General features: G+C 45.9%; 2 protein-coding genes across 2 annotated transcripts in view; both read left to right on the top strand.

Annotated features, from left to right (window-relative positions):
* The first annotated feature begins 712 nt into the window (after positions 1-712).
* On the top strand, positions 713-58,223 carry Pik3r6 (phosphoinositide-3-kinase regulatory subunit 6). Its single transcript, XM_076869887.1, has 21 exons — positions 713-851; positions 16,109-16,182; positions 17,637-17,738; positions 25,590-25,673; positions 26,271-26,362; positions 26,725-26,793; positions 27,631-27,763; positions 27,938-28,007; positions 29,097-29,274; positions 30,952-31,114; positions 33,255-33,341; positions 34,276-34,699; positions 35,062-35,140; positions 35,761-35,883; positions 37,936-38,046; positions 43,334-43,421; positions 43,729-43,799; positions 44,297-44,387; positions 46,817-46,932; positions 56,929-57,041; positions 57,555-58,223. The coding sequence occupies exons 3-21, from the start codon at positions 17,726-17,728 to the stop codon at positions 57,709-57,711; spliced, it is 2,262 nt and encodes a 753-aa protein (XP_076726002.1). The 5' UTR covers positions 713-851; positions 16,109-16,182; positions 17,637-17,725; the 3' UTR covers positions 57,712-58,223.
* A 2,446-nt stretch (positions 58,224-60,669) lies between these two features.
* The window catches only part of Mfsd6l (major facilitator superfamily domain containing 6 like), a 2,034-nt gene continuing 1,755 nt past the window's right edge, over positions 60,670-60,948 (top strand). The window contains exon 1 of the mRNA XM_076871054.1: positions 60,670-60,948. This exon is cut by the window's right edge and continues 1,755 nt beyond it. Coding sequence (XP_076727169.1) covers positions 60,784-60,948 — 165 coding nt within the window. The 5' untranslated portion in view covers positions 60,670-60,783.

Here is a 60,948-nt window from a genome sequence, read left to right as displayed (position 1 = left end):
AGAGTTTGGCCATCATCATGAAAGTAATAGGGAGCCATTGAAGGTTGTAGCAGGGGTACAACCTGATCAGATTTGCATTTTACTATCTGAAAGAGGCCTTTGGCTGTGGGATGGGGGCAGGGTTAAAAGGAGACCTCCGGCTGTTGCAGTGTGTCAGAAGGAAGACCATGGCGGCCTGATGAGGCAGTGACAACCATGGGAATGGGAACAGTGGACGGATTCATGAGATATGGACAGGACTTGATGCAGCTTAGATGCAACAGGTGAGGGGGCAAGGTGCTAGGATGACTCCCAGGTTTTGGGTTCTGAGGGAAGAAACCGAAAAGCAGCTTTAGAGGGAAAAATGATGAGGTTGGTTTATATCTGTCGAGTCAGAGGTGCTTGAAGGACACGTGGCCGGTGATGACCTGGGAGGGGAAAGGTTGGCAAGTTTGGAGCTCAGAAGAGAGGTCAGGGCTCCTGCATCCCTGTCCCATCAGCACCCGAGGAGTGGATCCCTGTGGAGGTTCCCTGTCCTGCCCCCTTGCACCAGATCACAATAAAGAAGCTCCAGTGTGTGGGGGGGCGGGGGGTGACCACAGATGCAGCAGCTTCAGAAAACAGCCTCGAGCAGGATGTGTCTGGGAGGAGCTTCGAAGGCTTTGGGGAAGGGGAAGGAAGAGGAGGGACAGGGCCGGCCTGTGAGCCGCTGGCTGTTCTCTGCAGATCTGTAGGCAGCAGTCAGGACTAAAGTCAGATAGAGGATCCTCCCAGACGTCCTGGTCCCTGGGGTGGTTAGGGTCGCTGGGTGCCAGGTGGGGAGCTAACCAGCTGGAGGGTTTGAGGAGTGGAGCAGCTGTGGCCAAGCCAAGGTAGGTGTTGGCTGGGGAGGGAGGGGTCTCCAGGGAGGGAGGGGTCTCCAGGGAAGGAGTATGGAGAGACTCAACTGGGCAGAGCCGGTGGAAGGGTTGGGAAAGAGGGACGCAGAGGGGCCGAGAGTCCCCGGGCTCTTAGGAGCCCAACTCTTGGGCTGCTGAGGCCAAGCTTTCTGAAAAGCTATGGTGGTTCTTAGGACCAATCTGCCTGGATCTGATTTTCCAATGAAGAAACACACAGGACCCTGTAAGGGCAGCTCTGCTCCCTTGACCTTGACTTCTGTATACGCCAGGGATGACAGGGCTCATTCTACACGCCCGGTGCTGTGGGGTCCCCTCCGCCCATTTGATTCTCAGCAGCCATTGGAGGTCAGACGGATACGTGTTTTAACACCCAGGTCCTAGATCAGGCGATGGAGGCTGAGAGAGGTGACTTGCTAAAGATGGCAGAATGAGGTGAGGACTCCAAGTCAGTCATCCGGGTCCCTGTTTGTGTCCCCACTGGGACATCACCTCTGCCTCCCTCTCCAGGGAAATTCAGGGGCAGTCTGGCTGATCCGGCTTGATTTTTCTCTGTACACGTGGATCAAGCACCTTCTCTGTGCAGCTGGTGCCAGAGCCTGACCGAGGCCCGGTCTCTGTCCTCGAGGAGATGACCACCTGGCCTGGGAGTGGAGACACGGCCATGAGGGTCCGACACAGAAATGAGATGCGCGAGGGTCCTTGGTGTGTAGGAGTCGGGGAGAGAGAGCCCCCCCGGGTGATGGACCAAAGAGGGCTCTGGGCCACCTGAGCTGAGCCTTCAGGGAGAGGAAAAGCCTGGGGTGCAGAAATGGGGCAAGAGACTTTCCGGCTGACGGGGACAGAGGGCACAAACCCACAGAGGCAGGCAAGTGGGCGCAGAGGTTGGGATCAGGGAACGGACAGTCAGCCACCCCATTTGGCTCCAGCGGAGTAGAGCTCTCTCGGGTGTGGGCCTGTTGGGTTCATTTATTTAGCCCCAAGTGGCTTGCAAACATCCCCTTGTGGAGTCCCCATGACAATCCTGTGAGGGAGGGGCTCCTCTCCGCTCTCCTTTACCAACAGGGGAAAGGAGGGCACAGAGGCTTGAAGCAACCAGCAGCCCGGGTGGCCCTAGTGACAGAGCCGATTGGAACCCAGGCATTCTGGTGTGGGATGCTAAGCCACACCGCTAAGGCCCCGTGGCCTGTCCCCACGCTGTCTCCAAGAGACCTCCTCGGCTGAGTGGCAGGAGGTGAATGGCCAGCTACTGTGCCCACCATCTGGTGCCTCAGTAGCCAGGCCCCTCAGATCCCACCCAAGGCCCCTGGCCCCTGGGAACAATGCTTCTCATCCCTACAGGGCTCTTCCACACCCAGGTGTTTCCTTCCCAGCCAGGGACAGACGCATTTGAGGAAACAGGACTGCCGCCCTCCACAGGGGACAGCCAGGGAAACTGGGCCTTGGCCTCCCGGTCCCCTGGGGCTCACTCGCCTCCCCTCACAAGGAATCCACTGGTCACACCTCTAAACCCATACCCGGGCTCTGTTGTCTGGCAAGTCTGATGATCGGGAGTGTGAGGCAGCTCAGTGGGAGGTGAGGCCCGCCCCCCGCCCCCGGGGAGGTGAGAGAAGCAGGTGACACAGGACCTGTGGAGTCAGAGGGTGATCGCGGGATGCCCCCCCCCCCCCCCCCCCCCGTCTTTCTTTCTCTCTTTTGGTCCTGAAGGCCTGGCCCAGGTGGTAAATTCTTCTGTCTGAGCAGCCTGCTGCGGGTTCTGGGAGCCAGGATTGGGGTGCTGGCTTCTGCACAATCCTCCTCCTCCAAATCCTCTTCTTTAGTTCTTCTGCCCGGAAGTGGCCCCCACATCTTCACACACCAACTACAGTGTAAACAGGCTCTACTTGCTTCTTTCTACCCCTTCTGTGGTCATCCTTGGGCCCACTGGACCTCCATGGTAGTGACCGATTCTGTATGCAATGTCCCTGAGGATTATCCATTGCTCATTTTGAGGAAGAGTGCTCTCTGAATCCCAATTCATTCGTTCATTCGTTCATTCAGTCCTTATCAATGATCTCGCCTCTCTGTCAAGAACTGTGAAGGATCTCTGTGGCCCTACGTGTGATGAGCAGGTTAGCCGGCCACAGTTCGAGGTTGCTGATGGAAGACATGAAATTCTAGGGTCAGAGACAAAGGACTTTATCACAGCCCAACAAGCAACCCTAGTGTTATGTCCATGGGTGTCTCTTGTGGCGAAGGTCCCCTGGGGACATGTGGAGGACAATCCAAAGGGATGTTGTGCATCGTAGCCAAGGAAACCTGAATTCAGGAAAGCTTGGGCTCCCCCAGAAGGCTGCAGGCAAATCTATCCAACCTTTGCCCTGAATGGAGACATTATCTCTGGACAGCAAGTAAATCTGTCCTGTGCCAGGAGAGAGGTACTCTCTCTTGCAAGGCTGTTTGCTATATAAATATTCCTGAAAAGATAGATGGTCTTTAAAAAGTTCACAGGATGTGCACAAACACAAACCTATTGTCCCTTTAATTTTTGCACCCGACCACACTGTCCCTTGGAGACATCAAGAATCCTCCCACCCCAGGACTCTATTTCTGTTGTTCCCTTTGATGGGAACATTTCTCTGCAGATCTGGCAGGGCTCGATCTTGTCTCCTTCAGGATTTTATTCAAATGTCACCCCCTTGGGAGACATACCTAATCACCCTTTTAAAAACTGCACACATACTTGGGGGGCAGGAAAAATGAAGGGATGTTGGTCAAAAGGTACAAAATTTCAGTTAGAATAAGGAATGAATTGAGATGTTTTGCATAGCACGGTGACTGTAGTCATAACAGTGTAGTTAATGATTGCGCCTGGGTGTGGTGACACACACCTGAAATCCCAGCAACTTGGGAGGCTGAAGCAGGAGGATTGCAAATTTGAATTCAACTTGGGAAACTTAGTAAGACCCTGTCTCAAAATAAAAAGGATTGAGGACATAGTTCAGTGATAGGGTGCCCTGGGACCTATCATCATCATCATCATCATCATAATGTGTTGGATGTGGTGATCTTCAACTTATAATGGTTCAACTTATGATTTTTCAACTTTATGATGGTGCTGAAGCATAGCCATTACAACCATTCTTTTTTGGGGGATGGGTCTCAGGGACTCAGGAACACTTAACTACTGAGCCACGTCCCCAGCCCTTTTTTATATTTTATTTAGAGACAGGGTCTCACTGAGTTACTTAGTGCCCCACTAAGTTCCTGATCCTCCTGTTTTAGTCTCCTGAGTTGCTGGGATTACAGGAGTGCGCCATTGTACCCTGCTAAATTTTTTTTTTCTGGTACCGGGGATTGAACTCAGGGGCACTCGATCACTGAGCCACATCCCCAGCCCTGTTTTGCATTTTATTTAGAGATAGGGTCTCCCTGAATTGCTCAGTGCCTTGCTGTTGCTGAGGCTGGCTTTGAACTTGTGATTCTCCTGTCTCAGGCTCCGAAGCTGCTGGGATTACAGGCTTGCGCCACCTGGCCCAGCACTATGTATCTCCTTAATACATACAATTACAAACTGTCAACTTACAATACAATTCTTTTTTTTTTTTTTTTTGGTACTAATGATTGAACCCGGGGCTTCACTACTAAGCCACACACTCAGCCTTTTTTTTTTAATTTTTAAAAATTTGTTCTAATTAGTTATACATGTCAGTAGAATGCATTTTGACACATGGTACACAAATGGAGCATAACTTCTCATTCCTCTGTTGTACATGGTGCTGAGTCACACTGGTTGTGTAATCATATGTGTATATAGAGTAACAATGTCTGTCCCATCCCCACCACCCCACCCCTCCACTCTCCTCTCACAATCCCTGCCGCCCCCCCCCCAACTATAGATCACCATCTACTTATCAGAGAAAACATTTGACCCTTGGTTTTTGGGGATTGGCTTATTTCAATGATATTCTCTACTTCCATCCATTTACCTGCAAATGCCATATTCCATTCTTCTTTAAGGCTGAGTAATATTCCATTGTGTGCATATACTACATTTTCTTTATCCATTCAAACTGTTGCAGGGCCTCTAAGTTGGTTCCATAGTTTAGCTATCATGAATTGAGCTGCTACAAACATTGGTGTGGCTGCATCACTGTAGTATGCTGATTTTAAGTCCTTTGAGTATAAACCGAGGAGTGGGATAGCTGGGTCAAATGGTAGTTCCATTCCAAGTTTTCTGAGAAATATCCATACTGCTTTCCATAGTGGTTACACCAATTTGCAATCCCACCAGAAATGTGTGAGTGAATCTCTTTTTCTACATCCTCACCAACACTTATTATTGCATGTATTCTTGATAATTACCATTCTGACTGGAGTGAGATGAAATCTTAAAGTAGTTTGATTTGCATTTCTCTAATTGCTAGAAATTATGAACACTTTTTCATATGTTTGTTGATTGTATTTCTTCTTCTTCTGTGAAGTGTCTGTCCATTCCTTAGCCAATTAATTGATTGGGTTATTTATTTATTTTTGGTATTAAGTTTTTTGAGTTATTTATATATCCTGGATATGAGTGCTCTATCTGAGGTGCATGTGGTAAAGATTTTCTCACATTCTGCAGGTCCTCTTTTCATATTATTGACTGTTTCCTTTGTGAGAAAAAGCTTTTTAGTTTGAATCTATCCCATTTATTGATTCTTTTTTTGTGTGGTGCTGGGGATTGAACCCAGGGCCTTGTGCATGTGAGGCAAGCATTCTACCAACTGAGCTATACCCCCAGCCCACCATTTATTGATTCTTAATTTAATTTCTTATGCTTTGGGAGTCTTGTTAAAGAAGTCAGGTCCTAAGCCGACATAATGAAGATTTAGACCTACTTTTTCCTCTAGTAGGCACAGGGTCTCTGTTCTAATGCCTAAGTCTTTGATCCACTTTGTGTTGATTTTTGTGCAGGGTGAGAGATAGAGGTTTAATTTCATTTTGTTATATATGGATTTCCAGTTTTCCTAGCACCATGTTTTGAATAGGCTATCTTTTCTCCAAGGTATGTTTTTGGTGCCTTTGCCTAGTATGAGGTAACTGTATTTATGTGGGGTTGTCTCTGTGTCTTCTATTTTGTACCATTTGTCTACATGTCTATTTTGGTGCCAATACCATTCTGCTTTGTTACTGTAGTTCTGTAGTATAGTTTAAGTTCTGGTATTGTGATGCCTCCTGCTTTACTTTTCTTGCTAAGGATTGCTTTGGCTATTCTGGATCTCTTACTTTTTCAAATTAATTTCATGGTTGCTTTTTATAGTTCTATGAAGAATGTCGTTGGGATTTTAATAGGAATTGCTTTAACTCAGTATAACACTTTTGGTAGTATGGCCATTTTGACAATATTAATTCTGCCTATCCAAGAGCATGGGAGATCTTTCCATCTTCTAAGGTCTTCTTCAATTTCTTTAGTGTTCTATGGTTTTCATTTTAGAGGTTTTTCACCTTTTTTGTTAGATTGATTCCCAAGTATTTTATTTTATTTTTTGCAACTATTGTGAATTGGGTAGTTTTCCTAATTTCTCTTGCAGACTTATCACTTATGTATAGAAATGCATTTGATTGGTGGGTATTGGTTTTATATCCTGCTACTTTGCTGAATTAATATATTAGTTCTAAAAGTTTTCTGGTGGAATTTCTTGGATCCTGTAAATATAGAATCATGTCATCAGCAAATAGTGATAGTTTGAGTTCTTCTTTTCCTATTCGTGTACCTTTACTTTCTTTTGTCTGTCTGATTGCTCTGGCTAGAGTTTCAAAGACTATGTTGAATTGAAGTGGGGAGAGGGGGTATCCCTGTCTTGTTCCAGTTTTTAGAGGGAATGCTTCCAATTTTTCTGCATTTAGAATGATGTTGGCTTTGGGCTAAGCAGAGATTCCAATTTTTCTGCATTTAGAATGATGTTGGCTTTGGGCTAAGCAGAGATGGCTTTTACAATGTTGAACTATGTTCCTACTATCCCTAATTTTTCTAGTGTTTTGAACATGAAGAGGTGCTATATTTTGTCAAATGCTTTTTCTGCATCTATTGATATAATCATATGATTCTTATTAAGTCTTTTGATGTGATATATTACGTTTATTGATTTCCGTATGTTAAACCAACCCTGCATCCCTGGGATGAATCCCACTTGATTATGTTGCTCTATCTTTTTAATATGTTTTGTATGCAATTTGCCAGAATTTTATTGAGAATTTTTGCATCTATCCTCATCAGAGATACTGGTCTGAAGTTTTCTTTCCTTGATGTGTCTTTGTCTGGTTTTATTATCAAGGAGATATTTAGCCTTGTAGAATGGGTTTGGGAGGATTCCTTTGTTTTCTATTTCATGGAATAACTTGAGGAGTGTTGGTGTTAATTCTTCTTTGAAGGTCTTGTAGAACTCGGCTGAGAATCCATCTGGTCCTGGGCTTTTCTTGGTTATGGTAGGCATTTCATGGTGTCTTCTATTCCATTGCTTGAAATTGATTTGTTTAAATTGTGTATGTATCCCTGATTCAGTTTGGGTAGATCATATGTCTTCAGAAATTTGTCAATGTCTTCAAAATTTTTTATTTTATTGAAGTATAAATTTTCAAAATAGTTTCTAATTATCTTCCGTCTTTCAATAGTGTCCACTATCCCAGCCCCTTTTTATATTTAGAGACAGGGTCTGGCTGAGTTGCCTAGGGCCTCACTAAGTTGCTGAGGCTGACTTTGAACCCTCAATCCTCCTGCCTCAGCCTCCCAGCCACTGGGATTACAGGAATGCACCACCACACCTGGCTTACAATACAACTCTAAAAAATAATTTTAAATATATAATAAAGCCTCAAAATCCCTCCCCAACTCAGGGACTTCTCATTCCCCCTCCCAACTTTATTTTTATAGCACTTAGCATCATCTCATATCCAAATTTAATTACTTAATTGATTTCCTGTCCCTTTTCCCACACTTCACACCTACTAGTGCCACAGTCCCAGGTGGTCGGGTCCATCCCACACCAGCTGCTGGGGACTTTCCAGGATGTTGTCAGAGACCGGTGTCTTGGTTTCCTGTGATGTGCATGCTTATGCTCACTGGGCAAACTGGGAGAGGGATGGAGAGTGTGAGATGACGCCTGGCGTGCTGTGGATTGTTCCGCACCTTGCACGTCTTTTTGTGGCACAAAAGCAGCAGCCAGACTGAGTTGCACCCTGAGTGGTCCAAGATGGGACTTGAGAGGGCCTTCTGTGTGACACAAACAGTATCAGGTAACGGGGACACAAAACAACATTCCTGCCCTCGTGAAGTTATATACGTGCGCAGGCAACCAGACAATTAACACAATATAAAGAACCAGATGCCCTGGAGAAGTGCAAGATGCACCAGAAATGTTTGCTGAATGACTGACATGGGCACCGTGGCTCACCTCAATGCCCAGTTCACACTGAATGTTCTGTAATTAACTCTTTGCTTTGAGAACTAGAACTTGAACCACAACATAACCTGTGAATTGCTAAAGTGTCTGCTTTTGAGAAGCCAGCAGCTGGCATAAGTGATGCCACAGCCAAGCTGGTAGTGCTGATGTGGTTGGCACTAGCACTGCCCAGGGCCTCTGTACTGTGGATGCAGTGGGTGGGCGGAGGGGACTCAGGCCCTGGGGAGCACATGGCCCTTCAATGGGGGCAACCATACTTTAGTTCCAGCAGATGGTTGCCATAAAGAAACGTGGGCCCAGGGTTACCTGTTTATATGTTTCATAGAATGTATTATGAGGAACTGACCCATGTGATTAATGAGGCTGAGACTCCCATAGTCTGCCATCAGCAAGCAGAAGGCCCAGGAAAATCTCATGGTATCATTCTAACCTAAATCCAAAGGCCTGAAAATCAGGGAAGCCAATGGTGATGGTTTCCAATTAAGTCTGAAAGCTCAGGATGCAGGATCACGGACATCCAAGGGGCAGGTGAAGATGGATTTTCCAGCTCAAGCAGACAGAGCAAATTTACTTTTTGTTTTAATTGGGCTCTCAAAGAATTGGGTAATGCCCACCCACTCAGTGAGGGCGCCATCTTCTTTACTCAGTCTACGATTCAAAAGCTAATCTCTTCCAGAAACACTCTGCTGTAGTTTGGACCTTGAGTGTCTCCCAAAGGCCCATGTAGAAAAGACTTGGTCCCCAGACTAGTGCTATGGGGAGGTGGTGGAACCTCTCAGAGGTGGGGCCCAGAGGGAGGTCTTTAGGTCATTGGGGGTGTGCTCATGAAGGGGATTGTGGAAACCCAGGTCCATCACCTTTCTCTTTGGCTTCCCGGATTGTGAAGTCATTGAGTTTGCGCCACCATGTGTTCCTGCCATGATGTGCTGACTTACCACAGGCCCAAAGCAATAGGGTCAATTCACCATGGCCTGAAACCTCCCATACTGGGATATACAATAAACCTTTTCTAAGTTAATTATCTCACGTATTTCATTATAGTAATGGAAAGCTGACTAACCCACAATCTCAGATACATAAGCAGAAATAATGTTTTATAAATAAAACTCGACACATAAAATTAACCATCACAAGTATGTTGTGTATGTTAGACCTCGGAGATATTTTCCTTGCCTTAATTAATTAATATTCAAGACTATTGGGAAATGGCACATGCCTGTAATTCCAGCGGCTTGGGAGGCAGAGGCAGGAGGATCGCCAGTTCAAAGCCAGCCTCAGCAATTTATCCAGGCACTCAGCACAACTCTGGGAGACCCTGTCTCTAATAAAATACAAAATTGGGCTGGGGATGTGACTCAATGGTTGAATGCCTCTGAGCTCCATCCCCGGGAACTCCCCCCACTCCCTAAAACAAGATTATTGGGCAAGTAGAATCACACTGTGGTCATGAAGAAGTTATAGTATGACCAGAAGCCCCTCTGGGCAAAGACTGTGTCTCATTCATTAATTTCTAAACACTCAGGTCTTGCATAATGTCTGCCACTTGGATAGCTTTCCATGGATGCATTTTGATTCATTCAAAAACCTCAGTCACCAGTAATACTACCAGGAATAGGAAAGAGCCAGAGGGGCCTCTAAACCACCTGAAGAGATATACCAAAGCCCAAGGATGGAAGTTTTATGCTCAGGCTTTGTTTCTGTTTTTTACATTCACGATGATCACCTGTGTTCCTCTGGCAAATTGACAGTGAGTGGAAGAGCAGAGATGGCTGATCAGAGTTGTAGCTACTACAGATGGCACTTTGTTCAAATAAGGAGGCACCCCTCCAAGCATGCAAATTATAGTAAGTGCTTCTTGGATGGATGAATTACAAAACCTCACCTTTTCTTGATAAGAAATGCACAAAAAAAAGCCAGTGGAGCATTCATTGGACTGGACCAAAGCCATATATTCAGGGCACACATATATTCAAGGCAGGGTCAGCAGGGTTGAACAGAGTATGCACGCTGGGGAAGTCAAAAAGCCCGAGTCATTGTGTGGAGGGTGGAGGCTACCCTCACCTCTTAACAGTTCTTTGCAGTCTTCACCATTCGATAGCGTGCAGTGTCAGTTCGGCTCCATCAAGATGCTTTGAGAAAATGTTTGAAGACATGCTTTGGGGTTTGAGAGGGCAACCTTCTTTCCTAAGCAATTTCTCTCATTCCTGCAATTAAAAACAAATGAGATGTTGATGCACTTTGAGAATGAGTGTGGTTCTGTTTGTTTCCATTTCCTGTCTTAGTGCAGGAAATTGGTCCCCTGAGAGCTGTCCCCCACAATGGTGTGGTCAGCAACCCCAAAGAAGAGGAAGTAGATTGCAGAGGTCCACTGTGGGAGGAGCCAGAGGGCAGAGCAAAGCATTCCCAGCACCTGCACAAATATACCTTAAATGCTGAATAAACAAACGCTAGATGAGGAATTAAGTGAATGAATGAACAATAAGGAATCTTTCGGACAGTGATTGTTAAAAGAGTCTTAGAATTTTATCTTCAGTTGAAAATCACCCCCAGGAACATCTGCACCTTTCCACAGAAGCTTCTTGGATTTACACTTCTCTTTTAATCTGTTTGTGTGATTTCTTTTCCTTTCCATGATCATTATAAGTTGATCCCACCTGGGCAGGAGTTGATCTGCATGCTCATTTTATTTTACTAGGGCAGAGGAGGCTCTTGGAGATTTGGTGGGGAGAGAGGAAGGAATACAGAAGGCAGAGGCGATGACTATGACCTCAGGTTCAGATCTGAGTTCCAGCACTGGTTCCGTCATTCATTGATCATGTGACTTTTGGCCAAATTCTTCTTCACCTTCATTCATTCATCAAACGTCTAAAATATGTGTTCAGAGCCTAATAGGTGCCAGTGCCATCTTGGGTACCAGACATGCTCTAGCAAGGAAGACATACCAGGACCCAGGGTTGCTTGGGCTCAAATTCTAATCGGTTGCTAATAAAACTCATCAGGACACAGGGAAATTACCAATACTGACAAATTCTGTGAATAAAACTAAAGCATTTACAAGAACATGACTGGGGTGGTCAGGAAAGATCTCTCAGAGGAGGTGACATTTAAATAGAAACCTGAACTTTCAGAAAAAGCCAGCTGGTGGGGAAGAGCTGGGGGTAGGGCCAGGCAAAGGCATGCAAAAGTCCTAAGGTAGGACTGAGCTTGGCAAACTGGTGCAACCCAAGGAGTGAGAGCAGAACGAGGCGAGGCTGAGAGGTGCCCTGGGGCCATATTAGGCAAGCTTGCAGGTAAGAAGAGGGGTGGGGGTGGAGTTTACTAAAAGATGGAAGGGAAGCCATGGGGGTACTTTAAGCAGAGAACAGGTTGCAGGGGGAAGAATGGAGGCTGGGAGCATTGGGGGCACTACCACAAATCCAAGCCAGAGATGATGGTGGCGTGGACCTACTAGGGGCAGTGGGTTGGAATAAGGTTATGTTCATTCCCTTCATCTACACAGGAAATTAGGAGACCTGGGAAATCCAGCTTCCGGGATCCCAGTTGGAAAATCTCTCTTGGCCTCCTGCCCACCTCTGGATTTGGGATTAGGACCTGAATCATCTGCCTTGTGGCCAGCTGCCTATCTATAGCATGCAGTGGCTAATACTCTGTGGCCATCTTCTGCTCCTTCCCTTAGATTGTTCCTTCACTCATGGTCAAATTTTCATGTTTGAATTTGCATAGTTCATTATGATTTAGATACCTACTCTTATAACCCTTACAAACGCATGCTATGGACCTCCTTTTCTTTTTTCTTTCTTTTTTTTTTTTTTTTTTGAGATGGGGTTTCACCATATTGCCCAGGCTGGTCTGGAAATCCTAGGCTCCAGCGATCCTCCTGCCTCGGCCTCCTCAATAGCTGGGACTACAGGTGCTGGTCATCATGCCTAGCCCAGTGTACCTTTTTAAAGAGAACTGCATGAATGGTTGACACACTCCTCTCTTCAGTTGTGTTTTGGGTCCCTGATCAAAATGTCCAGATGTTATTTAATAGTCTTATGTGTCACATGGTGTTTTGGGGTACACCAAGGAGGAGGCTGAGGTTCAGAGAGGCCAAACGATGGACCATGCCATTCAAGATTGGGAGAATTGAACTCAAAATGAAGAGGTCACCCTCATAGCTCAGGTGTCCCTGGAGCCAAGAAAGGAAGAAAGCAGTGGTGACTTTAATGGATTTTTTGCTCTTTTCTGGTTTTATGCAGCCATGCAATGACGATGTTCTTAAATTGAGTGATGGATTTATAGACATTTTATTATGCTCACAATTTATACATATTAGCTCTCTTCTTTCTTGTGTGCCATCCACTGAATGGTAAAAATCAGAAAATGTAGAAATATATTAAAGTAAAAATTATCTGGCTTACGAGTAAATATCACTTTTTGTACTTTTGTACGTATTATTAAAAGATAACACAAATACACAGATATAAGCACAAGTAAAACTGGATAAATCTGATCTAATATGATCTACATGTTTTGCTTTCCACTCATAACTTTATAATAATTCTTAAAATAAAGAATGTACTTCCTCTAATATTATTCTTTTTTCAAAATCCTTTGGTTACTCCAGTTTCTTTGCCTTGCCCTATAAATTTGAGAATCTACTTTTAAGTAGCTACAAAAATATCCTGCTAATATTGGAATTATGTTGATCTATAAAACATTTTGGAAGGAACGCTTTAGGTTTTCCAAACCATAAACATGGTATGTCTCTCCACTTATGTAGATGTTTGATTTATTTCAGCAGCACTTTTTAACTTTCATTATACAGATCCCACACATTTTGTTAGATACCTTAGTATCTCTTTTTATCCTTTTGGATATGTTGTAAATGGTATTGTGTTGTAAATGGTATTTTATTTAAAATATGAGAAATATGTTAAAATACAATACCATTTACAAGTGTCCATTGTTGGTATGTAGAAATATGACAAGTGTTTTGTATGTTGTTCTTATTTCTTGTGACCCTGCTAAAGTCACTCACTAGTTCTAGATGTACTTTGTAGATTTAATTTGTTTGCATTTATTATTAATTATGCTTGTTTTAGGATTTCTATGTAGACTTTTCAACTGCAAATAGGTTTATTTCTTCCTTTCCAATATGTGTAGGTTTTTTCAGGAAAACACTTAGTCTTTTACCTACCATTAAGTATATTAGCAGATTTATTTTTTGTTTGCTTTTGGTAGATGACTATTATCAGATTAGTAAAGTCCCTCATATTCTTTTGGAATTTGTATGTATGTATGTATGTATGTATGTATGTATGTATGTATTTGCTGTTTCAGTACTGGGGATTTAACCTAGGGTGCTCTACCACTGAGCTACATCCCTAGCCCTTTTTATCTTTCTATTTTGAGATAAGATCTCATTAAGTTACCAAGGCTGACCTCAGACTTGGGATCCTCCTGCCTCAGCCTCTAGAGTTGCTGGGATTACAGACATGTGCTATTGCACTTGGCCTATAAATTTTTATCATTAATGAGTATTAAAATTATCAAATACTTTTACTGCATCAATTGACATGATCATATGCTTTTCTTTTTTAGTCTTTAATGTAGATTATGTTTATTAACTTTCAAATATTAGACCAGCATTACATCCTGGGATAAACCCCCTACATTTTATTCTTTCTATATATTGCTGGACTTTATTTGTTAATATTTTTTGAGGATTTTTTTCATACGTGTTTCTGAGAGATATTAGCCTGTTTTCTTTTCTTCTTTGTTTGGTTTTGTTATAATGTTCTCTCTTCATATATTTTCTGGGCCCAAATGTTATTTAGGTATGTGATGTTTAATTTCCAAGCATTTGCAGATTTTCTAGATAGCTTTATGTTATTGGTTTCAATTTTCATTTCATTATGGTCAGCAAACCTGCCTAGTAGGATTTCAATTATTTTAAATATGTTAAAGTTTGTTTTATGACCCAGGTTATGGTCTATCATGGTGAACATTCCATGTTCAATTGAAAAGAATTTACATGCTGCTGTTACTGTGTATAGTATTCTCTAAAAGCCAATTCAGTGGATTTATAATGTTATTCATTTTCTCTATATCCTTGATGATTTTTCATTTTACCAGAGGCCTGATAAAATCTCCAACTATATTTGTGAATTTTTCCACTCATTCTTTAGTTCTATTGATTTTTATTTCATGGATTTGGAAGCCCAGTTGTTAGGTGCTTTATGTAATGCCAACTTTGTTCCTAGAAATTCTACTTTCCCGGAAGTCTGCTTTTGTTCGGTGCTTGCGTGATAGATCTTTCCCTCTCTCTTTGCCTTCAGTTTACCCATTTAATTATATTTAGAGTGAGCCTATGGTGGCATAAAGTTAGTTCTTTTTCTGTTCCTATTGATTCCAACCATCTCTACTTGATGTGTTTAACTCATTTACACTTAGTGTAATTGTGACTGTGGAAGTTGACCATTCTGTTATTATCCATCTCGTTTGCTATATCTGTTTTGGTTCCCCTGATAGAGGGGAAAGAACAACAAGGAGTCTTCCCATGCCCTTGGGACTATAGTTTCTCTGGTTAAGAGAATTTCACTTTTTCAGAACTTTAGTCACTTGCAGGGCCCTGACTTCTCACTATTGCTGTTACTATTATCACAGTAGCAGGAGAAAACCAAAAGGAAGAGATTATTCCATCCCTCTAGTCTTCAGAGAGCCCCTTTCTGCTTCTGAGATATGAAAAACATGGCATTTTTTGTTTGTTTTTAAACAGTACCGGGGATTAAACACGGGGTCTTACACATGCTGACACTGTACCCCAGGCCAAGAGAAGGCTTTTCACTGACTTTTTTCTATCCTCAGTATGTACTTCTAGGTTCTGGTCTGGATTTGGGTCCAAGCCAGTGTAGAACAGAGAGTGAAGAATGGAAACCACATTGCCCGATTGTTCGTACTTCAAGTTCTGATTTCTTTCCACCTTCTGTCTGCTTCCAATTACTTCTCAGAATCCTCATCCAGATGCTGCATGTATAACATCTGGATTTTTTAGTAGTGTCTAGTGGGGAGTTAACGGTGAAATGTACTTACTCTGTCTTTACTGGAATCAGAAACTTTAATGTCGTGTTTTGATGTTTTCTAATTTTTTTCCATGCATATACACAAACTTAAAATGCTTTTAAAAATTAATGATAGAGGCCAGGCATGGTGTTGCACACCTGTAATCCCAGGGGCTTGGGAGGCTGAGGCAGGAGGATCATGAGTTCAAAGCCAGCCTTGGCAACTTAGTAATCAGCCTTAATCAACTTAGCGAGACCCTATCTCAAAATTAAAAAAAAAAAAAATTAGAAAGAGCTGGGGATATGGCTCTGTGGTTTATCACCCCTGGATTCAATCCCCAGGACCAAAAATTTTAAAATTAATGTTAGAAATGGGTTAACTGTTTTGTTATCTGCTGTTTAAAAATGAATATTTTGGAATTTCTTTTTAATGCAGCAAACATCGATGTACATCATAATTTTATGACTGCATAGTGTTCCATAGCACAGATTAATTTATTTAATTGATATCCTATAAGTGGGCTTTTATATTTCTTCTGGGGTTGTCTCCATTATAAACAACTTGGTAGTTTATTTGTTTGATTTTTTGGATTTTTTATAATAGCCATCTCAATGGGTGTGAAGTGTTTGATCTATTTTTAAAATGATCTTTATTTATTTGATTGGAGTCAAAGTAAAGCTGGCTTTTTCCTGTCAACAAAGAATCTTTCCTTCTTTATATTTTCAAGTAGTTTAAATAATACAGAAATTTTCTCTTTTTCTGTAGGTTTGAAAGAACTTCTCAGAGGAAACATCTAGATCAGTACTACTTTTTAGAGCTAGTTCTTACTGTTTACTAATGTAAGTAGTTTTTTCTGACTCTTTCAGAGCCTTTCCTGTCATTATTATTTTCCCAAAAATCCACATATAGCCGGACACGGTGTAATCCCAGTGGCTCGGAGGCTGAGGCAGGAGGATCACGAGTTCAAAGCCAGCCTCAGCAAAAAGCAAGGTGCTAAAGCAACTCAGTGAGACCCTGTCTCTACATAAAATACTAATCAGGGCTGGGGACGTGGCTCAGTGGTCCAAGTGCCCCTGAGTGAACAAACTGGTACAAACAAACAACAAACAAATAAAATTCCATGTATAATCTAAAGATTCAGATTTTATTTTTTGAAAGAAATACATACATACACACACACATATAAACATACACATATATGTGTACATCTAAAAAATACTGTCTCTTCTCTCTCTCTCCATTACCTTTCCCACATATATCTCCTTGTTCTCTCTCCAGGGAACAAGCTCTTGGATTTGTTCCAGTGTTCCCCTACTATTCATCTGTCAGGCCTGCTGCTCTAGGGAGCAGACTATCGGACACTTCTCACTGTGGTCACAGTGAGGCAGCCTGGGGTCATGATCAAGGGCGCAGGCTCTAGAGCCAGATAGTCTGAGATCAAGTTCACATGTCTTTATGTACTAGCTATTTGACCTTGAATAGTTATGTAACCTTTCTATGCTCCAGTTTTCTCCAGCTATAGAATGGGAAGGGGAAACACTACCCACCTCATAAGCTTAATATTTGTATTAAAAAGTTGATACTTTTTAAGTGCTTAGAAGGGTGCCTGGCATATATATTAAGCACCATTTAAGTATTAACTAAACATAATTGTTCCTCAGTATCTTCAGGGATTTGCTTCCATACACCCACCCCTACTTCCAGTGGGTACCAGGTACAGTCCCTGGGAGCTGCACCGTCTTTCTTCCCTGTCCCTAGCTCCAGCCTCTCTCATACTCTGTGTTAAATGAGCACCTACTGCATGCCAGTCAGTGTTGGGGGGATGCTCATATTTACATATAACCTATGTACATTCTCCTGTATATTTTAAATCATCTCTAGATTTCTTAAAATATCTAATACAATATAAAGGCTATGCAAATAGTTGTACTGTATTGTTTAGGGAATCATGACAAGAAAAATGTCTGTGTATGCTCAGCACAAATGTAAGAGTTTTTTTAAAACCCCAAATATTTTCTCTCTGTAGTTGCTTGAATCTGCAGATGTGGAACCAACCGATATGAAGGTCCCATATATTTGTCGTGAATATATATACATATATATGTTATAACAATTGCAAAACAACCTAGACTTCCCACCATTTAAATATTTAAGTACTGTTTAAATATTGCTTCAATAAATCTAGACTTTCCCTCCGGTGTCCTGGAAGCCTAGGTTCCCTTAGGAGATTTTCTGTCCCAGATACCCTTTCTGTTCCTTCCCACCACTCACAGTACTGCCTCTTATTTTGCAGAACCACTTCTGTGCAGAAAAACAACCACTCTACTTTCCATTTTGCTGCCAGAGACAACCACATCCTCCTCACCTGCACCACAGGCCCCCATGGAGAGCTCAGGTCAGTGTGGTGGGGGGTCAGGGTCTAGCAAACCTGGCTGCTCAGTGAGGAAGGCCCCTCTTGTGACTGAGATGTCCCCCAAGGCCAGCAGGGCCACTGGCACCCAGCTAAGTGAGAGACCCCAATTCAGCTGTCCAAGCATGAGACCATCTTGAGAGGTGGACATGTACACACTTGTACGAGGGTCCCAGCTGCTGGCAGGCTGTCGAGTTGGACAATGAGAATAATGACAAATAGCCAAGGTTTGTTACCAAACACATGCAAGGGAACAAAACTTCCTAGCTCTTACAGTGATCAAGGAGGGATCAAAGCCCATGACAAATGTTAACTTACTTTGTCTTTATAACAATCCCCCAAGATAGGCATTATTATGTCTCTCATTTTATGGAAAAGAAAACTGAGTCGTGGGGAGGGCAGATGGTTCCACCAAAGCCATACAGATGTCACACGATCAAAACAGGATTGGAACCTAGCAACCCAGCACCCGTATCCTTAAGGATTTCACTATGGGATGTCTCAAACGTACACAGGATTCTGTGATGAAGGGATATGTCACTAGGGTTTTCATGAAAGGGAAACTGAGGCTAAGAGAGGTCAGATAATTTGCTCAAAGACACACAGCTCAGTACATGGCAAAGCCAGGACTGGAACCCAGGCTCGCTGATTCCAAAGCTGAGATTCTTCACTCTACATCATTCCGGGTCAAGGAGAGATGACCCTTCCCCCAAATGCGTATCATCAAATGATCACTCAGCAAGTCAAAGACCACTTCTTGGGCCACTGGGCACAGATTCTAATGCCCTTGAAGATTTCTCTCTGGAAGAAGGGGAGGGGACCACTCCGCCCACCCCAAACAGGGACAGCTACCCATATATACCCATATACATTTATATATAGCCTTATGTATATTAAAAACAGCTGTATGTGTGTTATCATTTATATACTGGCTTATGTGATTGTGGAGGCTGATAAATCCCAGGACCTGTAGTTCACAAACTGAGGACCCAGGAGAGCTGATGTTCTAGTTGAAGTTCAATGGCAGAGAAGAAGCCAGTATCCCAGCTAGAAGGCAGTTAGGCACGGGGAGCCTCTTACTCGGGGAAAGATCAGCCTTCTGCTCTATTCAGGTCTTCAACTGATTGGCTAAGGCCTACCCACAGTAGGGAAGGCAATCTGATTTACTCATTTAATTTAAATGTTAAATTCAACCCAAAACACCCTCACAGAAACACCAGGATGACATTTGACCAAAGGTGTCAAGGCACCCTGTGGCCCTGTCAAGTGGTTTCATAGAATTAACCATCATCACGTGTGGGTGGGGGGTAACTTCAAGGAAATAAAGATTAGTCTAAAAAACAAACAAACAACAACAACAACAAAAAAAAAGATTAGTCTACTTGAAAAATTTTCTTAGAAGATTTTAATCATGTCAGAGCTGAACCCCAAGAGAATTAGGGTACTGCTATCTCCTCAGTGCCAAGGTTTATATTTCAGAACAAAGATTCGATATATTGCAAAACAAGCTAATAAACAACAACCTAATCAAAAATCAACTTTCTCCAACTGTATTTTTTTTTTTTTAAGTACTGGGGATTGAACTCAAGGGTGCTTACTGCTGAGCTAAATCCCTAGATCTTTCTATTTTTTATTTTGAGACAGGGTCTCGCTTAATTGCCCAGGCTGACCTCGATCTTGCCATCCTCCTGCCTCAGCCTCTTGAGTCACTGGGATCACTGGCGAATGCCACAGTGCCTGGCTTCCAACTGTATTTTTTGCATCTCCTCCCACCACCAGGACCAGCAGGAGCATTACCAGGGAAGAGTTACCCTGATGCTGTGAGCTTTCTCCTTAATTCGGGGAGGAGCTGGGAGCATCTGGTCACTGGATTCCTCCTTGATCATTAACCAGAACTCCAAGCTGATCACCTAAGACACTAGTAGCACATCGGAAGTTCCTAGGGAGTTATAAAAAAAAGTCAGTGATTTGGCCCCACCTCAGAGATCTGGCAGAGGATGTTGTGCATTTGTAGATTTTAAAGCTTTTGAGTGGTTCTAGTGTGCAGTCAAGGTTGGGAACTAGAGAAAAGTGAAGCCCTCCAGGAGAGGAATTGGTTCTGACTGGGGTCACAGGGCATTGGAGTGTTGGCTTGCCAAGTCCTGGGACAGATGAACTTGAAATTAAGGAGCAGGCCTGGACTACAGGGGTCCTACCATGGTAGGGATCTTGGTGGCCTTTCTTCTCCCTCTATCCCTTCCTCCCTCCCTCCATATTATCTCTTCAGCTGTAATAATGTTGCCGAAAACTTGGTCCTTGTCCCTGATGCCAATCCAATAACCAGGACACAGTTTTGAGAAAAAAGAAAAAGAAAGTTTATTGCTTTGCTAGCAAAGAAGCACAGGGGACTCCTGTCCCAAAGACTGTGATTCTGCCCATCGGCAGGAATAGGGGACTTTCAAAGAAGTGACTCAAAGGCTACATTCCACATGTTCTCTGTTGCAGTTGTAATTCACTTGTTAATTTGAGAGATAGTCATTTCTGAGATCTTCTGGTGCCATCCCAAAGTCTGGATTACTTCCTCCCTATGGTGGGTGTGTGATCAAGGACAGATAACTCTGCCTAGGATGGGAAAGAAAGGTAATTCTGTTTCCCCTGAGAATAGAGAGTGGAGGGAGATTAGGGAGGAGCAGGGAGAGAGAAAGAGAAAGAAACATGTCCATTTTATTTTATTTTATTTTTTAAAGAGAGAGAGAAATTTTTTTAATATTTATTTTTTAGTTTTCGGCAGACACAACATCTTTGTTTGTATGTGATGCTGAGGATCGAACCCGGGCCGCACGCATGCCAGGCGAGCGCGCCACCGCTTGAGCCACATCCCCAGCCCAAACACGTCCATTTTAAAAGCAAGTTGCAGTGGCAGAGCAGCAAGGGCTATATTCAAAGCTTAAAGTGGACCACTGTACAATAACACCTATGGGGGAACTGGAAACCTTTGTTTCAGACAAAGGTTGCATTTCAAGTCCCAGGTGTGCATGAATAGGTATACACAGGGTCCTACCTGGATGTGCCCTCTTCTCTCTTTTTTTTTCCCAGTAAGCAGGCAGATGATCTCACACAAAAGCACAGCTTTAGAGGAAAAGCATTTGACTGAGCAAGCTTGGCTTCCAAAAGCTGTGTGATCTTAAATAAAGGAGCCTTTTTTCCTTCATCTATAAAGTGGGAAGAGAGGCTCTAGGGTCCTTCTAGGTGTGAACTTTGGTCATTGGAGTCGTAATCTGGGACCAGGGTAAGGGTTCTGGACCTGGAACCTATAAGACAGAGAGAACAGTAATTGTCCTGTCAAACTCACAGGGCTCTTGGTAGAATCAAATGACATACACCTTGGAAAACACGTTGAATATCCAGGAGTCAAGTCAAAGCATGCTAGCTGCTATAACAAAGGACCCCAAATATCAGAAGAATGGCACAACAAACGTTCATTCTGCACTCACATCACAGTCCTATCTGGGCTCCACACAGTCATTCAGGGCCTGAGGCATTTTCCTTTTGTGACATCATCATCTTCAACATGTACCCTCCTAAATCACTGTGGAATGGAAACAGTAGAGAGTACAGTGCACAAAATTTTATGAGAGGGGCCTGCAAGTCTCATACATCACTTCCTCTACATTCCATTGGTCAGAATAGTCACATGGCTCCTATGTAATTGCAGGGGAGTCTGGGAAGTGTAGTCTTCCTTTCATGAAAATGAAATCCACATGATGAACATATAGCATTGTCTTGCTACTTTTAGAGGATATTCTTTCAAGTGCTATTTAAATATTACTATTAATACCTAATAGTAATATCCTGTATTCATTATTATCATGTGAGAACACAATAATAATGAATGTCATTTATTTATTGACTGTTCTGAGTCACTAATAAGGTTAGACATATATATTATATATTAACAATCTTGAGATACTTGAGCCCAAGAAATACCCCAATTTTTTTTTTTCTTAATCAAATCAAATCCACCTTCAAGACCTCATTTACCAAGATCAATATGAATTCCAGTGTCTTCCACTTGGGACTTGTGATAAGTCCAGGGCTTAACAGTCTGGGTGGCAGGAAGAGTCTGTGGTCTTCTATACTTGGCTCCAGCCTCCAGAACTGGTCATCCAGGCTTACAGTATCCAGGGGACATAAGGAGCTCCTTTGGGGACATTCTTTTGCTCTGGCAAAGGTGGACTAGGAGACCTTTGCTGCAGCTTTTGGGGACACTGGTCTTAATGCTTAGATGCCTTCCTCTGATCTTTGCTACCGTTGTTAAACTAACCAGTCCCAGCCAGCCCTTGTCTTTCCTTTACCTGGAACCCCATAACCCTTGTTGCCTCATGGTCTTGAGGAATCTAGCTTCCTACATTTTAACTAAAGGGATCCTTCATTCCCACCCTTTGTGGACAATCTAGCTTGATTGGCTCAATTAGCGTGCTGGGGAACTTGTGAATGAGTGAAACCAGGAGAGTGGGAAGTGTGAATTAGAGAAGCTGTGCCCATCTCAAGTGGACAGCCGCTCCCCAGCCCCTGTTGATTGCCCCATGTCAGAGGAATGCATGCCCAGGATCAACCGATTTTCAGATTTTCAAAAGATGCCGGGCACCTAAGATTTTACACAAAATCTCTTGATTCAAAAAGGTTGGTGCTTAATTCATTTTTTAAAAGATACTACACAAGCCCAAACAAAAAAACTCTTCTGCAAGCCAGATGTGGACCAAAGCCTGCGAGTTTGTTCCAACTACCCAGACTTTCGAAAACAAAGTTTATTTGAGATTGTCTCCTGGGGCTACTGGCAACTTCTCTATTTTTCTCTGAAACATAAAAACATAACTCCCCTTGCAAAGCAGAGGAACCTTTAGGGCTCAGAGGACAAAGGCCTGGCTTCCCTTCTAATGAGGAGGAAAGGAGGAAGTCGTGGTGGTTGTGATGTTAGGTCTTTTTTGTCCATAGAAAGAGAAAGAGATGGGGTGAGGGAGAGGGAAGGAAGGAAGGATGGGAGGGAAAGAGAAAAAAGGAGATACAAAAAAAACATCAATTAATGTCTGAATAGCTGCCCCTAAATTAACCCATTAAATCTTCATGCAAGGTGAGTAAATGGAAGGACAGACTGGGACCAGTCTCCATGCCGGGCCAAATGACTTCCTTGCCTGTTTGGGAGGGAAGCTGCCCTATCTGCAGGATGTCCAGGGGGAAGATGGGGCTCCAGCACTCCTCTCACTCTTCCCCTGGAGGAGAACCAGAATGGAGTCTTGACAGGGGGAAGTGTCCCACAGGGGGACAAGTAAGAGCCAAGAGGAAAGTGGAGGCTTCCAAGATGTCAGGTGGCCCCCATGGACTTTGTCTAGGCCCACCCCAGAGCCACTGAGGGGCCACTTGGTGAGCACCAGGAAACAGGGAGCCTTGGCCTGAACGAAGTTTAACTCTTGAGCCACAACCTAAATTAAATTTATAATCTCTCTCCTATTTCCTTCCAGAGGAACGTGGCATGATTAAGGTTTATATTTAAAAGCATAAACACTGGGCATGGTGCCGCATGCCTGTCATCCTAGTGACTCAGGAGGCTGAGGCAGGAGGATTGCAAGTTTGAGACAAACCTCAGCAACTTAGTGAGGCCCTAAGGATTTAGCCAGACCCTGTCTCAAAATTTAAAAAATTTTAAAAAGTCGTGGGTGGGGGTGCTGGGGATGTGGCTCAGTGGTTAAGTGACCCTGGGTTTAATTCTTGGTATGAATAAATAAATATAGAGCTCAAAGCTGGAACACCCAAGAGGAGCCAAAAAGAGAGGTCCCTGTCCCTTGAGACGAACTGATTCTTTGAGGCTAAACCCTAATTCGGCTTTAAGTTTCCCGGCAGCCAAGTCAAAAAGGGAAGCCCTGAGGCATGTGGTCCTCCGTTGTTGTCTGCGACCTCCAGACTCTACATTTGCCTGTAAGGACAAACTCTTGGTTGGAGCTCACTACAAAGAGGAATTTGTTGTGTGGGGAGTGTTTCCTACACTTCCTGTCTATGCTGGATCCTCCAAAAAGCGGACACCAAGACAAGCTTAGATGTGCAAGGATGTATTCAAGGAAACACCTGCCAGACAGAAGATGAGGAGGTTGCTGGGAGGGTGAGCTGCCCCACAGCAATGCAAATCTGACCCCAAGGAAAGAGAAAGAGAAGCAGAGCCGGGTGGAAATATCTAAGATTGTCTGGGGTGGGATTTTGCATAAATTAATGTGAGAAAGGATCAGCAGGATGGTGGGGAGCCTTGAGGCAAAGGTAGCTGTCACAGCAGGTATCTCTTGGGGATGCCTTTGGAATCCCTTGTTGCCCTCTGTGTTGACCAGGAGTGTGGCTCCACAAGGAGCAATGGATTTCACAGCACAGCAGCTTCGGGGCCAGGGTCAATTAAACTCTCAATAGCGGACGATCAGCAAGGTGCATTTTCCTGGCTACCACACTTTGCAAATGTCTATTGCTTCTTCTTGTACCAACTTTGTGTTATTGCCACATCAACATACCACTATTAAAAAAAAAAAAAAGTATTCTGACTCTTGTCAAGCAATAAGGCAGACTTTGTTGAAAAACGATTGCAATAGGAAAGAGAGAGTAGGCTCAACTCAGAATAAGGAAAACAGTTGGGGAGCAGGGTCCATGAGTAGAAACACCCCAAGAGGAGACATCCACAGGGAGAGATTCTTGCTAAACTGACTGGACAGGATTCTTACTAGAGGCAGGTCTTATACATGGAAATTGGGGAATGAAGATATCAAGGGTGGGGAAAGCTCTTTAAACTGACTTAGCAGGATTCTTACCAAAACTGGGCTGGACAGGCCCAAAACAGAGTAGTCAATAAGGAAGGTCAAGGCCTGGTTGAGAAGAGAGTTCAGAGGAGCTAAGGAAGGTTTGATCAAGGACAGTCTTTGTTACCACTTGTTACATGGTGTTTAGCTCATATGTTTCTTTAAATTGACTTTAAATTTTAGTTTCATGTATAGATTGAGGGACTAGTTATACATATTTTTTTCTAATACACATTAAAATAAATGCATAGTTATTCAAATTTTAGGATTGTTATGCACCACCCAAAATTGTATTGCATATCATCAGGAGTAAAATATAGTCCCTCTTTATCCATCGGAAATACATTCTAAGAACCTTAGTGAATGCCTGAAGCCCCAGAGATTACCAAATCCTTACCTGTAATTCTGGGGTTTTTTCCCTCATATTCCCTGCAATAAGAATTTATCTGTCCTTCCATGTTTTATGCCCTTGTGCATCTTTGAGTCTTTCTCTTGTGCTTTGGGGGCCATTATTAAGTAAAATAAAAGTTACTTGAGCACAAACACTACTATACTAGAATGGTCAATCTGGCAACCAAGACAACTACTCAGTGACTATCAGATGGGTAGTGTACACAGCATGGATACGCTGAACAGTGAGATGAAGCAGCATGATATGAAATTTCATTATGATACTTAGAGTGGCAAGCAATATAAAACTTAACTTATGAGTTATTTATTTCTGGAAATTTCTATTTAGTATTTTGGGACTGCTGTTGATTGTGAGTAACTTGAACTGTAGAACTGCATTTTAGGAAATGCTGATTTTACTGGGAAATGCTGGCTTTCCAGAGGACCAAGGACATAGAATTACGGATGGAAATGCCATCTTCCAGCCTTGACCCGTGTGCTGGTTGATTACTTCTGGGCACCTCTTGAGGTTCATGGAAAGGCTAAAGACATTTTCAGGGCAAAGAGAGGTGGGTGCAGGAGTGAGGCCAGGTGGGTCTTACTCCAAGTTCCTGGCTCAAAGACCCCCTACCTCCAGATGCAGAGTTGGACCTGCAGAGGAGTGTTCAAGCTGTGCTCCGGGAGCTCAGTGCCCAGGCCCCTGCCCTGCAGAGCAACCAGGGTAAGAGCCACTAAGCAGGCAGCAGCCATGCGCTTTGCCTCCCCCACCCCACCCCTCCATCTCTGCCCATGTATTCAGGAAGGATTCTGACCTGGAGCCAGCAGGCAGGGGCTTCCAGTCTAGACCCCTCCCCACTGGAAACACCTAGAATCTGGAGGTCCATCAGAAATGGCTTCTCTGCTCCCTAGTGTAACCTTCCCACCAGCTGTGGGAGAGTGCATTGTGGACCTGCCCATCTCTTTCTTAACCACTGTGCCTAGCTCTATTTCCAAACAAAACTCCCCTCTAGGCCAATAGAACTTCCAGAAGGTGGCTGAGACACACACTTGTAAACCAGTCTCTATGATCCACATGCATATACTTTCTCCACATTTATCATCCTCCCCTCATTTTTGCCCCGGGAATTTGCTGTCCACTAAGGGTTGAAGAACAGAGTCCCCCCATATGGAGGAATCCACCTATGATGTGCACCTGGAGCCCAAGGCTGGCTGCAGGGTCAGTGCTGGGCCCCAGGCTCAGGGTCCTGCTCAGAGGAATCTTTTCTAAGAGCTGCCTGCCTTGCCTGGTCTTGCTGGGTTCCCCTGTCTCCTGGTCCAGGCATGTGGAGGTGGTCCCTGCATAAGAAGGTTGAGCGAGATCCTGGTAAGAGCCCAGTGCTGGTCCGCATTCTGCTCAGAGAGCTGGAAAAGGTGGGTTCTGGGCTTCTGGGAGGTAGATGGGATTGAGAGAGGCTCATTAGCTCTGTGTCCCCAGACTTGGATCATTTGTGCGTCGTGTGCTTGGTGTTTACCATGCATATGTCCCTCTTAGACTTTTACATAAGCAATATTTTCTTCATGTTGCCTCCCCCCACGGAGTTCCCTGTACCCATGCCCCACCCATAGATGGGCTGCCATACCTGTGCTCCTTCCCCACCCCACTCCTCCTCTATCCTTTTCACCCCTCTTGGCATAATGGGATCTGCCTTCCACCCCCTCCCCTGCCCAAACTGCCTCCGGTTAAGATGAGATGTCTGCCCACCCCCCACATCACAGGATCTCCTGTTTTCCAGGCAGAAAGCGAGGACCTCCGGCACATCATCATCCCCCTGCTACACACTCTAATGTATGTGCTCACTAAGGTGAGCTGGGGGCTGGGGTCCAGGCGGTAGTGGTGCTCCACAGGTGGTCGGGCAGAACACTGTCCTCTCCCCCTTAGTGAACACCTACCTAGTCCCTGCCAGGGGAAGCCTAGTCAAGCTCTCAGATTGCTTCCTGCACACTGGCTTGTAAGCTCCTTTTCTCTCCTATGTGGGGAAGCCGAGGCAGTGTGGAGAATTCATGGGGAGCTTCCACTGGCAGCTTGAGTTTGCTCATAGTTACTACATCACTGATCCCTACAAGAAGGAAAGACATACCGGAAACAGATTTTTAATGTCTTAGGAAAAGTACCCAGGAGCTGTGTGTAGTCTTGGGGGGTGGGAGGGAGTGGTGAAGAAGAGGAGGGGCAGGAAGAGCAAACCTGGGGCTTCCGGAGGAACTGGGATGATCATGGAGCTTAGCTCCCCAGCAAAGGCCCAGGCCCAGGGCACAGAGAGGAAGAGGAGGAAGGGGCGGAAGGGGAACCTCTGGGCATTGTGGGAGACACCTGTGGCATGCAAGGAGGAACAAAGGAGAATCAAGGAGTAACTCCAAGATTCTGAGACTGCAGAACTGCAGAGGTATGCGGCCTGGGTGAGCAGAAGGGTTGGGAGGGAAGCTGGTGGTGCAAGGAGATGAATTTCTTTCTTGGTTAGCTGGAGTGGGGTGTCCAAGGGAGGTCTCAGATGCTGGGAGAAGAGCCTGGAAGTTGTGGATTTGGGAGAGAGCTGTGAGCTGAGTCTGGCTAGCACCTTCCTCCTTTCCCACCCACCCCCACCCCACCCAGGATCCTTCATGACCTAGAGTTCGGGGCACCCCAAATCTTCCCTTTTGTTCAGGCCACAGGCATCACAGAAGAACTCTACCAAAGAACCTATGCCTTCTGCACCAGGTTACTGACCCTTCCCACCCCCTACTGCACAGTTGCCTTGGACTGCGCCATAAGACTGAAAACGGAGACAGCCGTCCCAGGTGAGAGCCACTGGGCATCCTCATCTCCCATGCTGCTTTGCGAGCACCACCCAAGGTCTATCCCTTTTCTCCATGATTCCAGGGAGCTCAAGAGTCTCAGCACCTAGCATGGGAGGGTGCAGGCTGGGAGTCAGAGACTCAAAGCATCAATGGCTGACCTAGTCTGGTCTGTAGGGACACTGTACCAAAGGATGGTCATTGCTGAACAGAACTTGACGAATGAACTGTATCCCTACCAAGAGAGGTGAGTGACTCCATTATGATTGCTGCCTGCAGCCCCTTTGGGGTGTTGGGGCTCGTGTGATTGATCATGAGCAGGAGGACCAAAGAGGAGGCTAGATTGAAGAGTCCTAGCAGAGCTTGGTGGCCATGACTTCTGTCCTGCAGTGGACTGAGCTCGGAGTTCAAGAGTTGTCAGGACATATCTTTTTCTGGAGTCCATTGGAAGGAAAGACCTCTATTCTTGGCTGGATTCAGAGCAATCCTGCTCATAGGCAGAGGGTGCACCTGGCCCTGGTCCTGAGGCTACTCTGTAGTTCTACTGTTGAATCTCCATCCCGCCCTTGGCCATGATGGAGCATCAAACCAGCCAGGCAGCCAGAGGCAGCTCCAGAATATCCATAGTGTACGGGGTTGAAGCCACAATCATGCAAGGAAATCTGTGTGCCCAGCCCTTTACATAGGACTGTCCACTGTTGGTGTTGGCGAGAGGGGTGATGACAATGGGGGTATGTGCCTCTCTCTTCCACTGACTTGACATTGAAAAGGTGCAGCTTGAGTTGAGGTTTAGAAAGAGTGCAGGGAGGTAGAGGGGGACCCAGAGCAATTAGTGCTGGAGAGGTGGGGTGACAGCTGAGTCAGAAGGAGGGTGTTCAAGAATGGTTTTCTGGTGTGTTCAGGGTGATGAGAGAAGATGGGGTTGGTTCATTGTTCAGAGATCTAGTTCTAGCAGGAAGGACTTAGGGTCCCTCCCAGAGGGTGACAAGGTCCCTGAGTCAGGATGCTGAGGGAGGGAGCAGGATTTGGAACTTCCCTTGACACAGTGCTAGTCCTGCTTCCCTGTATGAAGACAGTGGACTGCAGCCGTGGGAACTAGAGCTGTCCCCTAGAAGGTTCCGTATGTGTTCCTATTTGCCACAGTCCCCACTACCCCTTATTGTCATCTCACTATAGATTTTTAAATTTGAGGCTCCTCTTTTCAGAGGAATTCTTGTGTTGTATGTGTGTGTGTGGGGGGGGATGGCTCCAAGCTTTGAGGGTGCCCATCCCCAGTGGCCCCTCTCCCAGCTGGCCTCTTCATCAGTCCTGCCCCTTCCCCCACCCCCACCCTCAGAGTGTTCCTCTTCGTGGATCCTGAGCTGGTGTCCGCCTCTGTGTGCAGTGCCCTGCTGCTGGAGATCGAGGCAGCCCAGGTGACCCCAGAGGCCTGCATGCGCCACGTGGTTTCCCACGCCCTGCAGGCGGCTCTGGGGGAGGCCTGCCACGCTGGTGCTCTGCACAGGAAGCTGCAGGTAACTGGTGCCCAGGCCCTGCGCAGCCACACCACTCACTCACTGATCTCTTCCTGCTTCTGTTTCATATCACCTTTCCTCCCGCAAATCAGCAATGACTACATGCTTGCTAAGGACAATCTGAAAAGTGCAGATAAGCTAAAGAAGAAAATAAAAACACCTCCACCCGGAAATAAGAGCCGTGAACTAAATATTTTAGTATATTTCCTGAATAATAATAACAGTAATTATTATGGCCACTTTTTATTGATTGTCTATGGTGTTTCAGGCACTCTGTTAAGCCCTTTCGGTTTTCTCACATTTTGAAATTCTCCTAATGGATGCAATTATCATCTACATTTACAGATGGGGACACTAAGGCAACAGAGAAGTTGATAACATTGTGGTCATACATATACAAAGGGACTGAGCTAGGATTTAAACCTATATCAAGCTTCTATTTAAATTGCCTCCCAGCCCCCACCCCCACTCCTTAATAAAAAAGTTAAGATATTAAACTCTGTAACAGTTTTATATAATGCATATGTATCCAGGTACATGTGTATTTATTTTCCTATGCCATTGGAAATATGCCACGTAGAAATATTTTCTTTCTAAAATATGAACTTCTAATAGTTGCACAATATTCTTTCTTGTCCTGTGTTGTTATATTTAACCACCCCCCCCCCATTTTGGTTGTGGCGCATTTGGTCTGTTCCCAACACTTATTTATTTCCTAGCTTTTCTCTGACTCAACCTTGGCCCCTATTTGTGGCCCAAGAGATCAAGTAGGTTGGAGATTTTCTGGCCAAGGATTAGCACCAGGTGTTGGATCTTGGGTGGTGGAGGACTGCTGCCTGTTGGGGTCACCTTTTGTGGGGTGGTGGAGAAGACTAGGGAAGGTTGGATTCCATGACAGTTAAGGTTGGGAGATGCTAAGATTTGGGACAGTGATGCTGTTGCTTTGCAGGAGGAGCCAGGCACCCCAAAAGAAGGATGCCCTTAAGGGTTCAGCTGTCCCCTACTCAGCCTGCCCCAGGAAGTGGACATGTGGTGGGGCTTGGTGGGGGGGGGGGGACCAACTCCATAACTGAGACCCTGTTTTGCCCATCAAAGTGCATTTGATGGCCCAAGCACAGTGGCGCATGCCTGTAATCCCAGCAGCTCTAGAGGCTGAGGTAGGTGGATCTTGAGTTCAAAGCCTCAGCATATTAGCAAGGCCCTAAGCAACTAATAAGACCCTGTCTTTAAATAAAATACAAAAAAAGTGCTGGGGATGTGGCTCAGTGGTTAAGTGTACCTGGTTCAACCTGGTATCCCCCATCCAATGCATTTGATGGGGTGCTCTTCCTACTGTTGTTTTCCATATGAAATTCTCCATAGCCTGAACCCTATACTTTGGATCCTTTGGCGGATCCTTCCTTTAGGTAATGTTGTATCCCTCCTTAAACCATTGCGGGACACAGGCCATGTCCCCATAACAGGGTGTGAGGGGTAGAGATGAGTCTTGGTTGCAGGCAGCATCGGGCAAAATGCTGCAGGGCAGCAGTGGACCCTAGACGTCAGGTCCAGGTGCCTTTTTCTGGCAGCTCCCACCCAGCCCTCAGGAGCAGAGACAAGGTGCCCTGTGGGGCTGGCATGAAAGCTGATTGGGTGGATGCGGGGCCGGGGCTCAGGCTCTGACGTCCCTCCACGCAGGCCAGCTCCCGCCGTGTCCTGGAGCACTATTTCCACGCAGTGGTGGCCGCAGTGGAGCAGATGGCGAGCGAGGCCAGCCCAAGCCGGGCGGGACACCTGGAGAGGCTGGAGGAGATTTACTGCTCGCTGCTGGGGCCGGCGGCCACAAGGGGACGCTGCAGCGGTAAGCTGGGGACCTGCTGGGACACTTGACGGCAGGGGGCGACCGAGAGCAGCGCTGTACCCGCCTGGAGTCTGCGGGATTTGGCAGAGCCAGACAGCGCCTGTCATAGTAGCCTGTGGATTGACAGGAATGCCCAGGGACATGGCAGGACCTGGGCTAAGAAGGTGGCTCATTCGGTCACGATAACTCGCAAAATCTACAGAGGACCTACTACTATACACCCCAGTAGGAGTTCCAAGCATTTTACACATATTTAAATATTTGCATATATTAAGTCAACCAATCACGGTAAACTTACGAATTAGAAACTATTATTCACCATTTTTTACAGAAGAGAACAGTGAGTTAGAAAATCACTTCGCTCATAAGTGGCAGAGCCAAGATTCAAATCCAGGCAGCCCAGTTCTTCACCACTGCATTGGAATAACAGACAGATGTGATGGTGGGAAGACATTCTGCAGAGGATCTAAAGTCAGCATCATTTAGAGCCTGTATCATAGATTATTAACATGCATGCTTCCTCTCTATGTGCATGCTCGTAAGACAATGGCATATGCTGATGGGGGCAAGCCTCATGTCGGTGGGGAAACCCAGAATAGCCCAGAGAACCCAGAATATGTGTTTTCAGGCAGTTGCAGGATGATTCTGATGTGTGTCCTGTTATTGCATGGCCATCAAAGTATACATGGGAGGCGCCACCCTGCATGTCCCAGAACACATGGTCACTCACTGGGCTTGCATAGTTACAAGGCACAGCATAAAGGGCTGAAACCATTGCCAGAAGTCAGTGTGCCAACCCTGGGGCTTGAATTTGGCCAACCCCCAGTTGGATGGAGGCTGCAGAAAGTCAGGGTGAGGCGGCAGGAAAGCCCCTGCCTAGACTCCATCTTCCCGGTTTTCCTTTCTTTTGTTTTGCTTTAAAATTCTAAACTGCCCCTGATCACCACATGGAAATGGGCTGTTCAGGGAGCCTCCCTCCTCCTGCAGCTGGAACAAATCCTGTGGCCAACCGTGGGACTCTCATTAGGTTCCACTTGCTAACACTCCACATCACGCTGCATTGATCAGGAGAGATCATCTGGGCCACACCCACCATCCAAGCCCCATCTGGGGACACCTGTCTCCTACCTAGGCTTGTCCTGTGCATCTGACTGATCAGCCAGCACCCTGGTCCAGACCCTGCAGCTGTAGGGGGCAGCGTGGGACAGTGACTATAATAAGCAGCACAGTGTCATAGATGAGAGCCAGGCTGCTTGGGCTCAAATCTTTGCTCTGCCATTTACTATTGTGACCTTGGGCCAGTTACTTCACTTCTTTGTGCCCTGGCTCCTCCCTGTTAATTGAGGATTATGTTACCTGTCCCCCAGGGTCGTTGGCACGATCCAGAGAGATGATTACAATGTCTGCCAGGTGAGTAGAACAGCCCCTAGCAGGTAGGAGGTGCTGGATGAAGCTTGGTTGCCCTCCCCTGAGGAAGTTCACAGCCTCATGGGGGAGGGGGCCACAGCTGGGTAGGAGTTCAACAGAAACAGCCAAATCCTAAGGCTGCAGGTTAGGTGTGCCCAATGTGTACGCAATGAGTTCTGCTCAGAGAGAATGACCACCGTGGACCACCGCAGTGATCAGAAGGTTATGGAAGGAGGGGCAGGAGGAGGGGCTGGCCCTTAGTTGATGGGGCCTCTTCGGCATGACTGGCAGGAGCAGAGGGGTGCATACAACCAGAAGCATCTCTGAGAGATAGAGTTCTTTCCTGCCTCACTGGATGTGGGCAGGGTGTTGGAAGAACAACGGGAAAAACCAACGTGACTGTCACACGGTGCCGAGGGCAAAATCAACAATAGAAAAGTCTGGAAAAGATTGTGTGCTGATTTACAAAGGGCTCTGCAGCTGAGCTGGACAGTTTGTAGGACACAGGGAGCCCCTGAGTATCCTTAGGCGAGGAGGTGACTGCAGCATCGGGCCCCGGATGACCTGCTGAAGGCAGAAATGGAAAAGCAGACCCCACAAGCCCAGACACGGGCCAGAGAGGGTCCCTACCACCCCTCTAGGCTTCTCCACAGGAGCTGGGCAGGTGGGGAGGGTGGAGGAGAAACCCACGACCCTCCTCTCTGTGGTCCCCACAGCCTGCTTCTTTCTTTAGGTGATCCTCTCCAAGACCGGCCACCGAACATCCCTCTGCCCAGCCCCTACATCACCTTCCACCTGTGGACAGACCAGGAGCAGCTCTGTACGTGCCCATGTCTCTGACCCCCTCCTGTTGGGAGCTGGCTGGAAACAGGGGTGTGTGTGTGCTTATGTCTGCGAGTGTCTGTGCACACGTCTTTGTTTCTGTGTGCTCCTCTGTATGTGTGCTGTGTGTCTGTAAGCCTAGCTCAAGTGTTCTCTGTTCTTCCCCAAGTCGTTCGTTGCATGCACCTGGAAGAAGGACACATTTTCTCCATGTTGGGATAGCTCAGGGTTTTAGCCACTGGTCTCAGAACATGCCACTAGGCCATGTTGATGCCAACAGACAATGTCCCCAAGAGAGAGGCTAGCACAAAGCATTATGATTCCCAGGGCTGGAGGGGACCTTCCAGAATGACCTGCTTGTCCAATGCTTCCCCTTCACTCTGGTGTCCGCCCCCCTCCATCTTGTCTCATTTCAAGCAAAAGAGGGAGGTCAAGGATGCATGTTTTGGTGGGAAGTGCAGGGCTGGGGGACAGGGTTCAGATCCTGACATTTGATTTTGCATGCTTTTGAGTCATGCTATGCAAATGTGCCTCTCACTCTGGACCTCAGTTTCCCCATGTGTAATAAAACAAAGGTGGATTAGAAAAGCTCGAAAATCTTCCCTGGAGCTGATGGTATCCTTCTGGAAGCTACAGGGAATAGGAGGTTGGAAGGTGCCAGACTCAGCTTAATGCAGGAGGTGCTGGGTTAAGCTGATTTCTTTAATGCAGGACTTCTCAGATCCTTTAATATCTTCACTTATGGGATTCGACCCAAAGGGACAGAAGTGCGCAGGGTTCTGAACCTTTGTTCTTTTGTGGAGCATCTTGTGGGCTTCTTCAGCCGAACAGGGTTTGAGAAACATGGAGCCCTCATGGCTTTTCTGGGGAGGGTCCCTGCCAGCCCCAGATGCCCTGACCACTCTGATACTCCTTCCTGTGCTCCCGTCCAGGGAAGGAGCTGGTTCTCTTCCTCCGCCCGCGATCCCAGCTGCGCCTCAGTGCTGACCTGGAGGCTTTGGATCTGCAGGGCCTTGGGCCAGACCGGGACTTGGCCCGGGTGTCCATGCTGTCCACTGACAGTGGCATTGAGCGAGACCTTCCTGTGGGAGTTGATGAGCTCCCTGCCCCCGGCAGCCCGGAGATGGAGCGGGCCGGCCTGCAGCGTAAAGGGGGCATCAAGAAGCGCATGTGGCCCCCCGACTTCTTGATACCTAGCAGCTGGGATGGACCACTGGGGCTGCACCGGAGGACGGGCAGGCCCAGTGGGGACGGGGAGCTGCTGCCTGGGGTCTCCCGGGTGCACACGGCACGGGTGTTGGTGCTGGGGGACGACAGGATGCTGGGGCGCCTGGCCCAGGCCTACTACAGACTCAGGTAGGGCCCCCAGGAGGACGGCTGGGAGCAGAGGTGGGTCAGGGGCACAGGTGGGCCTGGTGTGTGCAGGTGAAAGATCAGAGAGGAGCAACTGAGGGTCAAAAGGAGAGGTCTGGGTGGGACAGGGGACAGACACAACATAGCACACCCTGTGTGCAGCCATCACAGAGCACTGCTGATCCCCATCACCACCCTGCCTGGGAGTCATGACTGCACCCATTCCACAGATGAGAAAAAAAGAGGCTCAGCGAGCTGGTACAAACTTCCAAAATTCCAGTAATAATCAACGGCAGAGTCATATCGGTTTCACGCCAGCCCCCTGCCCCTGCTCTTACTGTCTGTGCTTTGCTACCTACTGCCAGGAAACGGGAGACCCAGAAGTTCTGCCTCACTCCCAGACTCAGCCTGCAACTCTATTACATCCCCGTGCTGGCACCTGAGGTGACTGGACTCAGGAGGGGCGAGGGGACCATAGAGAAGGAGTGGAGGAGGGCTGGGAGCCCAGGGGGGTGGGGGGCGAGGGGAGCTGGGTGGGCAGAGACACATCTGCAGCCTGGCATCTCCTGGCTCAGGAACCAGAATCACCAGCCTTAGAAGATAGAGATGGCAGAGACTTCGAGAGTCTTTTGATTCAGAAGTCACCAATTTTGGGGGTGCCTGGGTTGGGGGGTGCATGTGGCCAAAGACAGAGTCTCTCATAGTGACAGTCTGCACTGGGTTTCACTTTGTTTTTGCAAAGGAGTTAGTTGTAAGCTTCTCTCAGACATGGGTGTCCCTCTCTCTGTCACTCTTGTGTGCACACACATGCACATACACCCACACACCTGGATTCCTGAGATCACTTGCCAACGTCCCTGGCAAGTGATCCTTAGAAAAGGCTCTTCCTGCTTCGCCTGAGCTAATGAAGTAGAAGACTAATTCGTCTTTACATTGTGTGGATATTGAGGCCTGGAGAAGGTTAAATGATTGACCTACATTCATAAAGCACAGGCCCTGGTGTCTGGGGTCCTCTGACCAGCCAGGGAGGGCCTAACAGGTCTGTCCCATCCCCTTTTCCCCAGGAACCCTCAGCATCCAGGCACCCGGAGCTGGGAGAGCTGGCTTCATTCCTGGGCCGCGCAGACCCCTGGTATGAGAGCACCGTCAACACCCTGTGTCCCGCCATCCACAAACTGGCTCAGATGGTAGGGGCAGTGAGGTGCGAGGGAGGGAAGGGCACAGGGTCTGTGCAGAGTGGGAGACAGAGGAGCCAAGTGGGGGAAGGAGGACGGGATGGAGTTGGGAGGAGGTCCTTTGGAGATATTACACTTGACCCTTGACCTCAAGAGACTGTCTCCAGGGGACTGAGGAGGGTAAAAGGGCATGCAAAGAAGAGCCCCCTTCAACCAGTATCTGGAAAGACACTGATTTTGGTCCAGACTGTTACAGAAAAGGCAAAGTAAAATATCCTTTTATAAATGGGTAGACCAAGGACAGCCCTTCTTTGGTGAGCTTTCTAGGATCATTTTTCTGTGATTGTAACAACCAGTGTTTCCTGAGCGCTTACAAAGCTCTAAGCACTTACACCAAGAGACTTGCTCATCCAATTCTCATACCCCACCCCAAATAGGTACTCATGGCTCCAGGAGAAATTGTTGCTATAACCCCATTTTACAGATCAAGAAGTTGTGGCATGAAGAGATTTGATTGCTTGACCCAAGTAATGTAAATGAGTAGTGGTGTCTCACTTAAAACCAGGCAGGCTGACTCCCGAGCACATTCTCTGTTAAAAGAATAGACCATTCATCCATAGCCCAAGTATGTCTGGGAGCGGGGAGAGAACTGGCCTGAGAAGGCCTTTATGTATTCAGAGTTATACCCTTTTTATTGTCATAGATGTTGCAGACTTTTTTTCTCTCTCTTTCTAATTTACCTATCAGCTATTTGCCTTGCACAATTTAACATTTTTTGTGTAGACAGACGTTTCACTTTTATTCTTTATGGCTTCTGCCTTTGGGGGCATGCTTTGAAAAACCTCTGCCAAGATTAAATATTCACTGATAATTTACCCAAAACACTTTTAGTGCCTCTATTCTTGCATTTCATTAATTAGCCCATCTGCAATTAATTTTAATGATTTGTGTGAAATATATAATTTTTGTGGAGTTTTTTTCCCCCAAAGGTTTAACCAGTTGTTTCTAAAGCTCTTAATTGCATAAACCATCATGCCTCATGCATTCGATATGCCACATTTATCATTTATAAATTCTTACATATGCTGGAGTTTATTTCTGGATACCTATTATCTTCCGTTGATCTACGCAATTCTGTACACGTTAACACTTTTCTATTTTAATATCTGGCAGGGTAAGGTTACACTTACTCTGCTTTTACAAAATTTTTCAGATTGAGCTTGTTTATTTATCTTTCCTTATAAACTTTAGAATTGCATTTCAAGTTTTATTTTTATTTTCTTAAACTCTTTTGGGATTTTGATGGCGATTTAGAGGAGAATTAGCATCTTGAATGTATTAAGTTTCCCCTCTCTGGGATATAACTCTTTATTTATGAAAAACCTCTTGTCTATCTGTCAGTATAATTGTAGTTTTCATCACAGAGCTTTTGCCCATTTTTCACAAAATTTATTCCTTATGTTTGATAGTGTTTCTTGCTGTTGGGAATAGTTATCTTTCTCCCATTGCATTTGGGAGAACCTATTTGTAGTATAAAAGGAAGTTATTGATGTGTCAAGATTTATTTAAGTTTTTTTACAATTATGGTAAAAAAATATGTAACATAGAATGTATCACTTTCACCCGTTTATTAATTAGTTGATTAAATAGATTGAGAGAGCAGCAGAGCTCAAATACAAAAAGATCACATGGTTCAACCTCTTGTTTGAAGGAAACTCAGGCCTCAAAAATGAGTAGCCAATCCAAACCTAGAATCCCAACAGGCTCTTTTATCTTGAGTTATCTGTGAAAGAATCTTCCCTCTTCCCAGCACCCAGCATGGCGCCATGCCTTACATGTTTAGGTGCTCAGTATGTCTCTGTGGAATTGAAATGGAACAGATTCCCTAGGGAGATGGCGCTCTGGACAAGTATATTTTGATTGGTGGTCAGAAAGGTTTGGAGTGTGTTGAAGGACCAGAGGGGTTTGTCCATCATAGAGTGTATGTGGGGGCTTTGGAATGTGGCACCTCCTACAGTGTCCTGGAGGGAGATGGCTCAAGATATCCCCACCCCCGCCCCACAGCCTCCCTGCTTGGACACATCCCGGACTGTGGATCCGTTCATCCTGGATGTCATCACCTACTATGTTCGCATGGGGACCCAACCCATCTATTTCCAGATATACACAGTCAAGGTAAGTCCCCCCCCCCCCCACCAACAGGGCTCCCAGGCTACCATGCCAGCCTGCGGAACCCAAGACCTTACCACCTAAGTATCCTGCCTCTAGGGAAGCACTAGTCGCCAGGCTGCAAACCATGAACGCACCCAAACACTTTTGATTGTTAACTTTAACTTCTTAGTCTCTGGATGAATCTGATCATTACTAACTTCCAAGACCTCAGATCCAAGCAGATGGCTGGGAATCAGGGACCATCTGCTCTGAATTCTGTTTTCCAGCCTCTGGTCATGAATTCCCATTGCTCCAAGGCTCTCTCATTTTCTCCCCCATGTCGCCTCGCTTCAGACTCCAGTAGACCTCTAGATTGCTGCCCATTCTCACATTCCCCCTCCCCTGCTGCCTTCCTTCCCTCCCCGCTAGTCAGTTTGTCATCTGAACCATTCTCCTCTGGTCCCTCACTTTCTTTTACATGCCTTCTCTCCTCTCTTCCCTCCTGCCAAAATCCAAGCCCAGATCAGTGCTACAATGTGCCCTACATTTTGCTAAGGTTGGGCTTCCGAGGCCCCTTGGCTTGATGTCTCCCCACATTCCTAGTGTCCACCCTCTGCAGTTCCCACATAGCTTCCTTGGTGAGCTCCCCCTTACTCTGGGACAATGACTATTTCAATCTTCCACCACTTTCCTCAAACCCTTGCATTCAGCAAAGGACTTGTCCACCCACTCCACTGAACAAAGAGAAAGGGAAGCTATTAGGTCCCCCCAAACTCCCTACCCACACCCAGAAATGCATCTACACCCATTCTCATCTTTGCAGACTCCTGGCGTGGATGTGGACCTCCTCCTCCAGTTCAGAATCCCTCGCCTATTCTCTCATCTCAAATGCTCTCACTTCCTCCTGGACCTTCCTCCTCTATCATTCGCTTTCACCTGTCCCTCACCATCATTTGGTCTTGGTAACAGAAAAGGAACAAAACAAACTTTGAAGAGTGGAGGAGGGGTACCAGGAATTGAACTCAGGGGCACTCGGCCCCTGAGCCCGCTCCCAGCCCTATTTTGTATTTTATTTAGAGACAGGGTCTCATTTGAGCTGCTAAGTACCTCGCTGTTGCTGAGGCTGGCTTTGAACTCGCGATCCTCTGGCCTGAGCCTCCCGAGCTGCTGGGATTACAGGCATGGGCCTTGAGCTCATTGATAAATGAAGTTCCCACTTATTTTCCCTTAAGGGTATGCATAGCAACAGGGCTTGGTAGGAGCAAACCGGAAGTATTAGACTTTTTTCAGGTCTCTGTTTTATCTCTGACTTTTTTTCCCCCTTTCTGTCTCAAAGTTCCACACTTTGGTTGCATTCAATGGTGAAAGAATTTGGCCTAAATCCTTTAATTCCCAGGATTACCCAGTTCTTATGAGCTGATCCAGGTAGAAAGGACCTATTTGGGGAAGGCTGTGTTTTGTCTTTTTTTTTTTTTTTTCTCTCTGCTCTAAGACCATTGGTGTTTTCTTAGTGGCCCTTCCTGCAGAGACAACAGAAGTGGCCAATACGCTTGCATCCTGGCTTTATTCTGCCCAAACCCTTAAAGCTCCAGCCCCGGGAGGCACATGGTCTGAGCTCTGGGGGTGCAACAGGCAACACCACTATAGACTGGGGACTCCTGAATCCCTCACCAGGAGGGAAGGAGTCTCATTGCCATCCATCCTGCTTGTCCCCATCAATTCCTTCTTTTAGCATCTTTACTTAAAATTCTGTTCCTGACTCCTGCTTTGTTTTGAAGATTATTTTAAGGTTCTATTTTAATTCAAAATGTCCAAATATGTTTCTGATTCATAACTGAACAGGTTTACAAAAATATATCATGGAGAGAGAAGCGGCGGGGGCGGGGGGGGGGGCGGAGAGGGGAGAAATTCACGTAAGAAATAAAGACTTTTGACTTACCCAGAGCCTTTCCCATTCTAGGCAAACCCTCTACCACTACACTACATCCCCACTGGCTTTAAGTTATATTAAGACTTGTCATTGACCGTGGGTTTGTTCAGATAGTATTAAAATGTACTTATCTAACAAACAGCTTTTGAATGTATATTATACAGCAACAGGAAACAGGGATTATAAAATGCTTCACATTCCATTTTTTTTCTTTAGTAAAGGACAACTATGAGTTAGCATAAATATGACTATTAGTTTTTGTTTACAAAATCTCTATTTATGGCATATAACATGTCGTTTTGCAACGTGTAAGCATTGTAGAATAACTATATTGAGATCATTAACGTGTTATCTCAGGGCCATTTGACCACTGATCCATCCCCAGCCCTATTTTGTATTTTATTTAGAGACAGGGTCTCACGGCGTTGCCTAGCGCCTCACTTTTTGCTGAGGCTGGATTTGAACTCAAGATCCTCCTGTTTCAGCCTCCCAAACTGCTGGGATTACAGGCATGTGCCACTGCACCTGGCTTACCTCTGAGTGAATCCACATGTTCCCTAGGTCTGGAATGCCATCTCTCCCCTACTTCACATTCCCTCCTTCACCCCCCCATGACTCTCCCATCCTATATAAAACTGCCCTGACCTACATTACTCTCACCCCAGCTGGATTGGATATTGTTTCACCGTGTCATCATAATGTTCTAGGCGTGACTCCAGCATGTCATCTACTGATCTGTAATATTCCTGCAGAATATGTCGATCCTCACCCAAAATAGGCATCCCTTGAAATAAGTAATTGTGTTCCATTCATCCTTGAATCTCCTGTAATGCGCGCATCTATGTGTGGATGTGCGTGTAGTCGCGCATGCGCACCAAAGTGAATGCGAGAACGTGTCGCTGCGGTCCTAGGGGATCAACTGGTGGAATGAATGCTCAATGAGAGGCACTGTGTGCCAGTAAAACATTCGTGGCTGTGCCCTCTGCTTCCTCCACTTGCTGGCTTTGAGATCATAGGCACCACTCCCTCTCCAAAATTAATTTTCCCCATATTTAAAATGGGAATATAATCTTCACCTATCATAATGTTCCGGTGAGAATTCAACTGAGTAGAAAAATATAGTAAACAGATGGCAAAGACGAGGGCAAGGTGGTGGACATACAAAAGATGCCAAGACAGTGTGAAGAACTTAGATTAGGATCTCTGCTTTGCTAGTTGAGACCCTGGGCAAGTTTAACAACTCAGATCCTGAGTTTTCAGACCCCTCAAACAAGGCCAAAGACCTACTTCCCTGGATGGCCGTAAGGATTAAATGAGATCCTGTGTGTCAAGTGCCCACCAGAGGGTCCACTACAAAAGGGTCTCCCAATGAAAGGTATTCTTGAACCCTCCTGGGTTTCTGTCCCTTGTTCCTTCATGCTTTTGTGCTCCTGTATCCAAAGATTCAATCTACCCACAGTCCCCCAGCAAACCACTGTGATATAGACTTGGTTATAGATATGTCATCCCAGAGTGCAGTTGGGGTCACCCTGCTACTGAAAATCTAATTGATATTTGCCTGACTCCCCATTTCGCATTCTAGAGAAGGTCGCATGCCCTGATATTTCTGCAGGCGCCTGCTAACTGATACCTCACATCCATCTCCACTTCCAACTTCCTGTCTTATTGAATTTTTATTCTTCAGTCTGCCTCCTGAAGTAGATCTTTTACTTACTGTCTCCCTGATTTTGACCTAAATGCAGGATTTAGGTCCTTTCCTGGAATTCCAAAAAGCGAAATAAAACACCAAAACACAATCATCTCACAATGGCAAAGGAAATAAACATCTTGTCAACACAAATACCTTAAAACTAAAGCTTTGGCATCTCTCAGTACCCTTCAGCCCTGGGTCTGGAGAGTATTGGTAGCTGCTGTTTGCTGACGTGCTGCAATGAGGGAGAATGCCCACTAGGGGGTGCCATGGGGCATCACAACAGGCTGCTAGGAAGAACCTAACTCTTGAATTTGGGCTCCTGTTCCAGGATTTGGGGGAGGGTTCCAAAACCAAGACTCTTTTTTTCTTGAATTGGATGCTGGCAAGAAATGGGAGTAAGTCAGTGAGTGACTGGGCTTCTCAGCAATTTTTACCAGAGAAGCTAAGAAGTCAGCTAAAGAATTGTACTGCTGGCATGGGGGACAGGGGGGTGGCTGCACAATGTCCCTGTTTGTGTCTGTATTTGGACATGTTTGTGGAGTGGTCCGGTTTTGTCTTGACCCATCATGGTCATGTAGCATGGCTTGCATATTGGCTAATGACATCAGCATCCATGAAGTTGCTAATGGTCAAGAGGACACACCATGGCCTCCCTCCCAGCTTTAAGAGGCTTCATTTCTCCTCTCCACATTCCTGTCCTCAAAAAATCCTTGGTCACTCTTTCATGTTGTCCAGACACCCTTCCTCTTCCCCCAGCCATCCCTGGTCTCTCCTCTCTGCCCCCTTCCCTTGAAGTCTCCCCAAGGTTAACTTGGCCCTCTCCAGGTTTCTCTGTGCCCATTGAAGACTGACTGGCTTCTCTCTGGTCCTCAATCTGAATTTTGTCTCCCACCCTCCCCGCTCCTTTAGACCGTAGTGATTACTAGGTAGTTTGGGTGTTTAGCCATAGTTTCTTTCAATATTTATTAAGGCTCATGTGCTCCTTAACAACAGAGACATGATTCAAGGACTTTGCCATTGGATGATTTTGTCATTGTGAAAAACATTCTAGAATGTATGAATTTACACCAGTCTACGTGGCATCTTGATGTGCACTTAAGAAACTTGGTAAACACGAGATGTGTAAAGTGTCTGCTGGCATATCAGGGCACGCTGATTTACAGGGAGCTGTTTCTTATTTATATGTAGAGGGGAATACACTCTAAAATAGCAATAAAAACAGTGTAATATACAACCTAGTAGCACAATCATGTATAATCGTCTTCAAATACTATATGCATAATTGTATGTGTGATACCTTTATATGACTGGCAGCACAGGGTTTTTTCCGCCAGCATTGCCACCAGCATGTGAATAAGATGCTGTCCCATGCACTTGCCTCTCTAGGTGATGGGGATTTTTGAGCTCCATTGTAATCCTGTGGGACTGCTGCTGATATGCATCCTGTTGTTGACCAAAACATGGTTACGTGACACATGGCTATATGTCATGTTGCTGTAGATAGGGATAGATTCAAACCCAGGCAGTCATTTCATGCAGCTCAGAATCTAGCACTGGGCAGGTTGGGTGGGGGACACCTGCCCCTTCTCTGGGCATCCTCAGGCTGTGGAGTCAGAAACAGCCTTCTCCATCTCTCCTCTCTTTCTTCCCTCCCTCCTAACCCCTCTCCCTTCTCTTCCTCTCTTCAGATGTTTAGTGACCTGAGCCAGGACCCTACAGAGGACATTTTCCTCACTGAGCTAAAGGTGAAAATTCAAGACTCCAAGATCCCCAAAGGTGAGCATCTACTCCCCTTTTCCCAGAGGAAAATGATTCCCACACACTTTTCCTCCCACCTTTCAGCCGGTGACACCACTTCATCCATCCCTACTGTACCCCACACCTCTGCTGAATGCCAGGTCTGCCTTCCCCTCCCTCCAAAATCCCCCAAAAGGCAACATGGAACCCACCCACCATGTGCTGCCCTTCTGTCCAGGGAGAGCTACCTGGTCAATCCAGCAGCTCAGCTATAGCCTCAGCAAGGGGCGAAGTCAGGGTGGAGGCTGGGATCTCACATCTCCTGCCTCTGCTCATTTTCCCTCAGAGGGCTTTTCACCCCGGAGGAGAGGTGTGACGGAGGGCCCCGGTGCAGAGCTCTCCATGTGCTACCAGAAGGTCAGTGTATGTGGACATGGCCAAGAGGGACACCTGATGGAACTGGCCTCAGGGACATGGGGTGGGGGACAGAGAAGCAGATGGAGCCAAAGGAGACTTCTTCCCCTTTCTGAAAGCTGCCACCAGTTTCTACATCTTCAGAGGGTTTTGCAGGTCCTGGTGGGTCAAGGTTCACCTTATAATACAGGAGATGATGAGATCTAAGAAACAAGAGCGCTGTCCCCTGGCTCAAAAGTGTCTTCCTCCCCCGTTGACCACATGCTTGCACTGATGGCACTGGGGTCTTATTCCTTTGGGACTGGGAGGCCGCCTGTGCTTGCTGGGGTTAGTAACTCTCCAAGCCTCTCTCTGCTGGCCCCCTCTGGAAATCGGTGACATGGACAAGAGGCTTAGGGCAGGTGTGGGAAGCCCAGGGGAGGTAAGACTGTGCATGTGAGGATGCATGGGGCAGGCACACCCAGAGAGCCCCCATCTGTTGCTCAATCCCCTCTCCCCAGGCCCTGCTCAGCCACCGGCCCCGAGAGGTCACCGTTAACCTGAGGGCCACTGGGCTGGTCCTGAAGGCCATTCCAGCCAGTGAAACGGAAGGTGAGGAGCTAGGAATACAAAGCAGAGAAAGAAAAGGGATAAGAAGAGGAAAGGTGGGGAGACAGGAGAGGAGAGAACCAAGCACTAGGAGCCAGGGGGAGCCAGGGGAGGGAGACCCCACATCATCCCCACCATCACAGAACCCAGGCTGGGGTGAGCTGAGCCCCATGCTGTGCTGTTTGAAGCATGGTCCCTGTCCTCAGGTGGCTTCCTGTCAAGTACCCCAGTCTCCAGCACAGACCTGGAGGCTGCACCTCTGCATCTGGAAGGACTCAAGGAAGGGTTACTGGTAACCTCCCACCTTTGAGGTGGACCTGCCTGCAGGATGGGTTGTGTTGTTTAGGAATTTTTGGATTTTTTTTTTGGGGGGGGGGACCAGGGATTGAACCCAAGGGTGCTTAACCACTGAGCCACATCCCCAGCCTCTTTTATTTCTTTGAAGCAGGGTCTTGCTAAACTGCTTAGGGCCTCACTAAGTTGTTGAGGTTGGTTTTGAACTTGTCATCCTCCTGCTTCAGCCTCCCGAGCACTGGGATTACAGGAGTGTGGAAATTTTGGATTTTGAACACTGCTGCAAAAAAATGGAGATAATAAAAGATACCAATGTATGTGCATATAAATTATAAATATTAGCTCTCACTGTGAGATCCCTGGTCTCCTGGAATAATGGGAAGGACAGCAGTGTGACTTACCAACCATTCCACACATGTATAAAAGTGGGGAAGGGTGTTGGGTTCGAACCATGAACTCCTTTAAGCATGTTAACCCCATGAGATAGGTATTACTAGTATTACTAACTTTTTACTAGAGAGGAAATTAAAGTAAAGAAAACAACTTATCCAAGGTGACCTCTGAGAAAGGGTCAGAACGGGGGTCAAACCCAGGCACCTTCACACTACATTCCTCACCACTGCTCCACACTGTCCCCTAGGGTGGCCAGAACTCACTTCAGGTATGTGACTCACAGATGCTTCTAGAGATCACTTCTGAGCAAACAAGAAAATTCACTCCCATAGAAAGATGTTTTGTTTCCCACTCTATCCCCTGTGCCCCACCCATGTCCAGGTTCATAGTAGATATTCAGTGAACATTTGCTGAATAAATGAAGTGCTCCTTTACACACTAACATTTGTTTTAAAAATGAATGAATGATGCACGCCTGTAATCCCAGCATCTCGGGAGGCTGAAGCAGGAGGATCGCAAGTTCAAGGCCAGCTTCAGCAACTTAGTGAGGATCTAAGCAACTTAGCAAGACCCTGTCTCAAAATAAAAAATAAATAAATAAATAAGTGTAGGGGATGTGGCTCAGTGGTTGTGTACAAGTTTTGTACAAATATAGAATGTGTGCTGGGAGAAAATTTCACACGTCATCTGCAAATTCTACTTGCCTAGAAGCGATTTTATCAGAAACGGATATTATTTCTAGAGTTTCTTCTTTGCACCAGATGCCAAAAAAGTCGAGAATCTGTGATGCTTTTCTAAGAACACAATGCACAGCAGACAGAAAAGGGTCGCTATAGGATGACAGCAAAGTCATTGAAAATTTAGAGACAGAGTCCTGGTACCAAAAAAAAAATTTTGGAATATTCCATTAAAAAACATAGAATGAAAACAAATATTTCAGGCTGAAACGCTACTGAAGAAGCTAAGTTTGATCTTTTCTCTCCTATTCAATTACCAATAAGGTCATCCGTGTGACCCTAGTCAAGCCACCTGCAACCTCTTCACTTCTAAGAGATTTCAATAGAGTTAAGAGACACTAATTTGTGTGCATATAGCAAACTATAAATGTTAGCCCTCATGGTTAACTGTATCCATTCACAAGTCTCCTCCCAGGACTGGTGTGGTGATGCCAAAACTTCCTTTGGAGGCACAAACACCTAAAAACCCTCTGTAGTTGGCAGGGAGGGATTAAACCTGTCAGCACCCACATAGTTATGATTTTTGACATATTATACCCTATTGAGAAAGTTGAAGAAACTCTCTCAACTCTTTGGACCAAGACCCTCCTAGACACCTCCACCTACCTGTCACCTGGGCCAGGTGTTCTCTGAATTCTTAACAAGCCCAATAGTTGCAGAGAAGTTCAACAGAACTTTCTTCCTTTGGAAAAAAAAAAAAAAAATGGGTGCAAGAAGAGATGAAGAAAGGTTGGCGGGTAGGGATTTGGGTCCACAATATGGTTGCTGGGTCTGAACTTCTAGAACCTTTGTTGATTTTCCAGAGAAGAAAGATGGATGATCAGGAAGGCGTGGAGACTGGGTAGGACCAAGAGGGAATCAGGAAGTGTTAGACAAGCAGGGTGTGGGAGGGGGCTAAATAGGGAAGAAGGGAGGAGGGTGGGCTTATGGTTGTCTTCTCAGGGACCAGAATCTCCAACTTCCCCTGTTTCCCTGGACACTCATTCATAGCATCCCCATCTCGTTCAGTTTCAGGGTTCCCCTACTGCCCCCCAACTGCTGCTCCAGTTACGGACCACACGTGTCTGAATGTCAGTGTGACCGAGGTGGTCAAGTCCTCCAACCTGGCAGGAAGGTCCTTCTCTGTAAGTACAGGGAGGAATGGGACAGGGAGACAACCAGATGGGAATGGGGTAGGTGGCTGGGATCCCCGAGGACAGCACATCCAGAAAAGGGGAACTGGCTTGTTACCTTTGCTGCTGAAGTGGAGCCTCATACGGGAGATAATCCATTCTCCCGTTGATCAGAAATACTGAGCACCATCTGGTACAAATAAGGCACTTGAAAATTTAAGGCAATACCTTCCCTAAGACTTCCCCAGACAGCCACACAGTGCACCCACATCCAGTCACCCCAGGCACTATACAGCAGACTCCTCAACAACCCAGCTCAGCCTTTGACCACTTCAAACCAGCTCTTTCAACAGGGTCCACCCTACAGCCACCCCTTGCCCCTTTACCTGGCCTTGATTGATACTGATGGAGACATAGGACCCATCCATTTTCTCTCTATCTGAACTTCACTCTCTATTCAGCCTGACCCTGGAGCCCCCTCATTAGGTCCAGGTGTAATCAGCATGCTCCAAGGTCAAGTTGACACCCTCAGCTCCCAGCAGACACTAGCTTTAGATCAAGCTGCCTATGCAATCTGTATGCCCCTGTGGCTGAGAACTTCTGAAATAAATCCTGCATCCGTGTTGGCTAAGCCCCGTCAAATTCACGACCTCCCAGCCCACCCAGACCCTTTCCTGTCCTCTCAAGTCCCTCTACCAGTGTGCAATTCTTTTTTCTCTTGTTTTGAAATCTTTCTTCCTCTCTCTCCTGCTCCTTCTTCATATCCAGTAAACCTGTTCAGGCCTTTTTTTATCCTAAAACCCCAAAGCAACTCTGCTGGGACCCCACTAGCTCTCCAGTGACCTGCTGTATCACCTATCTTCCCTTCTCAGCCAAGCCTTTTGAAAGATGCCTCTAGAAGCTTCCAGTCCCTTTCCAGACTTTTCCGCCCACCACCATCTGCTTTGACTGTGGCAAAGTCACCTCCCTGTTATCAAAACCAGTGGTCACTTTTCAGTCCTTCTGTTTCTTGAACATTTTTCAAGATAAGGTCTGAACCCACAAACAAAAGTTTCATTATTTATTTGGGGAAATACAAAATAACACAAAGAAGTAAGTTCACTAGTAGTCCCAATGCCTGGTGTAGGATGATTATTAACATTTTCAGGTATAAACCCCTAGCCTTTTCTTCTATCTATTTTTACATAATTTGATAACTGCAGTACATAATGGTCTGTAATGATGTTTTTATTCAAAAATATACTAAAACCCTGTGTATGTATCCTGATGGCACCTTCTTTATGTCATTAAATATGTTTTGTGTCCTTCAATATATTCCATTCAAAATTTATCATATGGTGTTTATGTATGCCTGAATAATTATGGAAATGATTTTTATAGGCCATTCCTGGAAGTGCTCATTTTTCATTATCCTAGGCATACAGTGAAGAATCTCTTTAGGGTTAAATATGTGCTAAACATCATGGATATGCCTTTTTAAAAATATCTAGTAGTGAAATCTTCCAGTTGAAAAACATCCATATGTTAGAATTTTTCATGTATTTTGCCAAATTGCCCTCCAAGTTCCACTCACGGTTGTATGTGAATGTCAATTTCACAGCACAATCAATATATAAACTGATCTGTTTCATTTTTGCAAATCTGATTGTCAATTTATTTTTTAATTGACATGTCTTTACCAATTACTGATTGAAAGTTCTCTTCTATTTATTGATAATTCATATTTCCTGTATTAATACTGCCGTGTACCTGTTTTATGAGGATGTTAGCCCTTTATTTGCCCTATATTTTGGAAATGCTTTTCCATGTTTGTTGTTTAATTTTTCTTTTTTACCTAAAATAGCTTTATGTTTTGATGTAGCAAAATTTTCCAATTTCCTTCAATCATGTTTGCTTCTGACATGATTATCCATGACCTATGTCTGACATACCATAATTGTATACACTACTAAGAAAAAAACAAATGTTTCCTGAACTAGGAATAAGGCTCTCTTATCACACTGATTGCAAAAATACTTCCTAATTTTAGAAATGTTAAAATATGGGAGGGTGAGTGTAGAATTGATGAAAACAACATGCATGTTCCTTTCTTGTAAAGAAATATTCTTTATTTCTTTACTCATTTTAAATAGTTGATATTTAGTCTGAGTTGTACATTTACGTTCTGTGTCATACTGGGAGACTAATCCTTCTGGTGACTGGGTTCACTGATCCCATGGTAGTTCAATCCCTTGTTTGTTTCCTCAGTTATGTGTCGTATTTATTGGGGATTTATCTGTAGCAAACCTGGGTGGGAAAACTGTCCCCCTAAAAAATTCTGTCTTTGCTCTTGCTAAGTGCCCCAGTGATGTTATTGGCTAAAGACCATACAGTTTCTTTCCTGCTTGGAGGTATGAACTGGCTGGGAATATAAAAAGCCTGAAAATAATCAGTAAAGAATAAAAGACAAAAATAGAAGTTAGATCTTAAAAGGGGGGCGGGCACCCTAGTGGGTCTCCCAGCCCTGATAGAAACTGGAACTGACCAGCTGAAAAAGGCCTCAATCCTTTATTTAAGGGGAAATATATCGAAAGGTTTTAGTGTGGCAGGCTTCTTGAGGAAAACAGAAGAGTGGGGGAAACAGGTTTTGGGGGCTTGGCAGGTTACACCCATCTCCGGTGGCTGCATTTGAACCTTGGGCTGTGAGCTAAGGCAGGGCCCCAGTGTGATCTGGGCTTTCTCAAACCAGGGAATTCCACCCAGCAGTTCCCAGAAAAGTAGCCTTCCTGCCTTATGTTGGCTCAAACAAACCCATAATTTATACATGGCTTCCAACACTTTCTGGCTCAGAAACTTCTAGACCATGCAGATAGAGTAAATGTATACCCCAAATCCACTATCAACAGCCTTGGAGCTAAGAATTTCCAGGCAAACCTTCTTCCTCACTGACAGCACAAGCCAAGCTGACAGCCTTCCAAGGGGGAAAGCCCTCCTGTTTCTGCTGCAGGGTCTTTTTCTAATTCAGTCTTTCAGTGAGAGTGTAGCTTTCAAGAATCCTTGAAGGGAATCTGTATCAAATCCCTGCTTCATGTGGGCCCAAAGCCTTGTCTCCCATCCACCATGGCTGATGAGGCCCGAGCCCCTGATTCCTGAGGTTAGCAAAACCTCTGGGCAGCCAAAGCATCTATCTGAATGACATACTTTGACTTCTTTGAAATTTATTGACATTTTCTTCATTGCCTGGAACATGATGAATCTTTAAATATCCTTTGACAACAAAACATAGATGTGTTCTCTATCTTTAGAACACAAAGTATGGTGTTTGTGAAAGAAGACACATTATATCACCATAATCTATAAGTTAAAATTGTTTTTCCACTTCCTCTGTCCAAAACCAAAGAGGGATTTGTTGACCTTCTCACCATGCCTTTGATTTTGTTAATTCTATTTTGATTTCTTTGAATTTGAATTTTTTAAAATCTTTTCTAATATTGCTGTTCTAAAAATACGATGCCTTATGCCCAATCTCTGCATGAAACTGGTTCTTGTGTTTTTCTCTCTAGAAGCTTTAGATATTTCATTGCCTAAAGGATTCTGGCATCTTATCGTCCTTCATTGTTTTGGACTTTGGATGGACATTTCCAGTCTGGAGATTTGCATATTTCCATTCTGAGATAGTCTCTAATACAACTTTTTAAAATTCCCTTCCTGTTATTTCTTTGCTCTTTCTGGGACTACAAATATGGAAATGTTAGGCTTCCTAGATGGATCCTCTGATTTTCTCAACTTCTGTCTGTGTTATTTATCATTTCTTTAACGTTGGCGAAGTTTTCTTCCAATTAATTTATTGAATGTTCAAAGTTCAAAAAAATCTTCTTTGTTTTTTGTTATTCATTTTAGTAGTAATTCTGCTGCCCAAATGCAGTGTCCTATCTCTCTGAAGATAATAATTATGGTTTATTTGAAATTTTCTTCTGCTTCCTGAATGGCGTCTATTTCCTCTGAATCCTGTTTTTGTTGGCTTCTTCTTTCTCATCTCTTCTCTTTTCTCCCTCCCCCCTTTTTCACCCTCACCTCTGTAAGGCTGTCTCCAAATATCTGTTCAAATTCAAGAGTGAAGCTCTAAAAACCTGAGTCAATGGTAGACCTTATGGTGGGCAATCAGATGATCATGGTCCATTCCATGGGGGAAACCCAAACATGAGTATCTGCAGTCTCTCTCCCAGGATAGCTTTGTTTTTCCAGAAGAGTCCATTAGGCTTCTGCCTTGGGGAGGTGACTGCTGCTGGGTGTCACTCTGAACCAGGGTTGGGCAAGGCCCCAGGAATCTCACCATGCTGTGAGCAGACTTCCACATACTCCACCTGCTGGAGCACAGCCCTTCCCTCCATCCTCCTCCATCGGTGATGTCCCCAAGTCGAGTCTCTGGCTATCTCTCTGACCTCTCAGACAGAGAGAGGGCTTGTGGCTGGGCTGTCCAGGGCAAATGAGAACCTGAAGGATTTTGTCAGATTCTCCTCATTCCTACCAGCTGCAGAGCCGAGAGCCTCCAGCCCATACCCCTTGCTGTCCAGAATCTTAGTCCTTGTGTTTGACCTTCTTCTTCCATGGTAAGTTTCCACTGCCCTTTCTCTACCACGGTGTTGTGGTACAGAACTGCAGATGTCTTCAGCTCTCATCAATGATGCACCTCCTTGTTTGGAGGTGGATTCCAAGAGGGGGAAAGTGAGACAATATGTACTTTGCCATTTTGAAATCAGAAATCCTTATCCCTTTATTTTAAAAACATTTTTTTAATTTTTTTTTTTTTTTTTAGTTGTTGATGGACACAAGACCTTCATTTGATTTATTTTTATGTGGTGCGGAGGATCAAACCCAGTGCCTCACACATGCTAGGCAAACACTCTACCATTGAGCCCCAAGCCCCAGACCAACATTTTTATTTTTATTTTAGATATGCCTCTAGCAAATAGCATACAATCAAGACTCAGTCTGAAGTCTTTTTGCTTTGTTTTTGTATAATAGGATAAAAAAGAATGTAACATAAAATGTACCACCTTGGTTGTTTTTAAGTGTGTAGCTCGGGGATGTGAATTGTGTATATTCTCACAGTTGTGAAACATTTGGTTTTTTCAACAAGTGAAAGTTTAATCCATGGGTAACTTTATGTGCTATTTGACCTTTACTCTGCCATCTTTTTTTAATATTTATTTTTTTTAGTTGCAGTTGAACACAATACCTTTATTTCACTTATTTATTTTTTATGTGGTGCTGAGGATCGAACCCAGGGTCTCACACATGCTCTACCGCTGAGCCCCAGCCCCAGCCCCTACTCTGCCATCTTATGCTGTGCTTTCTGGTTTTTTGAATGCCCTTTGCTGTTTCTTTATGCTATATTCCTCAGGTTTTACTTGCTCCTTCCCTCCTCCCCTGCAGATGATCTGGAAGTGATATGTACTTCTTTTTCTATCAATGGTTACCTTTAAATAAAAAGATGTATATTAGAAATTATACTTAAATGTTAGTACTCCAATGAAGCCGGCTTCCAGCACTGTCATAGATATTTCCCCCTGTTGTATATTACATTGGTCGATTTTGAATGAATTCCACCATGGGAACAAAAATCACGTTCACCAAGTCTTTAAGGATCCTAAATACATAAAATCCGAGATGCCATTTTCTTGTTTTTCTTCTTCATATCTGACCATCATATTTTGGCCTGTTTCCCTGAATTTGTTTTCCTAAATCAGTTCCTTAAATAATTACTGTCCTCTAAATCTTCTATGTCCCACTGTTTCTCTTGTTCCCTGGATTATCAAACGCACTTACAAGGACTTAGGCCAGTTTGTCAAAGACTCCCAAGTCTGTACCTCCTGCTTTGACCTTCACCCCTGCGTCTCTGAATAAGTTAGTGTGAACTGAATGTCCCACAACACCCCGACTCTGGGTATTTAAAACTAAAACCAATAACACCAGATAGTTAAGAGGTCTCTAGAGCTAAACGGCCTGGGTTCAGCTCTTAGCTCTGCCATTTATTGGTGATGTGACTTTCAGCAAGTTACTCAGTCTCTCCATGCCTCAGTCTCATTATGTAAAATGAGGATAATACTATCACCTCCTCAATCTAGAAGTTGTAGGATTAAGTAATCGTTGAGCAAGCATTTTGTATGCTATTAGCAATGGGAATGAAAAATTCACATTTTATGTCCCTACTCTTGTTCAATGATACTATCGTACCCAATCACCTGTGTTAGAAACCTGGGAACACCCCCAGATGCCTCCCCTTCCTCAATTTCCCCCATGTCCTTCTGGTTTTCTCCATCAAACACTTCTCAAATCTCTCCCTTCCTCTCTGTCTTCCTTCTTGACCGACCATTCTAGTTGATGTAGGATTGAAGGAGCCTGGGACTTTCAGTGCTAAACCAGGAAAGTTCAGAGCAAATCAGAACCAGCTGGTTACCCAAGGTCCAGACCTTCATCCATCTCTCTTTGCTAGACAAATATGGTAGCCTTCCAGGTGGTCTCCCTAACACCATTCCCATGCTCCTTAAGCCCACTTTCCACATCTCTGCCTAAGTCATCTTTCTAAAACAGAATTCTGACCTGTCACTCCACTCTTGGAACCCTTCCATCATTTCTCATTCTCCAAGGGCAGAAAGATTTCCAGAGCCAGATGTGATGGTGCATGTCTATCATCTCAGTTGCTCAGGAGGCTGAGGCAGGAGGATTGCAAATTCAAGGTAACTCAGTGCAACCCTGTGTCAAAATAAAAAGTAAAAAGTTCTAAGGGCATAGCTCAGTGGTAGAGCAGCCTAGGCTGGGAAAGGAGGGAGGGAGGGAAGGCAGGCTGGCTCTATGGGGCTCCTCTTCTTCTCCATCTGCAGCTTTGGCCTCTCCTTTCAGGTCTTCTCTGCCAAGGGATTTGGAAGTGTTCTGGAACCCTTGCTTGTGCTGTCTGCCCAGAAACCCCTTTCCTCCCTTCTTCTTTCACACCTTCTTTTTGTAACTCCTCATCCTGCAAGATGAGAGACTCTCATCTCCCTGGGAGGCCTGTCTGGATGCTCTTCTTCCCTCCACATTATGGCCCCTCTTCCCACTCCTTGGTGAGCTAGAGGCCCCACCTTGATAATCTGCTTTATATTCCTGGGGACACAGCCATTTGCAACTCTGGAAATGGCACCACAGTTTAGGGGGTCCACGGGCTCAGGTCCCTGGTCTTAATCCTCCCTGTTCCCCTAGCACTCAGTGTGCCTGGCACACAACAGGTTTCACCAGATGTTTACCAGTCCTCCCTCTGTGACATCCCAGAACCAGAAGCCCACTTCCTCTGAGCACCCACCCACTGTAGGAGAGCTCCAGTTGGCAGAGAGATCTGCCTTCCCATAGGGTAGCATGATGTTTAAGCTTTAAGCCCCACAGTGGATCCTTTTGCCCTTGTGTTGTATTTCCTCTTTCAAAGTCAGTTCCTTACTTCTGTTTTCAGTGACCTCTTTAAACAACCTTGGTCAGGGGCTTTCTGAACATCTAAATTTATCACCTCGGCAAGTTCCCTTTTGTCTCTGAACTGATTTACTTGGGGTGGGGGGTGGATTCCAGTACCTGTGCTTTCCTCTTGGAAGCCAGGTGGGTTCATAAGCATCTCCTGTCCAAATGGCTCAGAAAGTAAACATTGGTCAGTAAGAGGAAGTTCGTGGTTGAGCTGTAGCAAAGCTGCTCCCAGCTCAGAGAACAGCATGGGCAAGGGCATGGGGACTGGCCTGGTGAGTTTAAGGATCAGCAAAGATGTGACATTGGCTGAACTGCAAGTTTGATAGAGGACAGCAATGGCGAATAAGGCAAGAACACAAGAATTGGGGCTTGGGGGTTTGGAAAGCAAGAAGTGATTGAAAAGAACAGGAAGCAGTTAGCAGCATTTTGCCCACCCCCTCATCTTGTGGGGACGCGCACCCTTTGCAAGTTCCGCATCTGACCATTTCCATGGGCATCCACCATTGCCACATTTATAAACTACAGTCCGAGACTCCTGACCATCTTGTGGTCCTCCTGGGACAAAGTCCAGCAGGAAGGGTGTGTGTCTAAGCTGCAAAACACAAAGGAGAAAGGAAAGGCACCTGCTGACACTGTGGGCAGGTGGAAGGATGCCCTGAGACTGCATTTGTTATAAAGAGGACAGGGCCAGGTCCTGAGTGGGGACATGGAAACCCAGGTCCTGCTAGACACACCTGGAGCAGCCTGATGCAGGGCAATGAGCACTTAGCTGGGAGTCGGCAAGCTGGGCCCCATACCACTGTGCAACCTTGAGCAGGTGACACTGGTCCCCCCTGGCCTTGGTCTTCCCACCAGGTGCAATTCAGTCATGGTCCCATTAACTGCCACCAACTGAATGTACCTGGCTTTCCTATAGCCCCAGTTCAATAAGAATTCCAACCCCCTACAATATCTCCAGAAATTTCTGGAAGATTCCTGGTTGTTATCCCAGTGCAGGTACCCAGTTAGCTGTTCACCAAGCGCCCACTAGGTTTCAATGCCCCCACCCCCACTGTCCACAAGCAACCCCATCCCTGTGGCTGAGAAACCCAAGGCACCAGAGCTGCTTCAGTTTCTGTTACGAAGCCAGGAGAAGTCCCCACTCTCCTTTGTCACCCTCTGTCATGGGGTCCTCCTTGCCACCCATGAAGGTTTTGGTAAATCTTTCTGACTTCACTCACAATTCACCTGTTCAGATTGACATGTCTGGGGATGGGGTGGTGGTAGAAGGGGTCTTAGGCTAGGAGACAACCAAAGAGAAAAAGAATCCACCGTGGGAACCCCACATATACCCATGACAACTGAGGCTTCATCATTGAGACTTCTGTTCACACTTGGCTCCTTGGAAAATTACAAACAATAATAATAATAATAATAAGTCACCGAACTTACAGTTCTTATCATATCTGGCACTGTTTCAAAAACTTTCATATGCTGTATCAGTTAATGTTCAGAATAATCCTACAAAGTAGTTGCTGTTATTGCCATATTTTTTTTCTAAATAGCACAGAGAGATTAAGAAACATATCCCAAATCACACAGCTAGTAAATGGCAGAGACAGGATTAGAACCTGGGCAATCTGGTTTGGAGACTGCTTAGACTCTCCTCCTGGAAGATTCTTGTACTCTCCCACTGTGGACTTCTGGCTGACCTACCCCAACCGTAAATATTCAGCTAACATTCCCAGACACAGTTCAGATAGCTGCTGCTATCTGACAATGAAATAGTGGGTTGACTCGTGGTTCTCGGCTCTGCATCCATGATCAACTCAAGGATCTCTAATCTTATGTGTGGTTCTTTTGAGCAGCCAGGATTGAGAACTGACTCTTGCACCTTCAGAGTTCTGGGGCTGCAAATTACACCAAAATGCTGCCCATGTGTGGAAGGGATTAGAGACACAGAAAGGTCCTCTGAAAGTCCTACCTGTACCCACAATGCTCCAAGTCCTCTACCTCACGGTCTCCAGAGCAGCCCTCTCAGGTGGAGGATTGGATAGATGCCTGGGGCCTGCTTTACTTTGGCCTGGTCTGAGGTTTGTGTACTTGGTTGCTTTCTGGACCCTCTCTCTATGCTCCATTTAAATAATTTTTTGCATAATTTAATGCTGAGAACTAGGGCCAGGACTTATAAACCCTCTGAATGACTGCCCAGTTCTATACCTAGCAACATACAGGAGGTGACTGGAAAATGCTTATTGATCAACCCTCTAACTCATGTCACTCAATAACCTGGCACACACCATCCACAGCATTCCAACTTCCATTCAGGTTTCAGGAAAACAGTTAAGATTGGGGGAAAAATGGCAGAAACCATGCACGATCCAAAGGCAACCAGGAAGCAGTTAATGTAGGATGATCACTGCTCAGAGTCACTTGCAGAAAGAGAGCCAGGGTCCTACCCTGTGGGCAGGACCGAAGAAACACACCAGATTCCAAGATAGGAGATGTTGGCAGGGACATCCACCGAGCAAAGGTGACACTCATGAGCTATCTCTCTTACAGACAGTGACAAATACCTTCCGGACATCCAACATCCAGATCCAGAGCCAGGAACAGAAGCTACTGACTCTGTCACTGGACAAAGACAATCGGCGTACCTTCAGGGATGTGGTCAGGTGAGCTGGGCCCACCCCTAGGGCTCCAGGCCCCATGGCACAGACCAAAGCAGGAGCCAACTCATGCCATCTTCTACTGCTAGTCTCAGATACCTCCTCAGAGGCAGAGCCTGGGATAAAGCAGGTGTACCTCGTGGGCACTGGGCTTCCGCCACTGCCCTGTGATTTAAACCCAGGAAGAAGAGGCAAATGAATGGCTATCGCTGATCCAACCCCCTCTGCTGGCACTGGCCCCTTCCACACAGGCTACCCTCCTGGGGCATCTGTGTCCCAGTTAGTGCCAGCTTTCCAGGTTTTCCCCACCGAGGTGTGTTTAGGTAAGGAAGGCAGACAGACACACAGGTGACTGGATCCCCTGGACAGCCCAGGCTCATATTCGCCTCCCCTAGAATTTTCCTCTTCCTTCTGCATTACCCTCCTCTATACCCTACCATAACATATCTGCTTTTCAAACATCCAGGGCATATCTGATCCCTGACATGGGTGCCCTGACATGGTCTCTCCCCATCACAGATTCGAGGTTGGTCCCTGCCCAGAGCCTCGTTCCAGGGCCCAGAAGTCCAAGACGTCGTGGCTCAGTTTACAAGGGCAGAAGGAGATGGAAATGGCCAAAGCCAAGCCCAAATCCCTTCTGATGCCCATTAACACATTCTCTGGCATCGTCCAGTGAGTCGCTGGGGCAGCAGAAGAGCTGGGTCTAAGGACAATAGGCCCAAGAAGAAGAAAACACTACCCCTCCAGCCCTCCAGTACTTACCCACAGTCAGAACAAGGCCTGGCTCCACTGGGCAGCTCTGGCTTTGACCAGGAGACAGTGAGTGCCTGAGAGTGCACAGAGCTTGGCTGTGGAGTATGTGGCGGAGCAGGACCCACACCAAGGCCAGGGGATCACCCAGCAAGACTGTGATGTCATGAAAGTACCCATACATAGCTTAGCTTGTCACATATACATCCATACCTGCATTTATTTCCAACTCCTACTTCTCCCACTGTCTTTGCCCACGTGAGCTCCACACCCACCTCTGAAAACCAAGGTCAAAGCTACTGTCTTGGCTGGATCCCTGTGGGGAAAATCAAAAGTAGATACACACAACTGCACCTGTGCCCTCCTGAGTCTGTTCCCTTCCTTCTTGGGCCACTACTCACCTCATCTATGCCCAGGAGGGGGCCTCTCCGGGTGGAGGAGGAAATGACAGAGTCAATAAATGTACATTAAAGTGTTTCTGCTTTCATCTAATACCTGGTGATATTTGCATTTTAATAAAAATCTGTGGGGAGGGGCAGCAGTACCTAATACAACCAATTGGACCCACTTAGGCCAGATAATGGTTTGGTGAAGTATTAACTGCTGTGTTCTATCACCCTGCCCCTTTCTCCTCTCATTCTTATTAATTTAAGGACTCTCCCGACCAGCATTGTCCCCAAACAGAGGTGGGAATGCAGGGTAGTTTCAGAGGAGCCAGGAATTGAGGACATCAACATTCTTGCCATTTGAATTTTTAAAAATTATATCAAGGAGAAAAATACAAAAGATGGATGACACAGCCCAAGTGACAGCCCCAGAACTAGGTATGGGATGGGGGTAGAAAATAACAAAAGCTTGGACTTGAGCCCAACCCTATCACCTGTGTGGAATTCCCCAGGGATGCTGGCTATGGAGGTGGGGATGGTGGAAGAATCCCTCTGAAGTTTGGAGATTCAAGAGTAGAAAGGTGGGCACTTCATTTTTGGTCTAGTTGTCCTAGAGTGGGGGCAAGATCCAGGGCACATTCTCAAGGTCAATGAGATGGATGTAAGAAGAGCTATCTGGGGTATAGATGGACCCAAGGGCAGCCTTAGAGAATGTCTCTGTGCCTCCACGGGGCATGGGAAGCAGGCAAAGACTTTCTCAGTGAGAAACAGACACAGCCAAGGAATCTCAAAGAGAAAAGGGTGCATCTGTGGGTAGCAGTGTGAAACATGGCACCTGAAGGCCAGATATGGGTAGCAGATGGAAAGTGGTAGGGCAGGTTGCATGCCTCCTAGGACAGATCAGCCCAGGACAGGTCAAGATGGAGTCACCAATGGATGTTATGACTTCCACTGAAGCTGCTTTCTGTGGGACCTAGAGAAGAAAGGGACTAGGGACAGTCCTCTGTGGGCCTGAGTGTTTTAAAACTCGAAATGACTACAGGGATCACTGAATTTGGTGCATTTACCTGGAAGTTGCTAGATTTTATTTTTTCTGCATTGGTGTGATATAAACTGATTCATATCAATTTGAGCATTCACAACCACTAGGTTTTTAAGTAAACATCTGCAGAGTTTACAAGTTGTTAAGGTTAGGTGAGGCTTTGAACCTCTTTCCCAGAAGCTTCTCTACCAACTTACAATGAAAGCAAGTCTTGTCCAAATTCTGCTACACATAGAGATAATGGCAAGATGATGGCCACAGCCCCCACCCAACCCACAGCCAATTTAGGTGCTCTGAGCACAAGTCCTATGAGAAGTTTACTGAATCACTGGCTGGACACTGTGCCACTTTGGAGCAAAGCCTATGGCACTCTTCCAAAGGGTTTGCACTGCTTGAATGTCTAGATTCTTCTGCCCTATTCAAGTGAAAGAAGAAATGCCTCTGAAAAAAAATTGTACCCAGTCCACGTGACACCCTTGGGCACCACTAATTTTGCCAATGAAAAACTAGGCTAATAAATGAAGCCACTTCTGTTGATCTATGATTGTTTAAGTGGTTGTAGTAGCTGCCTCCGGAGTGTGGCATTTTGATTAAATGCTAACCAAGCACCTCTGGAGTGAATACTCACAAACACAGCAACTGGCCTACCTTTGGTATAGATTTTAAAACTAGCCAGTTCCTAATACTGTTCCGGGGCTCTGATGCACCATCAGGACTGGATCTGACTGCCCTCAGCTGTCAGTCTTATTAGGGATTGTTCTGGCTGAAATAAATTGTGTCACCCATAGTCACAACTCTTCTAGGTGCAGCTCACGTGTAGTTCCGGGAACAAAAAACACTGCCTTCCTGAAACTTTGATTGTGATGCAAACACAATAAGCAAGGTAAACACGAGAAATAGAAATTATAGTGCATCTGACAGTGAAGTGCTATAGAGAAAAATTAAGCACAGGAGTGTGAGTCTTGGGGATGGCGGTAAGGGCTTGGCAATTTCACTTAGGGAGGACAGGAATGATCCCTGTGGGTGGTCATTGATCAGGGGGCATTTAGCAAAGACCTGAAGAAGATGAGGGAGGGAGGAGACTCATGGATATCATTCATTCCATTTTTGTTCTCCCACCCCCAGTTTGACCATGAAAGTTTTTACTCGCTAGAAGCAACCCAGGAATTTAGCTCAAGTTCCTGAGCAATGCGCGGCAGCCAGCGGCCAGGTGGGGTCTGTGGCCAGGCTCAGAGCGCACTCTGCAGGCTACTTCTCACGCCCCAGGTGCACCTGTTCACCACGGGGAAGGCGGGGTGAGGGCCGGAGGCTGGAGGACGTGGCAGGTGCAGTGGCTCCGCCCTCGCCGCACCGCCCCCTGGGGGCAGGGCCACTTCCGGGTCAGTGGCCGGACGTGGGGTGGGGGGGTGGCCGTTGGTCGCGTGACCACAGCGCCGCCAGAGGCCGGAGGCGCAGTCCTGCTAACTCTGCGCTGGGATCCCCGAGCCTCCCTCCTGGGGACATGGGGACACACCTGCCCTGTGCCCCGCGCTGCCCTCCGCAGGTCCGGGTCTGACGGAGCTGGGCAGCCATGAGCGCGAACCCCCAGTGGGACGTCAGCAGGGCGCTGGGGGTGGCCAGGCTTTTCCACCTGGTGTGCGGAGTCCGGGATGCCTGCGTGACCCCGTTCCTGACCCTCTACCTGAGACAGCTGGGCTTGGCCGCGCCCTGGGTAGGCATCCTAATGGGAACCAAG

Source organism: Callospermophilus lateralis, chromosome 11 (assembly GCF_048772815.1).
Source record: "Callospermophilus lateralis isolate mCalLat2 chromosome 11, mCalLat2.hap1, whole genome shotgun sequence".
NCBI classification, from domain to species: domain Eukaryota; kingdom Metazoa; phylum Chordata; class Mammalia; order Rodentia; family Sciuridae; genus Callospermophilus; species Callospermophilus lateralis.
Note: the sequence above shows the minus strand (reverse complement) of the source record. Positions and strands in the feature narration are given on the sequence as shown.

Bases quoted from the DNA above. Each gene is read 5' to 3' on its own strand.
- Pik3r6 (XM_076869887.1), top strand. The intron at 25,674-26,270 runs GTAAGAGCCACT...CTCCTGGTCCAG, and splicing joins TGCCCTGCAGAGCAACCAGG to GCATGTGGAGGTGGTCCCTG. The intron at 44,388-46,816 runs GTGAGGAGCTAG...CATCTCGTTCAG, and splicing joins TCCAGCCAGTGAAACGGAAG to TTTCAGGGTTCCCCTACTGC.